The 56,626-nt window shown below is 37.5% G+C and overlaps 1 protein-coding gene across 1 annotated transcript; it reads right to left on the reverse strand.

Annotated features, from left to right (window-relative positions):
- Positions 1–28,571: 28,571 nt before the first annotated feature.
- On the reverse strand, positions 28,572–52,773 carry LOC149779698 (mediator of RNA polymerase II transcription subunit 21-like). The gene is made up of 4 exons (XM_089940550.1): positions 52,663–52,773; positions 43,627–43,741; positions 40,593–40,693; positions 28,572–32,028 (listed from the first exon to the last, which is right to left on the reverse strand). The coding sequence occupies exons 1-4, from the start codon at positions 52,732–52,734 to the stop codon at positions 31,852–31,854; spliced, it is 465 nt and encodes a 154-aa protein (XP_089796676.1). The 5' UTR covers positions 52,735–52,773; the 3' UTR covers positions 28,572–31,851.
- Positions 52,774–56,626: the final 3,853 nt, after the last annotated feature.

Genomic DNA, 56,626 nt, shown 5'->3' on the forward strand with positions numbered 1-56,626 from the left:
TGTGTTTAATGGCGTAGACACACATACGTTGCGAAATATTCATCAAACCTGGTGCAGCGGTGACATGGATATAATTAAATTCAGAAATTTCTTTTCACAGGCGCAAGCTACTCCGCATGGGTTTATAACAATAAATTTACACGATCCTAGAACAAGATATCGTATTGGACTTGATAAAATATTTGGATAAATTAATAGCAGCAGAGGGGGTGATGACCTCAGTGAAGGCGTAATTGCGTAAACAGCATGCATAATAAACTAGAAAAAATCACCAACGACAATGGAGTAATATTAATTAGAAAAATTCCAGAGATTTTTCTCAGTAAAGTGTCGACGCTTTTTTAAAATCTGTCGACGCTTTTTATTTTTCAATCTTTCGTAGGAGGGTTTATTTTCGACGTTTCGACGCCTTTCAGGCAAAGGTCTGTTCACCCCCTCTGCTGCTACGCGATAGGCTATACATGGCGGCCAGTATTAATGGTGAAGGAAGAACCCGGGAAAAACCACGAGAAGCTACTGGCAAGCTTTCTCACATACCCACATTAGCCGAATCCGAGACTCGAACCCACGCAGACAAAGGTGAGATGACAGTGATCCGTAATGAGAGCGCTTTAGACCACTCGGCCACTCGGGGCCCCAGAAAAGAACGTAGTGCCTCCGATAATTACATTTGAGTTTGCCATACCGTTTGTCTAACATAATTGGCCCTTTGTTTTGCCACCACTCTTTCCGGGGCAGGTTGTTTGTTAGGTATAGTCGGCTGTTGACTAGATGTTATTTGTGTTCTCGAGGTGGGTGGAGTGCTAACTGGCTAGGTCTGCATTTCTTGCTCCCGCTACTGTTGCGTATATTTCTTCCCTCCACACCGAGTTCTGGGCCTAATTCTTTTAATTTCGTTGTACCCGAATTTACATTATCCATATTATCACCAACAAAAAAAAAAAAACGCACAAACCTAAAAGAAACACTCACTCACTTTTTTACAGAACATTACTATTTTTAAAATTTTGATAAGCGACGGAAACGAAGGACGTAGAGTCGCACTTTCTAACCAAGATAAAGAAATCATGTGCTGATAGACTCACTTCTGTATTTTTTCTTCTAACTGACTAACATATCATAGGCAATGGAATGTTATTTCTTTTCGAGAGTATGGGGTAGCCCTGAAATTTTTTTTTGGAACTTGAAGCTATGGCGATCGCTTAGGTTTTAAGATGGCGGCCTCCTCTGACGACAGGCTTTCTCACAGGATAAGGTCTGCTTCTTCGGAAAAGAGAAGAAGAACTCTTTGGTGTCGATACAACTGTTGACAAAGCCTCTGTCAGGTTCATGCTGCTGCTGTTGCTGCTGTCTCTGCTATTTATGAAGTCTGTACTTCTCCATCCATTCTTCTTTCTCCTTCTTGAATTCCTCCTTGAAGAGCTCTTCTTTCAGGTCTTCAGTGACTTTTAGCATTCTCACATTTTCTATCTCTTCTGGATTCGGTATCAGACTGTATCTGACCCTATGCAAATTCACCTAGGCTTCGTTTAGCTTAGCTAGTTTGGAGCACATCTTCGTAGGAGGATGAGTTAACAATGGACGGGCAGACTGGAAACTTCCCCGGTTCTTAAAGTCAAAGCGCGGACGTGAAGGAAAACATTACTACACGGTTTTCTAGCCGGAACGTTCAAATAGTGTTATGGGAGGGATAGAGAGAAGTCAAAGAGCATGAATCAACATTCCTATAGCCAAATAAACCACAAAGGCATTTTTTTCTTCAAATCACAACATTTTTTATTCATACTAACAAATAACTCTAACATTTTTTTTAACAATAATCCAACACTATAACATCAAACATTTTTTAAAAAAAATGACAAACATTTTTTTCTCAATTTACAGTCTACTTTAAACAGGGCTGACAACGTTGTGAATGAAATTGTGATTTCCACTGTTGGAAGTCATTAGGCCATCGATGGACACTACGTTTCCTAGTTAGAGACAAAAGATATGCATAATGGTCACAGAACCATCGATCTACTTTCACATCGTTTCTAGAAGAAGAACGAGGATCAAAATGAGTCACTAAATGTTCTAAGGAATAGCCCAGGCTGCGATGATGCAGAAAATACACACAGTACTGTCCACACACCAAGGAATCTGTGCCTTGTAATTTCACATTATTGAATCGAGTGGTTTGAGCATTTCTTCTCATAAAGTCGATGATATCGTCTTCCAAAGGGGGCAATCCGTACGAATCGAAATATTCCACACATCCTTCTTGAGGAAAGTAAACGGCTACCCAGTGGGTTCCTGGGAGATGACTGTCGTCCGTGTTGATCACATAAGCTTGATGGTTTTGAGGTGTGCAATGAGGGAGTTCATCTTTAGCACAGACGACAGGATTCCAAGAAGCAGTGTACAAACTGTGGTTCTAAAGGTAATGAAGTTCTCAGGTATCCATTTTTTGGTTTTTTTTTCTTCTTCACAGGTAATGATAAGTGGTCAATTCGATCCTGACTTTTTGCTTGAAAATGTCTGACAAGTAACCCTTTCTTCGCCTTGTCTCCCAACTCTGATCCAACAGAGCTTCGATGCGATGGATCTCTTGAGTTGTTAATGGAGGACAATAATGTTCAAGCAAGCCTTTATACCACTGTTGTTACACGTCTTCTTCCGAGATGAGACTCCAAGCTTCGTCCAGATATTCGTCCAATTTTTCTTCTTGACTCAGCATCAGGCATTTATCGTGTTGAATTTGACTGGGATGATCGTTATGACATCCATAGCAATCTTTCTTGATCAATTCCTTAATTTTTTTTCTGTCAAGACTATAGCATAACAGGAAACTAAATGTGATTTTTGTTCTGGCCATCTAGACTTCATCATGATGACTTCTTCGTCTTTGTCTTGGGATTCTCCTTCCTCAGGGATCTTCACATTCCATGTCCAAAGAATCCCTACTATACAAACATTGATAAAAATCTTCCATGACTTCTAATAGTCTAGAATGACTTCTCTCAAACTGTTGGTTTATATCGTATTGTCCAATTCAGCATACAGGATGACGTTCACCGTATTATCTGCGCGTAGATTTTCTGCAAACTGAAATTCCACACGCATCTGGCCGGATTTTATAGGGTGAAAATGTCCCTCCTCGCTGTCTTGACTTACAATTCGTTAGAGAACCGTTTTCGAAAATGGAGTTTCACTGTAACTTTCCCTTTGGAGAATGGAATATTTTGTCCCAGATCTCCTTTTATAGCAATGTTGACAGTGTCTAAATACGACTTACTGACGGGTAAATAGTGAGGATGTACAAATTCACGGTGTACGTGATAGGTGTTTGCACCTTCCTGGTCATTGTTTGTGGTACTATCCACTTTGAAAGGAATGACACGCAGTAACGGAACAGAGGTGTGTCCCACCACATTGTACTCCACCACATCGGAATACACAAAGATCAAATTAAGTCCTTGGTTCAGTTCTACCGGGTTTCCAAAAGCTCTGTAAAAATCCATATTACTTTTGATCTTGGGGCTCTTATTGTTTGCGACCATTTCTGCATGTCCACCCAAAATTTCAAACAAACTACCATTGAACCTGAGGGACAATGTGTCCGTATCTTGAAATTTGATCACGAGACGATGAGCCACTTTATTGTACTCAATCTTCACACTTTTTTTGGCTCTGTTCAGTGCTTTGCCAAAGGCTAAGTTGAACCTGTCCGCAATAGTGTCCACCAAATGTTCACCACTAAAATAATAATCTGAAGGAATTTTCAAGGTGTAGATAATGAAGGCTGGATTGCTGGCTGGTCTTGTGTCCCCTAAAAACCCTATTTTGTTGATTTCTTCCTCCAATTGGGCATTCAGGATTTCCACCTCGAAAGTGTTTTGCTTTTCGGTGATGTTTTTGATTTGTGTTGGGTGAATGATTTCCACTAAAGCCACTTCCCAATGGGCTTCGTGATCTAACTGGATGGTCTGAGGTAATTTGACCGTGTAACAGCATAACGTGTTTTTGGGAAACACCTCCATGGAACTGTCACTGGGTAAGGTTAAGTAAAATTGGTTGTTATTGCTCATAATTCCAGAGTTTTGTGGCTCTCCGAGGCGATACTGGAAGTTAGAGGAGTGTCTCCGCCCAAAATGGGGTTGTTGTTGGAGTGGTGACTGGCACTGACACTGGACACAAGGTTCCCGTTGTTCCCGTCCGAGAATTTCAGGGAGGGATTAGGAAGCAGGTAACCGATGTAACTGCTCAATACAATGGTCCACAAGTGTTTGTCTCCTTGTTGCAAACTCAAATTGGCAATGGCTGCACCGATGACACAATACACAACGAAGGTTTGGCAGAAAAAGACGATTTGCGTTTTAGGCACACGTTTTCCATACCACACCCACAAGGGTTGTGTTTGTAAATCTTGCAGAGAAGAATTGGGTGAACGAGTGATCGCAGTAGCTGAATCTGTGTGAAAGGGCATGATGGTCACTTCTTTTTATAGTGCGAAGCGTCGATGCAAGAATGAAAACTGGGTGGATATCCTTTCCAACGTACTTTGACTTCTTTGACACGTCGTTTGCCCACTTTACGGTTTCTGCGTTTCACAATGCCTTTGATGTCGTACACGTCGTCTTTTTTGGTGACACGACTTGATTTGAAATAAGTACGGGCTAGCGTTTTGTTGAGTACTTAACACCCATGGCTGTCTTTTTGAGCACCTTTTTCCTCCTTTACCACGCTCGGACAGAAAAATGAGTGTGTGGTGAGACTATTCCCACTCATGTTTAAAGCCTTTCAGTCAGGTTGTTAAGGACTAGTTAGTCCTACACCTGAGTGGCTAAATTTAAAAGTAGTCTGTGAGTACATAAAAGCCTGGGAGATGAGGCTCTCTTTCCTTCCCTAGGAGTAATTAAAAATCACGCGGTGCGTTATTAAACCAGTGATATATGCTCCATTAGAGCGAAAATCACTTTAATTCAAGTAAGCAAGCAAGCAAGTTCGGGTACCGTCTCTAGCACTCTTGATGACACCAACTGTCTGGGTTATTTTCTTTCTTGCAAGCCCCTATGTTCCACTTCTGTTTGTGATAATAACTTGTGATACTTCACATTTTCTAAAGTGGAAATCTTTACAAGCCGTACAAAATACAAAACTTATATGACTTTGGCTTTTGACACTTGCACAGACTCTTCACTTTATAAGTATCACGAGAAAATTGTATATCCCATTTTTACCATTTTCAAAAACACGCACACACTTGCAGCTTGACCAGATATATGTACATCTTGTTTTGTGGATAAGTCACAGACAAGTCCAAGTCCATAGGTGGTTATGAACGTTAGGAATATCCCCTCGTTTTTTCAGAAATATCAAAGCTTGTATGTGCATTTTCCCTTTTCCACTCTATATTAGTGCTTAGATTTGTTCCAAAAAAAGAAAAAAGAAACGAAACAATTTTGAAGAAAAAACAACTGAATTTTGAATTCAGGTTTCTCTCTGTTTATAAATTTTTTTTCAAGTTGATGGTGCATGACAGAGTACATTCGCCTACCTTTCCAAAGTGAGAGACGTTTCTTCACATGTCACTGCCTTTGTTAATTTCGGTTTCATTGGTTAGTTATCGTTAATCTTTAATTTTTTGATGCATTTCTTTTTGATAGAAGATTTAAGGCTTTCTAGTGTTGTAACGGCATTTATGTTGTTTAGTCTGTTGATGAAATTATCTATAGCAAAGTGCTTAAGATTTTTCAGGTTTTTATTATTTCAAGCCCTACAAAAGGAGACCAAGTTTGTTTTCAAAGAGGATTGAAACTCTAAATTACACGGGCGTGAAGGAAAATATCGTTATGTTCATTCTAATCATGCTTGCCGTATCTCTTTGTGTTTTAGACGTCATATTTCTTCTTAAGTAAATACACGCATCAATAGACAGACAGATTGGGTCATCATCCTTGAGTTTCACTGTACTTTCGGTTCTTTACTTCATACAAACCCCAAATTTATTAGTTTGAAGAAAAAAAAAAGATAACATGCCCCTCAGTACTGATACACGTCTGTTCTGATTCTACCGATGTGAGTGTGAGTGTTTATGTTAAAATGTTTAAGTGAGATATAAAAAAATGGTCAGCTTGAAAACGCGAACCAATACTGTGACGCTCAGTATTTTGATGTGGTAAGAAGAAATGGTACAACACACACAAAGAGGGCTTGTAAGTTCACATTTCAGTCTGTCTGCACTGTAATGGTAACAACGCAAGAACATAGGGATTATTATGCCACACAGTCCTAGAACAAAACAATGCATCACCCGTTGTAAGCCATTTCATTGGCTATACTTATTTTCTTACCGCGTTCACTTCGAATTGACTTGAGTAGCTATTCACACAGTGACGAGAATGGCCATGCTTTACTGGGTCTATCCTATAGGCGATTTATATAAAAAAATATTTTAAAAGATTAAACTAATGCACGAACAATGGTTCCATGGGCGATCCCATGGAAATTGTGTCCGTCTTATTGCAAAATACATCAACATTTAATTTAACCGTGCAGATCGCTAGAACAAACCTCTGATCATATACATTTTGAAAAGTGTTGTGTGACACGGATCGCCATTGTCGCTTGGTGTCTGCTTTCTTCTTCGAAAAGAGATCGTTTCGTCTTGACTATAAAAATTTAATTTGACTAAGTTTTACGCACTACTTGAACTCATACATTTCACGTTGTAGGTGTAAGCTGTCGTTCTCAGTTTTCTGGAAGTTCGTTTTTGCGTTTCTCAGATGTGATACTATTTTTTATGGACCGAACGAAATTTCTTTTGGCGTGAATCAGGACTCGTGGTTTTGTGGTATAAATGGAGAGCATTGATGAAAGCTCAGTTATGTCGTCTTCGAAATCGCTGACACGGATCTGAGCTAACACTTCAGGTTTTGTGTCAGGCGACACGGTACATCATTGCCTTTTACTTCCTCAATGAAATCGTTTCATATTGATGCAAAATTACATTTGATTAGGTTTCATACGCAGCAGGTCCCTGTATATAAGGAAAGTGTCTTAGCGTCAGAGTATTCATTCCACTCTCAAACGATCAAGAAGATGGAAGAGTCAGCACAGATCGACCTGCTGGTCAAATATTTGCTAAAAGTCATACGAAAGCATAATTCACAGGCGAAAGTGGCAACAAAACTTACTCTTTTGGTCGTTGATTTGATGAAAGTTATACGAAAGTGTGTGCTAATGAAGTTTGCTATATCTGCAAAGGTAAATGGTATTTGTCTCCAGAATACCTGCTTCGTCTAAGAAAGAGAGACAAAAGTCAAGATACCTAATATCGTTGTCAGGAGAAAGGACACTGGAATTCAGAGTGCCCTACGAGAAAAGAGAAGAAACAGAAACAAGACGAAACAGAGAAGAGGGATTCAGAAGAAGAAGAAATTGAAGATGATGAAGAACTTGTGCCAGTAAAGACATGGAAATGGAAAAATTGACAATGTGAGCCGATGCGTTGGCCCTGATGTGAAATTTCATACTACCTTCTAAAAGAGAATAGACCAGAAAGAAAACGTAAGTGTCTCTTGGTCTTGACATTGTATAATAAGGATGGCGTGTTTTGTTTTTACTCACACTTTATGAAATTGTGCTCTTTCACCTATCTCTATCCCTCTGGATCATGTTTTAGTTAGAATTGAAATGGAAGGATGTTTTCCTTCACGCACGCTCTTTAGGCATGCAAGTCCGTAAACAATAGTCAGTCTATTCATCCATCATTTTGTGTCTTGATGTTTCCTAAATCACATACTGATGCCATAAAATAACGGGTTAAATGGGTTTTGTAGTGTTGGGAGTGGGGGGTGGGGTGTAGGTGTTTGGCAGAGTTGGACATTGCAGGTGAGGGCTTAGGTGCTTTCAAAAAACTTTTTCTTCTTCACTTTGTGTTGATAGTATATTTGGGGTTTGTATGCGTTCGCGTACGTTTGTGTGGATAGTTTATTTGGGGTTTGTATTATCTCCCTTCTGTGTTGATAGTATATTTGGGGTTTGTTTTGTCCTCTTCCCTCTGTGTGTGTATGTGTGTATGTGTGTGTATGTGTGTGCGTATGTCTGCGCGCGTACTTTGTGTGTGTGTGTGTGTGTGTGTGTGTGTGTGTGTGTGTGTGTCTATTGGTCTCTGTTTGTCCGTATAAAACTCCCTTTATCCCTATCAAATACATTCTACCTACCTACCTACAGTAGCGCGTATTCAGGTCAGCCACTTGCAACACTGTTGACACTTATCCCCTAGTGTTCAGTACATACAGTAAATATGGACTTGGGGATTTCCACAGGTTGTAGCTATACATATGTACTAGAGTTCATAAACAGGAACGTCACTCAAGCTGAGGCTATAAAAAGATAATGGGATTTTCCAAAGGAATAACCCACAAGTTGGAGCTATAAATAGATAGTGGAATTTCATAGGAATTTTAGCTGATTATAGCTATAAATAGATACATGGGTGTTTATCGACGATCGTCACACAAGTTGATTTTGTAAGTAGTTACTAATTTTATCCATTTTATTCTAAACCGTTGTAACTTAATTTTCGGGGATATGTTTATTTTCCTTTAAATTCTGGGACAATTTCGTCATTTTAGCGTTACTTTTAGTCACATCCATTTTGTCGTTGAGCATTTCCTTGATTATAGCTATTTATAGCATCATTACAATTATGCAAATTTTTGAACACCCCATCAAAATTTCAGGTCTTGGTAATGCTTTATATATAAATCTCACGCTTGTACTACTGTATGTATGTCTCTGTCTCTGTTGTGTTTGACCCTCTATCATCATTGTCCCTAGACAATCCCACCATGTTCAATTCCCCTTGACGCTATACAGACCCACCATGTTTAATTTCCATATGTTCAATTCCCCTTGTCCCTAGATAGACCCACACTTTATTCCCCCATGTTCAATTCCCCTTGAGCTAGAGTGGCCCAGGGTTTTTTCTCCATGTTCAATTCCCCTTGAGGCTAGAGTAGCCCAAGACTATTTCCCATGTTAAATTCCCCTTGAGGCTAGAGTGGCCCACGATTTTTCTCCATGTTAATTTTCCATTGAGGCTAGAGTGGCCCAGGGGTCTCTGTAATGATAATTCCCATTGAGGCTAGGGTGGCCCACCTTACTACTGAGCTTCATTGTTCTTTAGGTATCAGTGCTACATAAATAGATGATCATAATATTCACAAAACTATTTTTATATTTTGTCATCTGTTCTAAACAATGATAGGACAGTCTGTGCTAAAAGGAATTGTATGTATTTAATGGACTAATTAAACAATTGTATACATGTGACAGAAAGTACGTTTAGAAAAAGCATTCGCTCTCACTCTTGTCTTATTTTGCTTTTTTGTAAACGTGTTGATCCTATTTTGGAGCGAAATATGATTGGCAGGCAAATTGTGGCCTAGAACAACAAGAAAGATTGTTTTTAAAACAATGAGCTACAAACGAATCCATGAATCTACCCAATGATATTCCTTAAAATGATTCAATTATCTTGCCATAAATTCCAGACATCATTGAAAATATGTACTGGGTAGTCTTTTATTGTCAGGGTTTCCAGTGCAAACAAACTAATGAACATTGGAATCAAGCCGAAGATTTTTTTTTGCAATGGAAAACACTCCGCTTGTTCGTTCCTTTTTGAAAACATTAACATTAGATAACCTTCCAGTCTATGACGATGAGAATCTATACAACTACAGAGTTAAAAAGTTCACAATGTTTATGTCCATGTTCCAAACTCAAATTTCCAGTGATTGCTCCAATGATACAATAAGACCAAAACGATCTGGCAGAAAAAGACAATTCCTTTTTAGGGACATGTCCTCCACGCCATAGCCTCTAAAAAACAATTATATTTTTCAAAGCCATGTTCTCCACTAAATAACCACAATTGTTGTCTCAGTAGTTGTGGAGGAAGGTGAACTATAGGAATGAGATGTAGCCGTCTATAACTGCACGTTGGTAATTTCTACTTCCTTTTATAGTCGATGACTCGTGAAGCAGCAATCCAAGAGTCCATATTGACTGGATAGTCTTTCCGAAGACCTCTCGTCTCTTGATGTTTACCCACTTTGTATTTTTCGATCGATAATGATTTCGATATCGTTCGATTGATTCGATGTAACTAGTTGTAATTTAAGCTAATGTGACACTTCTCCGTTCATATCCTTCAATGTATAGACGGAAAAGCTCGTTTTCGAACTTGTCCTATGACGCAAAATAATTCTGTGATTCAGTTGGGTAAATATCATTTGTCATTTGTCATAAGTGTCTATTGTTTTTCAAATGCAAATTCAACAGTCCTAGTTTAACAATTGCGTCTTATCTTCTCGTATTTGACGTTCCGAACAATCGATGAAACCCCTCACTTTGTTTTCATGTGCCATTTTTGCGATGTAATGATGGTATGATTGAATGAATGTTTTTCCTAGAAGCATAAACGTGTTGATGTGTTTGAGAGTATGCTGGTGTTTAATATATTTTAAAATACGTTCTTTACACCTTATTTCTGCAAACGTTCAATGACACTAGCTTCTATTTCTGGATTTTCACTGGTGAAGAAAAGAAAGAATGTTTTTCCTTCTCTGTTTAATGTTTAATTCTTTTTGAAAAGTTGAGCTTGGTTCAGATACTCGATGCCTTTTTGCTAACATCGTTGAGGCTGTCGAATTTATAGGTTACTGCATTTGTATGGGAAAATATGAACGAGTTTTGGGATGGAATACTGCACAACCTTGGGAGTGCAGTATATCCTTCCGACAAAACGAGTTCATATTTTCCCATACAAATGCAGTAACCTTTTTATTACATGCTCATTTTTTTAAATTCTACCTAAGGTTTAATTATCTAAACAAAATACACTACAAGAAACAAAGTAAATGAATGAATGCCGTATTCCAAACTAAATACACAAGCGCAGATTTGTCATCACACAATAACATCATTATTAATGCGCACATAACTCCGCCCAGATAAATTTGAACTTAGGCGCGCGCTCGACATAACTTTCGAAAGAAAATGGCGTGTCTAGTTAAAATTGAAATTTGCAGTCATATTGTGAATAAATGCGCATTGCAACAACTTTTCCATTTGATCTGGAATGAATATATTTTGGTATTTTGTTTCGATTCGACGAAAGTTTGTGATTTTGGACTGGATTCATCTGTGCAAATTATACATGAAATACATCGGATTGAAGCGGCGCGGGAGAAGCGTGTTTACATCTGCAAATGTGTTTCTGTTTCTGTCACTGAATGTTTGAAATCATAATGTGGAAAAAATATGAAGTCTTTCAATTTCAATTATCAAAAAGACGCTATCGAATTTAATGCTTATTTCATTTTGAGTGCAGTAAGGAGGATGCAATTGCTCTTATCATCGAAATTACAGCACAATTTCGAAATGTGTAATCCAGATTGAAAACCTATGACATGGCTCATGTAATTCGGATTTGCAGAATTAAGAAAATACATTTTGAGGAAATTCAGGATGTAAAACTAAGCATATTTTATTTTGCCATTCTTATCACCAGCTAAAGAGAGTATATGACTTGTCACTTGTATGTTATTTTTAAGGACCTTATCTTGCATATCTTATATGATGTAGCTAGCCTAAATCCGTAACATTGTATCAACGCGGATTGTGCCAAATCACCTGGTATGTGGCAGTCCACGAAACATCTGTTTTAGTTCATTCAGAAACAAATTTAAACAAACACAACGTAAAGAGCCTCTTACGCGAGTGTACATGATTTGTGTACAAATCAAAAGTGCTGGCGTCTGTGTCCATCGTTTGTTTACAATAGACAGTAGTTCCTTTATGCACGAGAATGCTATATGTGTATTGTTGCGCGAGTTCAGTATCGGGTAATACTGAACGATTCTGACAATGTAAAGTTAACGGGGGAAAAATGAACATATAATAAACTTTGTTTCAAGACAAGTGTTAAAACTGGCACTATCTCGGAATTTGTTTTAGAATAGGGGTGCACAACCCCCAGCCCGCGAATGTGTTCTGTCCGGCCCTCAGGGCAAATTAAAACCACACAGAACTCTGGTCCGTGAACAGCAATTATATCACAGAAATTAGTGTTTGCGGCCCTCGAGTGGTCTTAGAAAATGCAATCTGGCCCTTCGCCGAAAAATGTTGTTCACCACTGTTTTAGAAGCTGAAGGAACTACCAAAGATGATTTCTAAAATACGTCAATTACACAAAACAAATATTTGTCACTTCCATTGTACGATGCTAAATGAGATAATGTAGTAATGCTGGCCTAAACTGTTTCGACATGGTTACTATTATTGCTTCTCCTAAACCACTTCTCGATGCTGCGTTTAAGTTGATTGTGTGATATTTTCGATATTGATGTTTGACAATGTTTGACGAACAATATGAACAGGAGTTTTTGTGTTCCTTTGTATGATTATTCCTTTAATTTCTGTCTTCTCTTCGTTTTCTTTTTTTCTTCTGCTGAAGAGGGTGGCGATGTATTTTTTTTTTAACCCAAGCTTTAATTTCTTCTCAACCGGGAGGAAGGAAAGTGTCAACAAAGTTGTCAGACTTGGAGAAAGAGGACGGAATTCGAAACACCTCTTGTTGTCTTTCTTATTTCTTTCATCCCTATGGTTGTTTCTGCTATCTCCTTTGTTGCTTGTTGTTTTTCTTCGCTTTGCATGACGTTCTTGAAATCTCGCAAAGTAGGTTTAACGGCCTAGTATACAGGTTTCTGGTGAAATAGTTCAAAACATTGCAATAGTTATCCATACCTCTGAGACTTTTTGTTTCAGGCAAAATATTTTGTAAATTTGTTGTATGACACTGTAACAATATAACCGGGTGGGTTTTCGGATTTACAACAGAACACTTCTGATGGTGATACAAATACAATGTTTAATGACGAATGATTTGAATGAAAAAGAATCTATCGGTGTCATTGCTTGTATTAGTTTCTACGAGGTATTCAGTGCTTTTATTAGTATGTTATTTTATCAATATTCAGTATTTATGTTTATGGAGAATATCAAAATTACAGTTGCATAAACGATGCATAGAAGCTTGTTTAGGTTAAACCTCTCGCATCGTGTCTGCTTTTGTTTGTATATCATATAAAATGAATTTATTGTTTTCTTTTATTTGGAATAAGTATATGTAAAAGTATATAATAGTTATAGTTTTTTATATATGATCTGTATATAAGAATATTACAAAAACTATGCAGAGGAGCACCTTTAGGCTAAATTCTATAGGAGAGTTCATACATATCGCGTCTTGTCTGTCTCTGTTTATATATCTTATTTTTTAAAAAAAATTAAATTAATTTTAAGGTCTACGTATCAATTCTATTTTTTTATAAATAATTTCGTTCATAAAGTGTGTTAGTTCAGAGTATATTTTCTTATCGATGATGTCATTTGTATATAGTAGATGTTTCGATTCCACTAACCCGTATTTATACCTAATCTTATTCGTAATTCTATACCTGTCTGTAGAAGTTTGGATACATCTTAAAATAATACGATTTTTTAAATCTGCAGTCTGCAGGGTGGTATAGTTCTTATTAGGCGCCTGATGAAGGCCACTTCTGAAGTCATTCATTTGTCATGCAGGTACAGGAACATCCTACTTTGTATGGAGTTCGACCCTATAGATGCCAATTATTCCATATATTCCCCCAGTTTAAATTTGGTTGCCGTAGCTCTATCTCGTGTTTCTCTTTGAATATTTAATCGTTTAGTATATATATATATATATATATATATATATATATATATATATATATATATATATATATATATATATATATATCCAATGCAAATTTCACTATTGTCTCTGTACGTATGTATTAAATCTCGTATTCTTTTACCACATCTCTGTGGTTCCAGTAACTTTGTAAGTATATTATTTTTAAAAATAGAATCGTTAAATCGGCACAAATAGCCATTAAAAAAAAATTATATATATAGCTTCCCGTGGAAATATGGGTGAGCTACTTATGTCTTTTATTTTATTTAAAATATTTGCCTTTTGTTTAATACTTATGTGTTGGTACGTTTAATCCCCCTTTCTCTTTTGGTATATATATATATATATATATATATATATATATAGTGCATTTTATTATTCCATATAATGTCTATAATCTTCCCCTCTATGACCTTCATCATTGTTTCAGTTAGGTGCACTGTATTTATAATATAGTTGAGTTGACTATACATGTAGGTTTTAGCAACCTGAATACGCTCCATAATAATGAGTGTTGTGTGTGATCAAATTTCAACCTACTCTTCTATCTTCGTTAGTAGTTCACGTTAGTCGAGATGAGTTGAGTTCCTCCCATATAATATTCCTAATGCTCTTACATGCTTTTTAATTAAGTTAGGAGGGAAACCAGGGTGATTACCTTTCCAGTTACCTCTCAGTAATATCTCTGTCTTATCATGATTAATTGCAGACCCAGAGGCTTTTCCAGATTGTGTGAATTCATATTATCAAGTACCTAATTATACATTCTCACTTGACTTCGATGTGAGATATTCTCATGGAAAATTCCAATCAAATTGTAAACAAATTTACTTCTAGAACATTCATGTACAAATCCTGATTATAAATGATAATTATCTTAAGGTACAATTTACAGTCATGGAGAAAATGTACAATATATATAAAACTTTTCCAAAACTAACCGTCAGATTTGCATTATGGATTCGATTGGTTTCAAAGTGAGCTTCCCAGGTATCGTTGTAGATAATGACATCATGGAGGTACATGTCACAATTATTTAGACCAGATGTTAACATGTTCATTAAATGCTGGCATGTTAACGGGAAAGTTTTCATACTAAATGGCATCAAAGTATATGTAGAGAGTCCATATATAGCTGCAAATGCAGAATATCTTATTGCAAAAAATCATTTTCAACGGTCAAATTTAGCGACATATTTCAAATTTCCAATTGTGTCGATGCAATTCTCTATTCTTGACATTGGAAATGAATTCATTTTGGTGACCCTCTTGACTTTTCTATACACAGTGAACTCCAATTACATTTCTTGTTTCTATGAAATCGTTCTCCAGTAAATATTGGAAATCTGTGTTAAAAAACACATACCTTCTTGAGAGGATTCATCAGTTGTTTCTTTTCCACCACACAGGAGTGTTAATTATATAAGTTAAGTCATTAACTTTATTTTCAATTGTATAAGGACCATACTACCTAAAGTCATTAACTTTATTTCAATTGTATAAGGACCATACCACCTAAAGTCATTAACTTTATTTCAGTTGCATAAGGACCATACTACCTAAAGTCATTCACTTTATTTCAATTGCATAAGGACGATACTACCTAAAGTCATTAACTGTATTTCAATTGCATAAGGACCATACCACATAAAGTCATTAACTGTGTTTCAATTGTATAAGGACCATACTACCTAAAGTCATTACCTGTGTTTCAATTGCATAGGACCATACTGCCTAAAGTCATTAACTTTGTTTCAATTGCATAAGGACCATACTACCTAAAGTCATTAACTTTATTTCAATTGCATAAGGACCATACTGCCTAAAGTCATTAACTTTGTTTCAATTGCATAAGGACCATACTACCTAAAGTCATTCACTTTGTTTCAATTGCATAAGGACCACACTACCTAAAGTCATTAACTTTGTTTCAATTGCATAAGGACAACACTACCTAAAGTCATTAACTTTGTTGCAATTGCATAAGGACCATACCACCTAAAGTCATTAACTGTATTTCAATTGCATATGGACAATACTACCTAAAGTCATTAACTGTGTTTCAATTGCATAAGGACCATACTACCTAAAGTCATTAAATGTGTTTCAATTGCATAAGGACCAGACTGCCTAAGGTCATTAACTTTGTTTCAATTGCATAAGGACCATACTACCTAAAGTCATTAACTTCATTTCAATTGCATAAGGACCATACTGCCTAAAGTCATTAACTTTGTTTCAATTGCATAAGGACCATACTACCTAAAGTCATTCACTTTGTTTCAATTGCATAAGGACCACACTACCTAAAGTCATTAACTTTGTTTCAATTGCATAAGGACAACACTACCTAAAGTCATTAACTTTGTTGCAATTGCATAAGGACCATACTACCTAAAGTCATTAACTGTGTTTCAATTGCATAAGGACAATACTACCTAAAGTCATTAGCTGTGTTTCAATTGCATAAGGTCCATACTACCTAAAGTCATTAACTGTGTTTCAATTGCATAAGGACCATACTGCCTAACGTCATTAACTTTGTTTCAATTGCATAAGGACCATACTACCTAAAGTCATTAACTTTGTTTCAATTGCATAAGGACCATACTACCTAAAGTCATTCACTTTGTTTCAATTGCATAAGGACCACACTACCTAAAGTCATTAACTTTGTTTCAATTGCATAAGGACAACACTACCTAAAGTCATTAACTTTGTTGCAATTGCATAAGGACCATACTACCTAAAGTCATTCACTTTGTTTCAATTGCATAAGGACCACACTACCTAAAGTCATTAACTTTGTTTCAAATGCATAAGGACCATACTACCTAAAGTCATTAACTGTGTTTCAATTGCATAAGGACAATACTACCTAAAGTCATTAACTGTGTTTCAATTGCATAAGGACCATACTACCTAAAGTCATTAACTGTGTTTCAATTGCATAAGGACCATACTGCCTAACGTCATTAACTTTGTTTCAATTGCATAAGGACCATACTACCTAAAGTCATTAACTTTATTTCAATTGCATAAGGACCATACTGCCTAAAGTCATTCACTTTGTTTCAATTGCATAAGGACCATACTACCTAAAGTCATTCACTTTGTTTCAATTGCATAAGGACCACACTACCTAAAGTCATTAACTTTGTTTCAATTGCATAAGGACAACACTACCTAAAGTCATTAACTTTGTTGCAATTGCATAAGGACCATACTACCTAAAGTCATTCACTTTGTTTCAATTGCATAAGGACCACACTACCTAAAGTCATTAACTTTGTTTCAATTGCATAAGGACAACACTACCTAAAGTCATTAACTGTGTTTCAATTGCATAAGGACAATACTACCTAAAGTCATTAACTGTGTTTCAATTGCATAAGGACCATACTACCTAAAGTCATTAACTGTGTTTCAATTGCATAAGGACCATACTGCCTAAAGTCATTAACTTTGTTTCAATTGTGTAAGGACCATACTACCTAAGTCATTAACTGTATTTCAACTGCATAAGGACCATACTACCTAAGGTCATTAACTTATTTCAATTGCATAAGGACCAGACTGCCTAAAGTCATTAACTTTATTTCAATTGCATAAGGACCATACTGCCTAAAGTCATTAGCTTTGTTTCAATTGCATAAGGACCATACTACCTAAAGTCATTCACTTTGTTTCAATTGCATAAGGACCACACTACCTAAAGTCATTAACTTTGTTTCAATTGCATAAGGAGAACACTACCTAAAGTCATTAACTTTGTTGCAATTGCATAAGGACCATACTACCTAAAGTCATTAACTGTGTTTCAATTGCATAAGGACAATACTACCTAAAGTCATTAACTGTGTTTCAATTGCGTAAGGACCATACTACCTAAAGTCATTAACTGTGTTTCAATTGCATAAGGACCATACTGCCTAAAGTCATTAACTTTGTTTCAATTGTGTAAGGACCATACTACCTAAGTCATTAACTGTATTTCAACTGCATAAGGACCATACTACCTAAGGTCATTAACTTATTTCAATTGCATAAGGACCAGACTGCCTAAAGTCATTAACTTTATTTCAATTGCATAAGGACCATACTACCTAAAGTCATTAACTTTATTTCAATTGCATAAGGACCATACTGCCTAAAGTCATTAACTGTGTTTCAATTGCATAAGGACCATACTGCCTAAAGTCATTAACTGTGTTTCAATTGGATAAGGACCATACTACCTAAAGTCATTAACTGTGTTTCAATTGCATAAGGACCATACTACCTAAAGTCATTAACTTTGTTTCAATTGCATAAGGACCATACTACCTAAAGTCATTCACTTTGTTTCAATTGCATAAGGACCACACTACCTAAAGTCATTAACTTTGTTTTAATTGCATAAGGACAACACTACCTAAAGTCATTAACTTTGTTGCAATTGCATAAGGACCATACTACCTAAAGTCATTAACTGTGTTTCAATTGCATAAGGACCATACTACCTAAAGTCATTAACTGTGTTTCAATTGCATAAGGACCATACTGCCTAAAGTCATTAACTTTGTTGCAATTGTATAAGGACCATACTACCTAAGTCATTAACTGTATTTCAACTGCATAAGGACCATACTACCTAAGGTCATTAACTTATTTCAATTGCATAAGGACCATACTACCTAAAGTCATTAACTTTGTTTCAATTGCATAAGGACCATACTACCTAAAGTCATTAACTTTATTTCAATTGCATAAGGACCAGACTGCCTAAAGTCATTAACTTTATTTCATTTGCATAAGGACCATACTGCCTAAAGTCATTAACTGTGTTTCAATTGCATAAGGACCATACTGCCTAAAGTCATTAACTTTATTTCAATTGTATAAGATCCGTACTACATAAATTCATTAACTTTATTTCAATTGTAAAAAAAACATACTACCTAAGTCATTAACTGTATTTCAATTGTATAAGGACCATACTACCTAAAGTCACTAACTTTATTTCAATTGTATAAGGACCATACTACCTACGTCATTAACTGTATTTCAATTGCATAAGGACCATACTAAGTCATTAACTTTATTTAAATTGCATAAGGACCATACTACCTAAAGTCATTAACTTTATTTCAATTGCATAAGGACCATACTGCCTAAAGTCATTAACTTTGTTTCAATTGCATAAGGACCATACTACCTAAAGTCATTCACATTGTTTCAATTGCATAAGGACCACACTACCTAATGTCATTAACTTTGTTGCAATTGCATAAGGACCATACTACCTAAAGTCATTAACTGTGTTTCAATTGCATAAGGACCATACTACCTAAAGTCATTAACTGTGTTTCAATTGCATAAGGACCATACTGCCTAAAGTCATTAACTTTGTTTCAATTGTGTAAGGACCATACTACCTAAGTCATTTACTGTATTTCAACTGCATAAGGACCAGACTGCCTAAAGTCATTAACTTTATTTCAATTGTATAAGGACCATACTGCCTAAAGTCATTAACTTTATTTCAATTGTATAAGGACCATTCTGCCTAAAGTCATTAACTTTATTTCAAAAGCATAAGGACCATACTACATAAAGTCATTAACTTTATTTTAATTGTATAAGGACCATACTACCTAAAGTCATTAACTTTATTTCAATTGCATAAGGACCATACTACCTAAAGTCATTTGGGTATGTGAGAAAGCTTGCCAGTAGCTTCTCGTGGGTCGGTGGTTCTTTCCGGGTTTTTTCCGGGTTCTTCCTCCACCATTAATACTGGCTGCCATGTATAGCCTATCGTGTGCTGAAAAATGGCATTAAACCCTACAACAACAACAACAACCTAAAGTCATTAGCTTTATTTAAATTGTATAAGGACCATACTACCTAAAGCCATTAACTTTATTTCAATTGCATAAGGACCATACCACCTAAAGTCATTAACTTTACTTAAATTGTATAAAGACCATACCACCTAAAACGAGGTCGTGTCGGAGGTATGGGTAAGAGAGCCAGAACCCTATCACGAGGAGAAACATCCTGTCATGTGCATTCCTGTCATGCCTTAATTTAATTTTGACTGAGTAGAGAGAATATTAGTGCTTGCTAATTCACAAACCTTTGGCAACTTGTATTTAAATCTGAGACATAGTCAAGAAAATTAATCTTGTAATTTTCATTTCAAAGAAGTTTCCCTGGAATGGTCTCTGGACAGTATGCCCAAACATTAGTTCAAAAGGACAAAAAAAAACAATGATTCTTGAACCAATTCCCCAACAGCAAATGAACGCCCTCATCCAACTCCTTTCCTGTATCAAAGCACTGACTGAATTGTAGCCTTCACATTTGATGAAATCTACTCAAACCCCTTGACTTTTCAGGTGATAGGCAGACAATTTTAACTGCTGGATGCCCAATGCATGCAGACCTTGTTGGGAAAAGTCCAGATGTAAATCTGACCATTGATCAGACTGGACAGATATGAGAAAGCCAACAATTGTTACAAAATTATCAAACCTACAATGGGTTTAGTTTTAATATTTCTCAAAGGAATTGCCTCAGGTAAACTTGTAAACGCACACATTATGGTCAACAAGTATTGGTTTCCTGGCTTGGTCTTAAGTAAGGGACCAACACAGTCAACCATTATTCTGCTAAATTGATTGTCCGATGAAGGAATGGATTAAATAAGAGCCTGAACCAGTCTCAAAGCCTGAAAGTAAACTAACTCTGCTATGTATTAAAGTAAAGAAAACAAATTTTGCCCGTGTGTGCAATGCCACCTTCTGAAAGTGAAATGAATTAATTACAAGCTATATAATAATTAAAATATCTTATCGGTTCGGTTTCTTCAACAATTTACCTTTGATATAAAGGAAGAGAAAATGACCAAGCCACGCTAGCACGCTTTTCTTCAGGTGCACATCTTAAGTATCTCCAAATTGTGTACTTTATGGTCAATAATACACCTTTCAATTAAACAAAAATCCAAAGGGAAATTAAAAAATAAAAAATAGCTGTGTCTATTTAGTGTGGTAACAACACCATGAAACTGTGTCAATTTTGTGTGGTACCAATATCATGAATCTGTTTTTTTAGTGTGGTGCCAATGTCATTATGGCTGTGTCTATTTAGTGTGGCACCAATGTCATGAAGCTGTGTTTATTTGGTGTGGTACCAATATCATGAAGATGTGTCTGTTTAATGTGGTACCAATATCATGAATCTGTGTTTTTCAGTGTGGTGCCAATGTCATTATGGCTGTGTCTATTTAGTGTGGTACCAATATAATGAAGCTGTGTCTATTTAGTGTGGTACCAATATCATGAAGCTGTGTCTATTTGTTGTGGTACCAATATCATGAAGCTGTGTCTATTTGTTGTGGTACCAATATCATGAAGCTGTGTCTATTTGTTGTGGTACCAATGTCATGAAGCTGTGTCTATTTAGTGTGGTACCTATATCATGAATCTATGTCTATTTGGTGTGGTACCAACATCATCAAAATATTTAGTGTGGCATGCATATCCTGAATATGTGTCTATTTAGTGTGGTAACAACATCATGAAACTGTCTATTTTGTGTGGTACCAATATCATGAAGCTGTGTCTATTTAGTGTGGTACCAATGTCATGAAGATGTGTCTATTTAGTGTGGTACCAATATCATGAAGCTGTGTCTATTTAGTGTGGTACCAATATCATGAAGCTGTGTCTATTTGTTGTGGTACAAATATCATGAAGCTGTGTCAATTTGTTGTGGTACCAATATCATGAAGCTGTGTCTATTTGTTGTGGTACCAATATCATGAAGCTGTGTCTATTTGTTGTGGTACCAATGTCATGAATCTGTGTCTATTTGGTGTGGTACCAACATCATCAAACTATTTAGTTTGGCATGAATATCATGAATATGTGTCTATTTAGTGTTGTAACAACATCACGAAACTGTCTATTTTGTGTGGTACCAATATCATGAAGCTGTGTCTATTTAGTGTGGTACCAATGTCATGAAGCTGTGTCTATTTAGTGTGGTACCAATATCATGAAGCTGTGTTTATTTAGGTTGGTGCCAATGTCATGAAGCTGTGTCTATTTGTTGTGGTACCAATATCATGAAGCTGTGTCTATTTGTTGTGGTACCAATATCATGAAGCTGTGTCTATTTGTTGTGGTACCAATGTCATGAAGCTGTGTCTATTTAGTGTGGTACCTATATTATGAATCTGTGTCTGTTTGGTGTGGTACTAATATCATGAAGCTGTGTCTATTTAGTGTGATACCAATGCCATTATGGCTGTGTCTAGGTACCAATGTCATTATGGGGTCACTGGGTTGCAGAGTGGTCTCTTGCCTAACATTTCACTTGTTTCTGTGGGTTTGAGTCCTGGCTCAGCCAAAGTGAGTATTAGAAAGCTTGCCATAGGCTTCCCATGGGTAGGTGGTTTTTCCTGGGATTTTCTAGGGTTCTTCCTCCACCATATATAATGGAGTCCATGTATAGTCTCTCATTTGTTGAATAATGGTATTAAACTAATAAGAGAAAAAAAATCAATATTCCAACATTTATTGTCAGTCCAATATTATTATGCTGAGAATGTTTAGTGTGGGACCAACATCATTATACTGAGAATGTTTAGTGTGGGACCAACATCATTATGCTGAGTGTACTTAGTGTGGGACCAACATCATTATGCTGTGAGTGTTTAGTGTGGGACCAACATCACTACACTGAGAATGTTTAGTGTGGGACCCACATCATTACCCTGAGAATGTTTAGTGTGTGACCAATATATCATCATGAGAATGTTTACTATGAGATCAATATATCATCCTCAGCATGTTTACTATGAGATCAATATATCATCCTCAGCATGTTTTCTATGAGATCAATATATCATCCTGAGCATGTTTACTATGAGATCAATATATCATCATGAGAATGTTTTCTATGAAACCAATATATCATCCTCAGCATGTTTACTATGAAACCAATATATCATCCTGAGCATGTTTACTACGAGACCAATATATCATCCTGAGCATGTTTACTATGAGATCAATATATCATCCTGAGCATGTTTACTATGAGATCAATATATCATCCTCAGCATGTTTACTATGAGATCAATATATCATCCTGAGCATGTTTACTATGAAACCAATATATCATCCTGAGCATGTTTACTATGAGACCAATATATCATCCTGAGCATGTTTACTATGAGACCAATATATCATCCTGAGCATGTTTATTATGAGATCAATATATCATCCTGAGCATGTTTACTATGAGATCAATATATCATCCTGAGCATGTTTGCTATGAGATCAATATATCATGCATGAGAATGTTTATTGTGTGACCAATATCATTACATCACGAGTGTTTAGTGTGGGGCCAATATCATTATGCTGAACATATTCATTGTGGGGTCAGTATCATTATTCTGAGCATCTCTACTATGGGACCAATATCATTATGCTGAATATGTTTAGTGTGGGACCAATATCATTATGCTGAGCATCTCTATTATAGGACCAATATCATTATGCTGACTATGTTTAGTGTGGGACCAATATCATTATGCTGAGCACCTCTATTATGGGACCAATATTATTATGCTGTGAATGTTTAGCGTGGGTCCAACGTCTCCATGCTGGATATGTTTTGTGTGGGGTCAATAAACTAATGAATTGAATCCTGTCCAACATCTCCATGCTGGATATGTTTTGTGTGGGGTCAATAAACTAATGAATTGAATCCTGTCCAACATGTCCATGCTGGATATGTTTTGTGTGTGGTCAGTAAACTAATGAATTGAATCCTGTCCAACATCTTCATGCTGGATATGTTTTGTGTGGGGTCAATAAACTAATGAGCTGAATCCTGTCCAACATCTCCATGCTGGATATGGTTTGTGTGGGGTCAATAAACTAATGAATTGAATCCTGTCCAACAGTACATATAGTGTGTTTACTATCCACAGACAAGAGGAAAGAATCAATCTTGTCTAAAGTAAATTCACCATGCATTGACAAATGATTCATACCTTATTCTGGATGACCAAGTTGTGACTAATATATCAGATTCTGGATGACCAGGTTGTGACTAGTACACCAAATTGTGTATGACCAGGCTATAACTGGTATACCAAATTGTGTATTATCAGTTTGTGACTAGTATACCAGATTCTGGATGACCAGTTTGTGACTAGTATACCAGATTCTGCATGACCAGGCTGTGACTATAGTCTGAATATACCTTCCTGTTTGTTTGTAACCTGTTACCAATTTATAAAAATGAAAAGCACAAATTATATAAAAGATGCACAGAACTTTGTTCATTTATTGATTTATAATTTCAAACCTGATTATGCCCAGGTATGGCCCTAACATCGTTATCGTCTACATGTTTCATTCCAAATATAAGTTTTCAGTATAAATGATAACCCTGTTGGCCAGTCAATTCCAGTTCCTGGACAAGTCCATTTTCAGTGAAGGGGTGTAAGCACAACTACACATCTATGTAGATAGAAGGAAAATATTATGCTGTCTGCTTCCAATATTTACAATGTTGAATCAAGCAAAGGAAAGAATGACAACTACACATTTCTCCTTTCATGTGGATTTAACAAGCAGTGTAATTTCTATGAAAATGTGTACAAAGGGATATAACATTATGTCAATTTACGGAATTATCCAGCAGTTACCAAACAGGATGAACTACGTCACAATGTTGTCTGAAGAAATCAACTCACCCAAAGCGTATGCAATATGGCACTATGTTAGTATGGAAAGTCTGTTAAACAGGAAAGGCACAGAGAGTACGTGTTAGGGACACGCTGATCACATTCAGGTTAGAAATGATAAATCAACAAATGAATTAACTAGGTTCTGTGCACTTTTTATCACATTAAAGATTTCCATCATTGAAATCGGTAGGGGTTACAAACAAACGGGGAGGTATATTCAGACTATAGAATTCAAAATTCTGGACGACTGGGCTGTATCTGGTCCATCAGATTCTGGATGACTGGGCTGTATATGGTACACCAGATTCTGGATGACTGGGCTGTATCTAGTACATCAGATTCTGGATGACTGGGCTGTAACTGGTACACCAGATTCTGGATGACTGGGCTGTAACTGGTACACCAGATTCTGGATGACTGGGCTGTAACTGGTACACCAGATTCTGGATGACAAGGTTGTAGCAGCACACAAGGATCTAGATGACTGGGCTGTATCTGGTACACCAGATTCTGGATGGCAAGGTTGTATCTGGCACACCAGATTCTGGATGGCTGGGCTGTATCTGGTACACCAGATTCTGGATGACTGGGCTGTATCTGGTACACCAGAATCTGGATGACTGGGCTGTAACTGGTACACCAGATTCTGGATGGCAAGGTTGTATCTGGTACATCAGATTCTGGATGGCAAGGTTGTATCTGGCACACCAGATTCTGGATAGCTGGGCTGTATCTGGTACACCAGATTCTGGATGACTGGGCTGTATCTGGCACACCAGATTCTGGATGGCTGGGCTGTATCTGGCACACCAGATTCTGGATGGCTGGGCTGTATCTGGTATACCAGATTCTGGATGACTGGGCTGTAACTGGTACACCAGATTCTGGATGGCAAGGTTGTAGCAGCACACAAGGATCTAGATGACTGGGCTGTATCTGGTACACCAGATTCTGGATGGCAAGGTTGTATCTGGCACACCAGATTCTGGATGGCTGGGCTGTATCTGGTACACCAGATTCTGGATGACTGGGCTGTATCTGGTACACCAGAATCTGGATGACTGGGCTGTAACTGGTACACCAGATTCTGGATGGCAAGGTTGTATCTGGTACATCAGATTCTGGATGGCAAGGTTGTATCTGGCACACCAGATTCTGGATAGCTGGGCTGTATCTGGTACACCAGATTCTGGATGACTGGGCTGTATCTGGCACACCAGATTCTGGATGGCTGGGCTGTATCTGGCACACCAGATTCTGGATGGCTGGGCTGTATCTGGTATACCAGATTCTGGATGACTGGGCTGTAACTGGTACACCAGATTCTGGATGGCAAGGTTGTATCTGGTACATCAGATTCTGGATGGCAAGGTTGTATCTGGCACACCAGATTCTGGATGGCTGGGCTGTATCTGGTACACCAGATTCTGGATGACTGGGCTGTATCTGGCACACCAGATTCTGGATGGCTGGGCTGTATCTGGTACACCAGATTCTGGATGGCTGGGCTGTATCTGGTACACCTGATTCTGGATGACTGGGCTGTATCTGGCACACCAGATTCTGGATGGCTGGGCTTTATCTGGTACACCAGATTCTGGATGACGGCTGTAACTGGTATACCAGATTCTGGATGGCAAGGTTGTATCTGGTACATCAGATTCTGGATGGCAAGGTTGTATCTGGCACACCAGATTCTGGATGGCTGGGCTGCATCTGGTACACCAGATTCTGGATGACTGGGCTGTATCTGGCACATCAGATTCTGGATGGCTGGGCTGTATCTGGTACACCAGATTCTGGATGACTGGGCTGTAACTGGTACACCAGATTCTGGATGGCAAGGTTGTATCTGGTACACCAGATTCTGGATGGCTGGGCTGTATCTGGTACACCAGATTCTGGATGACTGGGCTGTATCTGGTACACCAGATTCTGGATGGCAAGGTTGTAGCAGCACACAAGGATCTAGATGACCAGGTTGTGACTTGATTCTAAATTTGTGATTTCTTCAACATACTGGCAACTTAATGGTCTGGGAAATTAAACAAATACAAACAGCAACACAAGTTCGCATGCTACACAATGTCCACACAGACAAAATGAAGTGTCATCAATTTATTCCAACATGAGGTATTTACCAAAGCACACACAGCATGCATCGCAGATGACAATGAGGAAAGTTAAAACTGACAAAATATGAATCAGTACATAAACTGTTCTTTAAAATAACTTTTACAAGTCATTCTGTTCACTCATTCTTACATCAGTTATCATGTTATGTTGCTAGGAGTCAGAATGACCAGGTTGGGACTAATTCCAAATCTTGCTAAGAGTCTGAATGATCAGGTTGGGACTAATTCTAAATCTTGCTTGGAGTCTGAATGACCAGGTTGGGACTAATTCTAAATCTTGCTAGGAGTCTGAATGACCTGGTTGGGACTAATTCCAAATCTTGCTAAGAGTCTGAATGACCAGGTTGGGACTAATTCTAAATCTTACTAGGAGTCTGAATGACCAGGTTGGGACTAATTCTAAATCTTGCTTGGAGTCCAAATGACCAGGCTGGGACTAATTCTAAATCTTGTTTGGAGTCTGAATGATCAGGTTGGGACTAACTCTAAATCTTGCTAAGAGTCTGAATGACCAGGTTGGGACTAATTCTAAATCTTGCTAGGAGTCTGAATGACCAGGTTGGAACTAATTCTAAATCTTGCTAGGAATCTGAATGACCAGGTTGGGACTAATTCTAAATCTTACTAGGAATCTGAATGACCAGGCTGGGACTAATTCTAAATCTTACTAGGAATCTGAATGACCAGGTTGGGACTAATTCTAAATCTCGCTAGGAGTCTGAATGACCAGGTTGGAACTAATTCTAAATCTTGCTAGGAATTTGAATGACCAGGTTGTGACTAATTCTAAATCTTACTAGGAGTCTGAATGACCAGGTTGGAACTAATTCTAAATCTTGCTAGGAATTTGAATGACCAGGTTGGGACTAATTCTAAATCTTGCTAGGAGTCTGAATGACCAGGTTGGAACTAATTCTAAATCTCGCTAGGAGTCTGAATGACCAGGATGGAACTAATTCTAAATCTCGCTAGGAGTCTGAATGACCAGGTTGGGACTAATTCTAAATCTTACTAGGAATTTGAATGACCAGGTTGGGACTAATTCTAAATCTTACTAGGAATTTGAATGACCAGGTTGGGACTAATTCTAAATCTTACTAGGAATTTGAATGACCAGGTTGGGACTAATTCTAAATCTTGCTAGGAGTCTGAATGACCAGGTTGTGACTAATTCTAAATCTTGGTAGGAGTCTGAATGACCAGGTTGGAACTAATTCTAAATCTTACTAGGAATTTGAATGACCAGGTTGGGACTAATTCTAAATCTTACTAGGAATTTGAATGACCAGGTTGGGACTAATTCTAAATCTTACTAGGAATTTGAATGACCAGGTTGGGACTAATTCTAAATCTTACTAGGAATTTGAATGACCAGGTTGGGACTAATTCTAAATCTTACTAGGAATTTGAATGACCAGGTTGGGACTAATTCTAAATCTTGCTTGGAGTCTGAATGACCAGGTTGTGACTAATTCTAAATCTTGGTAGGAGTCTGAATGACCAGGTTGTGACTAATTCTAAATCTTGGTAGGAGTCTGAATGACCAGGTTGGAACTAATTCTAAATCTTGGTAGGAGTCTGAATGACCAGGTTGGGACAAATCTTGGTAGGAGTCTGAATGACCAGGTTGGGACTAATTCTAAATCTTGGTAGGAGTCTGAATGACCAGGTTGGGACAAATCTAGGTAGGAGTCTGAATGATCAGGTTGGGACAAATCTTGGTAGGAGTCTGAATGACCAGGTTGGGACAAATCTTGGTAGAAGTCTGAATGACCAGGTTGGGACAAATCTTGGTAGGAGTCTGAATGACCAGGTTGGGACAAATCTTGGTGGTGTCTACTATAATACTTTCTCACACCCATCATCAAATAAATTTTCCAGAACTGTTTGTAACAAGAATATATTACTTTCTCACATTTATTCTCAAAATAATTTTTCAGAATTGACTGTGTGAACAGACCATACTACTTTCGAACACATATCATGAAAATAATTTTAGGGAGCAGACAATTTCATTAAATATTGGTTTGTTTACTAATTTGCTAAAAATTAATGCTAAAATGTTGTCTTTAATATATTTTTATTGTGTGGTCAGTAGTACATATTTGCTGTGGCCAGAAGTTTACCAAAGTCTTGTCTACAATGTTTTCCACATGTCTGTAGCTTGTTACCCTAAAGTCCTGTCTCCAGTGGTTACCACCTGTCCATGGCTTGTCACTCAAATACTGACAGCTCTTCTATTATTAAGTTCTGATCTGCCTCACAAAGTGTTTGGTTATTCAGGTATCACTGATCCTTTATTGTGTTCAACTGACACTGCAGCTCAACATTTCTCTACCAATCATGATTTGTATGCAGTCTGATTCATGGTCACGTTCCATAGTGTATATTGACATTTTCATTGAATAGTCATCATAGAACCCATTGCTTATTTTCTATTTTCCGTCAACAGCGCATCCAAAACAGTGGACTTTGACATGTGATGGCCATATGCACAACAACACAGATAACAGAACACAGTGCATTCAATCAAATGCTTGAATGATCATTCATCAAGCAAGTCAACATGCACAGCTCTTGAATTGAATCCCATGAAATCATATCTTAAACTGAAACCCATGAAATTGCATCTTGAATTGAAGCCCATGAAATCACATCTTGAACTGTAGCCCATACTACAGGTATCTTGGACTATAGCCCATGAAATTGATACCATGTACTGTAGCCCATAAAACTGATATCTTGAATTGTAGCCCATGAAACTGATATCTTGAACTGAAGCCCATGAAACATAACTTGAACTGAAGCCCAAGAAACTGATATCTTGAACTGAAGCCCATGAAAGTGATATCTTGAACTATAACCCAAGAAATCTTACCAGTACACAGTTCTATTTGTATAACAGACAGTGATAGCAAAAGATTTTTACAGAACAAACCTGTTTACTGCAACAAAAGACATTTTCCTATTCCCAAATATTTTAAAACCTTACACTTTAAAATCTAATACAGATTGGGCTAATGCACAATATGTTAACATTTCAGACACTTAAAGTTGCATTCTTTTCTACAAAGCGTTTTAACTGGTGTTTTCTGAAGCACTGCCACCACTTAAGTTATATATGGGTCTACCATGCTTAGCACTGCTACCCCTCAATTTAAATGGCAAAATTTTAAATCTTTTAACTATAACATAGATTTGGTTATTGCTCAATATGTTATGATTTAATAGGTACTTAAAGCTGCATTATTTTCTACAAAGGGTTTTAACTGGTGTTTCTTGCAGCACTGTCACTACTCAATTTAATTACGGTTCTACCATATTTAGCGCTGCCATTTGTCAATTTATTCATGGGTCTACCATGCTTAGCACTGCCATTTGTCAATTTATTCATGGGTCTACCATGCTTAGCGCTGCCATTTGTCAATTTATTCATGGGTCTACCATGCTTAGCGCTGCCATTTGTCAATTTATTCATGGGTCTACCATGCTTAGCGCTGCCATTTGTCAATTTATTCATGGGTCTACCATGCTTAGTGCTGCCAGCCCTTACATTAATCATGGGTCTATCATATTTAGCACTGCCATCTGTCAAGTCAATTATGGGTCCACCATACTTAGTGCTGCCACCCCTCAATTTAATTGTGGGTCTAACTAGAGTACTATATACATGTACAAATCACTTCATCATTGCAAACATGCTGTTATACAGGGGTCTCAAACTGAAACCACTTGAGGGCCGCATGAGGTCGTTTTCAATGGCCTAAGGGCCAAGGGCCAAACCACCTTTGTTATCTCTTATGACACCTTGTGACACCAATCATTCTGCAGGCCACAGGCTATGGCTTGGCAGGCCACATGCGATCTGTGGACCATGTGTTTGAGACCCATGCTGTTATACATTACTGGATGTAACATGTTTTCATATAACCAACCAGATGGCTATATACATGTACAAATCACTTTATCATTGAACATACTGTGATACATTACTGGACATAAATGTTTTCATATGACCCAACTAGAGTACCATATACATGTACAAATCACTTTATCATTGAACATACTATGATACATTACTGGACATAAATGTTTTCATATGATCCAACTAGAGTACTATATACATGTACAAATCACTTTATCATTGAACATACTGTGATACATTACTGGACATAAATGTTTTCATATGACCCAACTAGAGTACTATATACATGTACAACTCACTTTATCACTGAACATACTGTGATACATTACTGGATGTAACATGTTTTCATATGACCCAACTAGAGTACTATATACATGTACAAATCACTTTATCATTGAACATACTGTGATACATTACTGGACATAAATGTTTTCATATGACCCAACTAGAGTACTATATACATGTACAACTCACTTTATCATTGAACATACTATGATACATTACTGGACATAAATGTTTTCATATGACCCAACTAGAGTACTATATAAATGTACAAATCAATTTATCACTGAACATACTGTGATACATTACTGGACATAAATGTTTTCATATGACCCAACTAGAGTACTATATACATGTACAAATCACTTAATGATTATGAACATGCTGTGTGATAGATTACAGGTTGTAATAAATGTCTTCATATAACCCATAAAGAGTGATAATAAATGTCTTCATACAACCCATTTAGAGTGCTATATACATGTACAAATGACATCATCATTATAAACATGCTGTGTGATACATTACAGGTTGTAACAAATGTCTTTCTATGACCCATAACGAGTGATAACAAATGTCTTCATATAACTCAACTAGAGCACTGTATGCATGTATAGATTCAATCTTCTTAGTGAACAGGTTGTGATCATGAAGAAATGTTACATGGATAAACCTGTTTGCTAAGTCAAACCACTGTTCTGTTTCACATTCCCAAATTCTGCTTAATTTCAGTTTTGACCCATAATAGAGGTAAGGCTATTAGAAAACAGCTTTTGAGAAAAATTCCTAAGAATTTTAATCTGGGGCAAACATGAAAAAAATATCCTTTAAACTCTGACCTACTGAACAAATATTAGTCTTTCAGGTGTCAACAAGGGTGAGCTACACAGCAGTAGTTGATGATGAGTGACTTTCATCTTTCAGCAGAAGGTGTATTGCTTTCTAATGTCTGACATTAGCTGATAATGTGTGACTTTCATGGGTCAGCTTGAGGTGAGCTGCTCTCCAATGCCTGACACTGTAGTTGGCAATGAGCAATGTCATTAAGAGCCTCCTGAATCTGGTGTAGCAAGTTCTCTCCCTTGGCAACAACCTCCTCCAGCTTCTTTGCTGCCTCCTGGTTCTCTATTTCTAATTTCTTCAGACTTGCAAGCTGAAAAATTAATTCATTTTTTATTAATTAAGAATTTAAAATAGCACAGATCATATTTTCTAGTTATAAAGGAGAATAAACTACACTTAATGTCAAGGATCCATTATTTGTAATGCATTCATATTTTGTTATGAAGTAAACAAATTTTGCTTTTTCTACACATTCCTTTAGGCTATGGCAAACACTCATGCAGAAATTATTATGTCCTGACAACTTGAAGTAAAACTGGGTGATCTTTTGGAATGACTTTTGCAGCATTAGCTGGTCCACAAACAGATTATTCCAATTCATACGTATTCAAAAAGAATTTTTAATGGATGGTTATAGCCATTCATGTGTTGATGTGCAATAATGAACCATCACCATAATTCTTTATTCAACAAGGGTAGCTCATTTAGAATACAGTTATATCCAGACTCCCTTGAGACCCTCAGCTGCTTTCTAACACCATGCATGTAACTTAAAAACAAAAATGTTTAGGAAAAGTAAAGTCATACCATTTAAAAAAGGCATAATCAAATGATATGACTTTAGATTATTCTAAACATATCAATCATATTTTTATAAACAGCATGCATGAAGACAAAAGAGTTTAAACAGAAACTGGAATTTCACAAAAATACAACAGGTTGAAAAGTCAAGCCAAAATATTTGAGAAACTTTTCTTTATAACTTTCAACTAAAGTGGCTGATCTAACTGATATCTTTCTTTATGAATACTGAAAACTAAACTGAAATTGTTCTGTATTCAATTTTGCACCTTTCAAACACAAGGTCAACTTAAACTCACATGACCCATGATTTTCATCAAATAGTTCTTCCATATATTTAGGCATTTTACAGTTTACAGACAAGTACTGCCTTTTGAAAGTTTACTGTGTCCCTTTCTTGAAGTCATTTTCAGTCTATGAAAGATAACACTTGATGACATGTCAGCACTTCAGAATTTCACTAATAAGCAGGGATCGTCCTGGGCTTCGCCAATGTCGCAAATTGAGATTTTTTTTCCTTATTGGCGACAAAAATATCCCATCTGGCGATTTTTTTGGCGACATACTTTTTGGTTATTTAATTTGTACATACAATCATGGATTTGGACTGGATAAATTAAAAGGCAGAACGAAAGGAAGCCACAAACTTGACAAAGCAATGCATTGGAATCAATCTGTTACACAAACGATCCTTTGTTCTTATTGACAACCCCATCTTTACAATGCATTGTTACATCATAATCTGCTTATGCTGACATCTGGGCTGAGGACTGTATGCTGCGATACAATCATGCTACCGCACTATACCTACAACTGACCGACTTCTGAAGACGCGAATAGAACAGATACAATTAATTGTATGGCTAATCCTTCTGGTTTTTTTAAAATACATATACCAATACAATAGCTTTGCTGAACCTTCATAGAAAACTGATAACCTTTGAAGTACCGACTACTGTGTATAAATACAAAACAAATGGAAAAAATCTCAATCACAATTACATCTGTCGCCAGTACAGCATTTTACTCATTGATCTTTTCCTTTTGCCATCAGTCTCATGTTACGGCTGCAGAGACTTAAACTCCACAACAAGAAATAGCAAAAAAAAAAAAAAAAACAGTTTTGCATAATTAATAATAATTATTTATTTCTCAAAATACAGGAGTGAAAGAATCCCTAAATTGGGTGTGAATTTATGCTTATATATACGGTCCAGTATTGCCAGGTGTTGACTCGTGTAAGTTTCATTCGTGGGAACGGAGATCCTATTTTCTATTTTTCTTGTCGAGAAAATTTATACAGCATTCAGTGATCATTCTTGGGAGTTAGGAAGCAATTCGCTACAAGCTTTGGGAAGCTAGCCATGGGGGGGGGGCTGCTGAGAGACTACTGGTGTCACCTGTCAGCACTGTAGACTGTGAACGTGGATTCCGTATGATGAACCTCATAAAAACTGACATCAGAAATAAGCTCTGCATCTCATCTCTCGAGAATTTAATGAGAATCAGCATGTACAGATGTGAAAAATTAGACTCTGAAACTGCATTCAACAAGTGGGCAGCCCTAAAATCGCGACAGATCTTCATGTAACACTTTGTAACATTTTGTTAATGCTTGTTGTAATTAAAGTATTAACTAACCCATCTTTTGTAATTTTCATTGCCTGTTACATTAATAGACTAAATTAACACTTGGAAAAATGTACACTACTTGTTTTGGCGACACTTTTTGAAAATTGGCGACAAAATATTGAGGTTGGCGATTTTTTTGCGACAGCTTTTTAAAAGCCAGGACCATCCCTGAATAAGGCCTCCGTAATGGACAGAGTAAGTGAATAAAGTCAATGGTATGCTAGCTTGTAATGACCTTGTTATAAGGTCAATGATACCGTGGTGGGATGTTAGTTTTACAACACAAAGACCTGACAAGTGACAAATCACTCAAAATTTGGCAGAAATTGTAAAATAGCATATACAACCGGCAATAGCTCGATAAGTCCCCACAATAAAATAAACGTTAGATGAGCCCATAGGAACACAAAAATAGTTGGATTTTGGAGGATAAATTGTATGTGTAGTCTGTACAGTAGTGAAGTTAAAACTGGTGACATATGGTGGTATCAAGTGGAGGTAATGGACAAGAGTTATTGCCCTTTGTTGACCTAAACAGAAAGATGAACTTCATCTTTTAGTAGGGCTGGATTCGCAAGGTAGCAAGCTTATATTACTAATTTAATGTGACTGGCAAACATATTCGAAAGAGAAACACGAGCCTCCATTCAAAGACAGATTATAGTTTGTTTTAAAAATGTAAGAGATGAGCCTTTTTTGTATTGTGCTTTGTGGTTATAGAGTATTTAAACAATTAGGAAAACCTACTGACCCCAAAAAATTAGTCAACAACATCGCTACTAATTGTCTGACAAAGAAACTGTACAAATTAGACCTAGCCACCTTTGAATTATGCCTACAGGGCTTCAATTAATACACATTTCTCAATAAAATTTAAAAAGGACCCATTAAAATCCCATCCTAAGGGTCCTTTGGGATGCATTGAAAACTTGCAGTTTTGTTTAAAACTGCTAAATCCCAATCTGGTGTAAATGAACCAGCTGTTTCGACATCAACCAGACCCGGTGTAAATGAACCAGCTGTTTCGACATCAACCAGACCCGGTGTAAATGAACCAGCTGTTTCGACATCAACCAAACCCGGTGTAAATGAACCAGCTGTTTCGACATCAACCAGACCCGGTGTAAATGAACCAGCTGTTTCGACATCAACCAGACCCGGTGTAAATGAACCAGCTGTTTCGACATCAACCAGATCCGGTGTAAATGAACCAGCTGTTTCGACATCAACCAGAGTAATTTCTCCTTAATTTGATCACATTCCTCTGCAAATTCAATGATCAAAGAAATACTTGATAAGTACTAAGTAGGGCATGTATACTGGTACGTCATGACCATGAGGAAACAATTTCTATACTTGTACATACACATGCACCTTGGGTAATTTCCAAGGAATCTCAGCTCTAAATAAAAACCATGCTGAAAGATTAAAGATTATGCAATGGTGAATGTGGTAAATTTCAGTGCAAAAGATAAAACTATGTGAAATTACTATGTTTTAGATATAATTATCAAGCACTGATATTGAAAACAGACTGTAATTTTATTTGTTTGCACAATGCCTCTCCCTCTTTGAATTTTTATTCTTGCAAGAATTGTTTGCAGAATGTGGGAGTCACATGATTACACATCCTGGTGAATGGTCCAACAAGTTGTTCTCCACATTTTCTTTCTGACACAACTGATGACATAAAAGTTGTGTCAAAGAAAGAAGGTGGAAAACAAATTGTTGGTTTACCTGGTGGATGCAACATTGCATCTGGGTTCCCAAAAAGAGAAGCTGCTGAGAAAAAATTAAATCAACTAGAACAAAGAAGCTCAAAGGAATACTGCAGTGTTAATAACATCACATTTCAAGGAAACACTGCCTGGGATATTTTTGAATACTTCTTCAAAGTAGCCTTCAATAAAGTTGAAATTGCTTTATGGAAACTTTTGCTCAAGATTATACTTAAAACAAGCACACACAGACCTCCACACCATTTTATTTATGATCATGAGAAATAAATAAAGCAAAGTCCACTATAACACAGAAATATCACATTCTCCCTCTCTCTCTCTCTGTCTCTTTGGCAATTTAATGGATAAACAAATCAATGGCATGTCAATATAACAACATTTGAGGATTTCTATGATTCCCAGTTTCTCAGTGTGTCAGTCGAAACCTTTCATCTTCCTGACATGGCTGGCAAAATAGGTTTTAGGATCTTGCATATCTCTGATAACTCACTAAACATTGATTGGAGATTTAGGCCTTAATAACTCACAAAGCACTGCTTGGAGATGTAGGCCTTGATAACTCACAAAGCACTGCTTGGAGATTAAAGCCATAATAACTCACAAAGCACTGCTTGGAGATTTAGGCCTAATAACTCACAAAGCACTGCTTGGAGATTTAGGCCTAATAACTCAGCAGTGTTTGGACATTTAGGCCATAATAGCTCACAAAAGCACTGCGAGGAGATTTAGGCCTTAATAACTCACAAAGCATTGCTTGGAGATTTAGGTCATAATAACTCACAAAAGCATTGCTTGGAGACTTAGACCATAATAACTCACAAAGCATTGCTTGGAGATTTAGGCCTTAATAACTCACAAAGCACTGCTTGGAAATTTAGGCCTCAATAACTCACAAAGCATTGCCTGGAAATTTAGGCCTAATAACTCACAAAACATTGCTTGGAGATTTAGGCCTTAATAACTCACAAATCATTGCTTGGAGATCTAGGCCTAACAACTCACAAAGAAATGCTTGGAGATTTAGGCTTCAATAACTCACAAAGCACTGCTTGGAGATTTAGGCTTCAATAACTCACAAAGCACTGCTAAGAGATTGAGGCATCAATAACCCACAAAACATTGCCTGGAGATTTAGGCTTCAATAACTCACAAAAAAATCATTGCTTGGAAATTTAGGCCTAATAACTCACGAAGCATTGCTTGGAGATTGAGGCTTCAATAACCCACATAGCACTGCTTGGAGATTCAGGCTTCAATAACTCACAAAGCCATGCTTGGAGATTTAGGTTTCAATAACTCACAAAGCACTGCTTGGAGATTTAGGTTTCAATAACTCATAAAGCACAGCTTGGAGATTTAGGCTTCAATAACTCACAAAGCCATGCTTGGAGATTTAGGCTTCAATAACTCACAAAGTACTGTTTGGAGATTTAGGCTTCAATAACTCACAAAGCACTGCTTGGAGATTTAGGCTTAAATAACTCACAAAAGCACTGTTTGGAGATTTAGGCTTCAATAACTCACAAAGCACTGCTTGGAGATTTAGGCTTCAATAACTCACAAAGCACTGCTTGGAGATTTAGGCTTCAATAACTCACAAAGCATTACCTGGACATTAAGGCCACACTAGCTCACAAAAGCACTGCTAGGAGATTTAGGCATTAATAACTCACAAAGCATTGCTTGGAGATTTAGGCCTTAATAACTCACAAATCACTGCTTGGAGATTTAGGCTTCAATAACTCACAAAGCACTGCTTGGAGATTTAGGCTTCAATAACTCACAAAGCATTACCTGGACATTAAGGCCATACTAGCTCACAAAAGCGCTGCTAGAGAGATTTAGGCCATAAAAACTCACAAAGCACTGCTTGGAGATTTAGGCCATAATAACTCACAAAAGCATTGCTTGGAGATTTAGACCATTATAACTCACAAAGCATTGCTTGGCAATTTAGGCCTTAATAACTCACAAAGCACTGCTTGGAAATTTATGCCTCAATAACCCACAAAGCATTACTTGGAGATTTAGGATTCAATAACTCACAAGCATTGTTTGGAGATTTAGGCTTCAATAATTCACAAAGCACTGCTTGGAGATTTAGGCTACAATAACTTACACAGCACTGCTTGGAGATTTAGGCTTCAATAACTCACAAAGCACTGCTTGGAGATTTAGGCTTCAATAACTCACAAAGCACTGCTTGGAGATTTAGGCTTCAATAACTCACAAAGCACTGCTTGGAGATTTAGGCTGCAATAACTCACAAAGCACTGCTTGGAGATTTAGGCTTCAATAACTCACAAAGCATTACCTGAACATTAAGGCACATACTAGCTCACAAAAGCACTGCTAGGAGATTTAGGCCTTAATAACTCACAAAGCATTGCTTGGAGATTTAGGCCATAAAAACTCACAAAGCATTGCTTGGAGATTTAGGCCATAATAACTCACAAAAGCATTGCTTGGAGATTTAGACCATTATAACTCACAAAGCATTGCTTGGAGATTTAGGCCTCAATAACTTACAAAGCACTGCTTGGACATTTAGGCTTCAATAACTCACAAAGCATTGCTTGGAAATTTAGGCCTAATAACTCACAAAACATTGCTTGGAGATTTAGGCTTCAATAACTCACAAAGCACTGTTTGGAGATTTAGGCTTCAATAACTCACAAAGCACTGCTTGGATATTTAGGCTTCAATAACTCATAAATCATCGCTTGGAGATTTAGGCTTCAATAACTCATAAATCATTGCTTGGAGATTTAGGCCTTATTAACTAACAAATCATTGCTTGGAGATTTAGGCCTAATAACTCACAAAGCACTGCTAGGAGATTGAAGCTTCAATAACCCACAAATCATTGCTTGGAGATTTAGGCCTAGTAACTCATAAAGCATTGCTTGGAAATTTAGGCTTCAATAACTCACAAAGTACTGCTAGGCAATTGAGGCTTCAATAACCCCAAAGCATTGCTTGTAGATTTAGGTTTCAATAACTCATAAAGCACTGTTTGGAGATTTAGGCTTCAATAACTCACAAAGCCATGCTTGGAGATTTAGGCTTCAATAACTCACAAAGCACTGCTTGGAGATTTAGGCTTCAATAACTGAAAAAGCACTGCCTGGATGAATACAATATAAAAACTCAGAAAACACTGCTTGGAGGATTAAACTCAAATTAGTATTAAAAAGACTAAGTCTGTAAAATTGTAAAATGTGCATGCAAGTAATAATGATTTTATTATATAAATGAGGGCTTAGTAGAATTATTGTAATAAATATCAACAGTGGTCTTCTTACTGTACAATCTTATTACCTGCAGTTCCAGGGAGGATTCTTCACTGGATAAAGAGTCAATCAGCGTATCAATATATTATTACCTGCAGTTCCAGAAAGGATTCTTCACTGAGTAAACAGTCAATCTGTGTATCAATATATATTATTACCTGCAGTTCCAGGCAGGATTGTTTACTGGGTAAAGAGCCAATCAGTGTATCAATATATTATTACCTGCAGTTCCAGGGAGGATTCTTTACTGGGTAAAGAGTCAATCAGTGTATCAATGTATTATTACCTGCAGTTCCAGGGAGGATTCTTCACTGGGTAAAGAGTCAATCAGTGTATCAATGTATTATTACCGGCAGTTCCAGGGAGGATTCTTCACTGGGTAAAGAGTCAATCAGTGTAACAATATATTATTATCGGCAGTTCCAGGGAGGATTCTTTGCTGGGTAAAGAGCCAATCAGTGTATCAATATATTATTACCTGCAGTTCCAGGGAGGATTCTTCCCTGGGTAAAGAGCCAATCAGTGTATCAATGTATTATTACCTGCAGTTCCAGGTTGGATTCTTCACTGGGTAAAGAGCTAATCAGTGTATCAATATATTATTACCTGCAGTTCCAGGGAGGATTCTTCACTGAGTAAAGAGTCAATCAGTGTATCAATGTATTATTACCTGCAGTTCCAGAGAGGATTCTTCACTGGGTAAAGAGTAAAGAGTCAATCAGTGTATCAATGTATTATTACCTGCAGTTCCAGGGAGGATTCTTCACTGGGTAAAGAGTAAAGAGTCAATCAGTGTATCAATGTATTATTACCTGCAGTTCCAGGGAGGATTCTTCACTGGGTAAAGAGCCAATCAGTGTATCAATGTATTATTACCTGCAGTTCCAGGGAGGATTCTTCACTGGGTAAAGAGCCAATCAGTGTATCAATGTATTATTACCTGCAGTTCCAGGGAGGATTCTTCACTGAGTAAAGAGTCAATCAGTGTATCAATGTATTATTACCTGCAGTTCCAGAGAGGATTCTTCACTGGGTAAAGAGTAAAGAGTCAATCAGTGTATCAATGTATTATTACCTGCAGTTCCAGGGAGGATTCTTCACTGGGTAAAGAGTAAAGAGTCAATCAGTGTATCAATGTATTATTACCTGCAGTTCCAGGGAGGATTCTTCACTGGGTAAAGAGCCAATCAGTGTATCAATGTATTATTACCTGCAGTTCCAGGGAGGATTCTTCACTGGGTAAAGAGTCGATCAGTGTATCAATGTATTATTACCTGCAGTTCCAGGGAGGATTCTTCACTGGGTAAAGAGTAAAGAGTCAATCAGTGTATCAATGTATTATTACCTGCAGTTCCAGGGAGGATTCTTCACTGGGTAAAGAGCCAATCAGTGTATCAATGTATTATTACCTGCAGTTCCAGGGAGGATTCTTCACTGGGTAAAGAGTCAATCAGTGTATCAATATCCTTTGCAGTTCTGGCAATAAGTTTAGCAAAAATGGGGGCATAGTCTGTAAAGAAGAAAATTAAAATTTTAGACTGAAAATGTATGACTACACATGATATCAGGTACAACATGTAATCTAAATAGGAACACAATTCAAGAGCATATAATCCTTGCAACCCCCATCTTTTTGTTATAACATTTTACTCTAAAATGCCTTTCTCCAGGACACAAAAAGGCAGCTATACTGGGATTGCCTACGAGGGCATGAAACTTGCGACTCCTGGATAAAGAGTCCAATGGTCCACCAAATGAAATACTGTGACTTCATACTAACTGAGGACTAAAGCTATTACACTGCAAAGGTTTGATACTTTGTCACATTTCATACACAGATTTCAGCCATTCATCTTTTGTGAATGCAAGCAGAACTGAATCAGAAACTTCTCAAGTTAAAGGTCTTTTCAATGTTACAGCTGTGCCCATAGAACTGGGAAACTCCCCTGAATAGGTCAGCATCGATCTGCACAAGAATATAATGGATATAATTAAAATGACTTAATTTTTAAGAGGCCTTATAGATGACCAACTGAAATATAGCAATATTACGTCAGGAGATATTTGTATGACACAATTTTCTTGGTGGCTCTTTAAATTATGAAATGGTCGATATATTTTCTTGATTTTGCAGTTTATATTGGAAAGTATAGAGGCCCACTGGTATGCTGAGCTAGGAATACCACTGTAGTATAAACAGTAGCTATATCACTGGCTTACTTCAATTTGCTAAGACAGTTTCTGAGAGAAAAAACCCAGATGAAAATTGAATAGACTTTCTGAACGCCGATAAATAAGATAGAGGTTGTTTGGTTACAATGTTACAGGCATCAAGCATAATGAGATGTTCCAATGTAGGTAGTGCTTGGAGTTATATAAATGAGACTGTTGGAAGTGTACATGCATCCACCCCTTGAGTTGAAATGTTTTTATGAAACCTTGATTGAGAAGCTTTTGAATGAATTGACAAAGACTGTGGTTTATAAAAGATGTGGCAAAAACTGGTTTAAAGAAGATGTGACAAAAGCTGTGGTTTATAAAAGATGTGACAAAGACTTGTTTATAAAAGATGTGACAAAGACTTGTTTATAGAAGATGTGACAAAGACTGGTTTATAAAAGCTGACAAAAACTGGTTTCTAGAAGATGTGACAAAGAATGTGTCTAATATAAAATGTAACACAGAATATGCTTAAATAAAGATGTGACAAGACTCTGGTTTCTAGAAGATGTGAAAAGAAAGTGATTTTCATAAGACGTGACAGAGGACTCCTGATGAGACCCCGAACATATTCAATTTCTCTGTCATCAACCTGAGATATAGCTCCTAACTGCCTATCTGCATACCTTAGCATTCCCAAAGATTGCTCAACAAATACTTCCATAGAGCTTGATGACGACGAGACCTTACATGAGTTTGATATTCAGCATCCCATGAACTGAAGTACTGATATTCAGCATCCCATGACATGAAGTACTGATATTCAGCATTCAATGACATGAATTACTGATATTCAGCATTCCATGACATGAAGTACTGATTGATACCCTCCGAAAATTCAGTATGTTATTATACATGAACAAAAATGCAGATGCATTTTGTTGCCATGTACAGTGTTACCCAGGGTGTATGGTTTTTAGCTTTGCCAATTCTGAAATACATGTACTGAATTCTGTTCACTAGCTGCAACACATACAGAGTACTGCTAATGTGAGGCCAGTTTATTACTTGTGACCAAGAAAACTCTAGTGTCCTTAAACACTGTCCAAAGACATACAGAAAATACAGTATATAAATAGAGGATATCTGCTTGAAAGGAGTGAATAACGGATATATTTCATTGAGTGGATGAAATACTAGAGTTTTTCACCCACGAGATGAAATGTATCCGTTATTCACTCGTTTCAAGCAAATATTCTTTTTATTTTATGCTCACATACGTTGGCTACCTAAAGTCTGTCACACAGCGAATTGGCAGATTTCTTACAGTAATGTCAGCTGTTTACCATACATGTTCCACTCTGCTATGTCTACCTGTGCACAAAATTAGTTCCACATCAGATTGATAAAAATTAACTGATATAGTTCTACTGCAATTTCATTAGTACTCAGTTTTTCCATTTTAATTTTGGTTGCAGATGCCACAGAGATTACAACAACATGTACATAAGGAAAAAGTAGTTCACTGACAGAAAATCAAAGGGAGGTAAGTATGTTCTGACCCCAAAAAGTATTTCCTGTAGTGAAAAAATATTGTTATTTTTTAAAATAGTTATTTTTTCACTACAGTGAAATATCAATATTATTTTAATTAGAAAATCAAGTAATTCACTGCTTAGCATAAAATAATTACTTTTATTCAATGTTCAAAGACATACAGAAAATACAGTACATAATTACTTTTAATTAGTGTCCAAAGACAGAAAATACAGTATGTAATTACTTTTATTCAATCTTCAAAGACATGCCACAAATACAGTAGATAATTACTTTGAAAGAGCGGTTGAAGACATACAGAAAATACAGTATATAATTACTTTTATTCAATGTTCAAAGGCATGTTGCAAATACAGTAGACAATTACTTTTAGTCAAGTGTCCAAAAACATACAGAAAATACTGGACATAATTACCTTCTTTCAGAAGACTTATCTTCCAAAAGATTTAAATAATTAATTTTCTTTTAAACTTTATCTTTTTACTGTCTAATTTTCATTGGACACTAATGAACAGGTATTGTGAAGATTAAACCCAATATAAATATTCTGAAATGATTTCAAGGTATGGAATAACGGAATAATTTTCAAGCTACATGCATCTACCCCAAAAGGGTCCAAGCTTATTCTCAGTTCACAAGTCCTACCATCCAGCTGCAAGCAAGTAACTTAACCACTCCATGATGGTGCTATTTATAGCTGCATCATCATCACTTATTTTCACTTACCTTCTGTTGGTGGGGCTGCAGGTGATTTACCCCCTTGTTTGTCAAATCCTGGGAATGGTGAACTTGGAGCACACTGTTGTAGAACTCCAATACTGTTACAAAAGTGATCTGCTAACTGCAAAAGAAGAAAAAATAATGGCTTTGATGGTTTCATTGGAAGAAATATTGCTGCCCAGAACAAAATGAAAACCTTGCCTGGCAAATGAAAAATCTTGTCACTTGCCCAGAACAAAATGAAAACCTTGCAAGGCAATGGGAATTTTGTCACTTGCCCAGAACAAAATGAAAACCTTGCAAGGCAAATTACCATATATACTTACGAATATGCCTGTTCAAGTATAAGCCAACCCCTCAAATTGAATAGGTAAAACTTTAAAAGTTTGGGCACTGGCTGACAGAAATGTTTGATTTTGCTTAGTTTGGGCACTGGATGACAGAAATGTCTGATGTCACTTAGTCTGGGCACTGGCTAACAGAAATGTCTGATGTTGCTTAGTTTGTGCACTGGCTGACAGAAATGTCTGATGTTGCTTAGTTTGGGCACTGGCTGACAGAAATGTCAGATGCCACTTAGTTTGGTCACTGGCTGATAGAAATTTTTGATGTCACTTAGTTTGTGCACTGGCTGACAGAAATGTCTGAATATTGCTTAATTTGGGCACTGGCCAACAGAAATGTCTGATTTTGCTTAGTGTGGGCACTGGCTGACAGAAATGTCTGATGCTGCTTAGTTTGGGCACTGGCTGACAGAAATGTCTGAATGTTGATTAGTTTGAACACTGGCTGACAGAAATGTCTGATTTTGCTTAATTTGGGCACTGGCTGACATAAATGTTTGATAATACTTAGTTTTGGCACTGGCTGACAGAAATGTCTGATGGCACTTAGTTTGGGCACTGGCTGACAGAAATGTCTGACGTTGCTTCGTTTGGGCACTGGCTGACAAATGTCTGATTTCACTTAGCTTTGGCATTGGCTGATTGAAATGTCTGATGTCACTTAGTTTGGACACTGGCTGACAGAAATGTCTGATGCTGCTTAGTTTTGGCACTGGCTGACAGAAATGTCAGATGCCACTTAGTTTGTGCACTGGCTGACAGAAATGTCTGATGTCACTTAGTTTGGACACTGGCTGACAGAAATGTCTGATTTTGCTTAGTTTGGGCACTGGCTGACAGAAATGTCTGATGTTGCTTAGTTTGGGCACTGGCTGATAGAAATGTCTGATGTCAGTTAGTTTGGGCACTGGCTGACAGAAATGTCTGAATATTGCTTAATTTGGGCACTGGCCAACAGAAATGTCTGATTTTGCTTAGTGTGGGCACTGGCTGACAGAAATGTCTGATGCTGCTTAGTTTGGGCACTGGCTGACAGAAATGTCTGAATGTTGATTAGTTTGAACACTGGCTGACAGAAATGTCTGATTTTGCTTAATTTGGGCACTGGCTGACATAAATGTTTGATAATACTTAGTTTTGGCACTGGCTGACAGAAATGTCTGATGGCACTTAGTTTGGGCACTGGCTGACAGAAATGTCTGACGTTGCTTCGTTTGGGCACTGGCTGACAAATGTCTGATTTCACTTAGCTTTGGCATTGGCTGATTGAAATGTCTGATGTCACTTAGTTTGGACACTGGCTGACAGAAATGTCTGATGCTGCTTAGTTTTGGCACTGGCTGACAGAAATGTCAGATGCCACTTAGTTTGTGCACTGGCTGACAGAAATGTCTGATGTCACTTAGTTTGGACACTGGCTGACAGAAATGTCTGATTTTGCTTAGTTTGGGCACTGGCTGACAGAAATGTCTGATGTTGCTTAGTTTGGGCACTGGCTGATAGAAATGTCTGATGTCAGTTAGTTTGGGCACTGGCTGACAGAAATGTCTGATGTTGCTTAATTTGGGCACTGGCTGACAGAAATGTCTGATGTTGCTTAATTTGGGCACTGGCTGACATAAATGTCTGATGGCACTTAGTTTGGGCACTGGCTGACAGAAATGTCTGATGTTGCTTAGTTAGGGCACTGGCTGACAGAAATGTCTGATTTCACTTAGCTTTGGCATTGGCTGATTGAAATGTCTGATGTCACTTAGTTTGGGCACTGGCTGACAGAAATGTCTGATTTTGCTTAGTTTGGGCACTGGCCGACAGAAACGTCTGATGTCACTTAGTTTGTGTACTGGCTGACAGAAATGTCTGATGTTGCTTAGTTTGGGCACTGGCTGACATAAATGTTTGAAAATACTTAGTTTGGGCATTGGCTGATTGAAATGTCTGATGTCACTTAGTTTGGGCACTGGCTGACAGAAATGTCTGATTTTGCTTAGTTTTGGCACTGGCTGACAGAAATGTCAGATGCCACTTAATTTGGGTACTGGCTGACAGAAATGTCTGATGTCACTCAGTTTGGGCACTGGCTGACAGAAATGTCTGATTTTGCTTAGTTTGGGCACTGGCTGACAGAAATGACTGATGTTGCTTAGTTTGGGCACTGGCTGACAGAAATGTCTGATGTCACTTAGTTTGTGCACTGGCTGACAGAAATGACTGATGTTACTTAGTCTGGGCACTGGCTAACAGAAATGTCTGATGTTGCTTAGTTTGTGCACTGGCTGACAGAAATGTCTGATGTTGCTTAGTTTGGGCACTGGCTGACAGAAATGTCAGATGCCACTTAGTTTGGTCACTGGCTGATAGAAATATTTGATGTCACTTAGTTTGTGCACTGGCTGACAGAAATGTCTGAATATTGCTTAATTTGGGCACTGGCCAACAGAAATGTCTGATTTTGCTTAGTGTGGGCACTGGCTGACAGAAATGTCTGATGCTGCTTAGTTTGGGCACTGGCTGACAGAAATGTCTGAATGTTGATTAGTTTGAACACTGGCTGACAGAAATGTCTGATTTTGCTTAATTTGGGCACTGGCTGACATAAATGTTTGATAATACTTAGTTTTGGCACTGGCTGACAGAAATGTCTGATGGCACTTAGTTTGGGCACTGGCTGACAGAAATGTCTGATGTTGCTTCGTTTGGGCACTGGCTGACAAATGTCTGATTTCACTTAGCTTTGGCATTGGCTGATTGAAATGTCTGATGTCACTTAGTTTGGACACTGGCTGACAGAAATGTCTGATGCTGCTTAGTTTTGGCACTGGCTGACAGAAATGTCAGATGCCACTTAGTTTGTGCACTGGCTGACAGAAATGTCTGATGTCACTTAGTTTGGACACTGGCTGACAGAAATGTCTGATTTTGCTTAGTGTGGGCACTGGCTGACAGAAATGTTTGATAATACTTAGTTTTGGCACTGGCTGACAGAAATGTCTGATGGCACTTAGTTTGGGCACTGGCTGACAGAAATGTCTGATGTTGCTTCGTTTGGGCACTGGCTGACAAATGTCTGATTTCACTTAGCTTTGGCATTGGCTGATTGAAATGTCTGATGTCACTTAGTTTGGACACTGGCTGACAGAAATGTCTGATGCTGCTTAGTTTTGGCACTGGCTGACAGAAATGTCAGATGCCACTTAGTTTGTGCACTGGCTGACAGAAATGTCTGATGTCACTTAGTTTGGACACTGGCTGACAGAAATGTCTGATTTTGCTTAGTGTGGGCACTGGCTGACAGAAATGTCTGATGTTGCTTAGTTTGGGCACTGGCTGATAGAAATGTCTGATGTCAGTTAGTTTGGGCACTGGCTGACAGAAATGTCTGATGTTGCTTAATTTGGGCACTGGCTGACAGAAATGTCTGATGTTGCTTAATTTGGGCACTGGCTGACATAAATGTCTGATGGCACTTAGTTTGGGCACTGGCTGACAGAAATGTCTGATGTTGCTTAGTTAGGGCACTGGCTGACAGAAATGTCTGATTTCACTTAGCTTTGGCATTGGCTGATTGAAATGTCTGATGTCACTTAGTTTGGGCACTGGCTGACAGAAATGTCTGATTTTGCTTAGTTTGGGCACTGGCCGACAGAAACGTCTGATGTCACTTAGTTTGTGTACTGGCTGACAGAAATGTCTGATGTTGCTTAGTTTGGGCACTGGCTGACATAAATGTTTGAAAATACTTAGTTTGGGCATTGGCTGATTGAAATGTCTGATGTCACTTAGATTGGGCACTGGCTGACAGAAATGTCTGATTTTGCTTAGTTTTGGCACTGGCTGACAGAAATGTCAGATGCCACTTAGTTTGGGTACTGGCTGACAGAAATGTCTGATGTCACTCAGTTTGGGCACTGGCTGACAGAAATGTCTGATTTTGCTTAGTTTGGGCACTGGCTGACAGAAATGACTGATGTTGCTTAGTTTGGGCACTGGCTGACAGAAATGTCTGATGTCACTTAGTTTGTGCACTGGCTGACAGAAATGACTGATGTTACTTAGTTTGGGCACTGGCTGACAGAAATGTCTGATGTTGCTTAGTTTAGGCACTGGCTGACAGAAATGTCAGATGCCACTTAGTTTTGGCACTGGCCAACAGAAATGTCTGATGTCACTTAGTTTGGGCACTGGCTGACAGAAATGTCTCATGTTGCTTAGTTTGGGCACTGGCTGACAGAAATGTTGATTTCACTTAGCTTTGGCATTGGCTGATTGAAATGTCTGATGTCATTTAGTTTGGGCACTGGCTGACAGAAATGTCTGATACTGCTTAGTTTTGGCACTGGCTGACAGAAATGTCTTATGTCACTTAGTTTGGGCACTGGCTGATGTCACTTAGTTTGGACAATGGCTGACAGAAATGTCTGATTTTGTTTAGTTTGGACCTTGCCTGAGAACACAGTCAATAATAATGGATAGAAATGAGAGGAAGATGATAAATTTTTATTTTTCAAAAGTCGCATACTTGGAGAAAAATATATTGATGCAAATATCTAATAAAAATTCTAGAGGGGAGGTCATTACTCATGCACGACAAAATTCAAATGTTGGTATAGAACAGAAGAAGCAGGGAAGACTGATATTGAAATATGTATGTCAGCTGAAATCAATTTTATCACTGCATGCTGCATTATAAAAATTGTGTTTCTTACTTGCAGTGATCAATAATCATGTTATGTTTATTTATTTTCACAATGAATTAAAGTTTCATTCTATTTTAAAGGATAGGAATCTTTTGCAACATATTTACCAAGCTGACAAAAGTCAAACAAACTGGAATACTGAACACTAAAGTATTATTATGATTTTATTTCAATGAAAAAACATGAAATATAATGTCATCAAAAATATGATTCAGTTCATTGCAAGCAAAGTTGCTGAAACATTCCTTTAATGTCACATGTTAGACCATAACTTGGAGTATACCTTTGGTAGTCATTTAGTGTGTCATGCAAGACCACAGTATACCTGGCAGTCATTTAGTGTCATGCAAGACCACAGTATACCTGGCAGTCATTGAGTGTGTCATGCAAGACCACAGTATACCTTGGCAGTCATTTAGTGTGTCATGCAAGACCACAGTATATCTTGGCAGTCAGTGTGTCATGCAATACCACAGTATACCTTGGCAGTCGTTTAGTGTGTTATGCAAGACCACAGTATATCTTGGCAGTCAGTGTGTCATGCAATACCACAGTATACCTTGGCAGTCGTTTAGTGTGTCATGCAAGACCACAGTATACCTTGGCAGTCATTTAGTGTGTCATGCAATACCACAGTATACCTTGGCAGTCGTTTAGTGTGTCATGCAAGACCACAGTATACCTTGGCAGTCATTTAGTGTATCATGCAAGACCACAATATATCTTGGCAGTCATTTAGTGTGTTATGCAAGACCATGGATGCATGCCTGTTCCAAGTTATTAATATGGTAAGATGATATCACTTTGTTTGCCTGTTCCAAGTGATCATTATGAGATTGTTTGTTTAATGCTACTCGAGTTGGTCCTGTTCATTACTAAGAAAAACCCATCACCTATTAATAATTCCTGCACAAAATGATGGTAATATATTACTTACTGTACTACCATTTACAACTCCAAATGTTTCTCGAGGTATTCTGAAACATATTTTGTTCGAATCAGCAATCTATACCTTTTTGGACTTATTAAAGCTCACATTATTACAAATTTATAACATTTTTACAACATACCCAAATGGCACTACACATGGAACAGCCTAAATGTTAATATCTACAAAAAACATAGATTCGCTGTTTGCAAATGTTTAGCTATCAGCAGTTTATCATCCAAAAGAGAATTAAAAAAGTACTAAAAACATTTTTGACACATTTTCTTATGTACTTTAAATCATTCCAAACGTTATACTAGAGTTCATATCATTCTGATTTATCCTAAAGGTGTGCAAAATACAGACTAATAAAAGAACAAATATTTTTTCTTACTATTCATTTCATTAATTTAAAGGGGGAGGGAGGTAATGAGTGGCCAAGTGGTCCAAAGTGCTTTCTGTTAGTGATCACTGCCATCTCACCTCTGTCTGCGTGGGTTCGAGTCTCGGATTCAGCCAATGTGGGTATGAGAGAAAGGTTGCCAGTAGCTTCTCATGGGTCAGTGGTTCTTTCCGGGGTTTTCCCGGGCTCTTCCTCCACCATTAATACTGACCGCCATGTATAGCCTATCGTGTGCTGAAAAATGGTGTTAAACCCTACAACAACAACAACAACATTAATTTAAGGTGTCATCATCCCTGAAAACACTGTATTAAATACTTCAGAATACCTTCTATAAATGGCACACAGGTAAAACTATTTTTTAAAAATACTTTTTTGATGGCATTAGCAATAGTCTATAAAGCTGGCAATTCTTTCTACTGAATCAACACATTGTGAAAAACTAAAAAGAACTGTTGCGACTTTTCCAACAATTCTGGTCTTAAACTTCACCAATTAATCTGCTTGCGACCAATGACATGACTTTGTATAGATAACCAGTATGCTGGCAATGTGTCTGACTTTGGGTTTAGATGAAAAGAATGAGCCACTTTGACTTTATCTTCTGTTTTTCTGTCTTCTGTTCTTCTGACAGTACGACAACTGGCCAATGGCTTCCTGGCTGTCAAAATCAAACTTCTGCTGCTCTTTTACCCACAATTCCTTCATGTAATTGATTGGAAAGATTCATTCCGAACTCCAATGATGTTCTAGCTCTTTCTTTGTTGTTTTTTTTTTTTATGATTTTAGGGCAGTGCTCAAAGAAATTTTTTTTAGACACAGGCCAAGGGCTGGTGACTTAATAAAGATCACAAGTTTCAGCTTAAATTCCAAAAGCCTGGAATCCAATTTCTATGTGCCCAAAATTTAACCTTTTTTAATATTATTTGTCACACAACGTTGCAATTCCTACAATTCAAATATAAATTCAACAGGGTTCAATAGGGGGTTTTGAGTTTGAAGGTAATGTAAATGTCATTGGTGTTCATTACTATACTCAATAGAGACTGGATGGTCCTTGTGTTCAAACTTGTCTGCTGGAGTCTCTGAGCAAATCCTGGTCAGAATCAAGTTGATATAAATGCAAAGAATGAATTGCCTCCCCCTTTATTTTATCTTTTACTGGTAAAACTCCTTCAACCAGGAGTTCTGAACCTACTTTTGTTGAGCTTTGCTGGTAGATAATTGCTATCCTAGTCCTATATGTAAGACCTCAACGCTGATATTTATGTTGTTGGCTTTAAGGTCTTACAGCCTAACTAACAGTGCTGTGTAGCATGTTTTGATGTCACCTAACATCGTTACAAAAGTAAAATTTTCTGGAATATTTCACACAACTGACAACTAAAATAATGATGCTTTTCTACAAAGTAAAGTCATAACGTTTTAGTCAGATCTTACTTACTCTGATGTCACTTCTCTAATAAATTCAATATCTCACAAAAGAAATGGACCTGTTTTCAAGTTTTGTTGGCCTACATTTCAGTTGGCTGGAAAGCAATGAAAGCTGGGAATGCCGAAATCGGATTAAGTTGAAATATTATTCTATAACGAAATGAATAAAAAATATATTAAACCTATTGGAACTGTAAGAAATGGTTCATTTCGCTCAAGAAACATATCCCCAACATGAACCTACTTGAACTTACTTCGGCATACCTCGACTACCATCGCATTGCAACAAATTCAAATGTATGTCAATGGAATGTGAAAATGCGCCCATTTGCTAGTATCATATTTTCATTCCACCAGGATAAAGACAGCACAATAAGTATATATATGTGTGTGTGTGTGATTTGGATTTTTAACGTAGGTTTAAAAAAATTAATTGTCCTATCACTATGATGTCTGCAGTGTTGTGGCAGCTTACAGTGATGCCTAGCACTGGGGCATCATGCCGCAGACATGTAGCATGATGTCCCACCCTGTCACATTATTCTGACACCAGGACGACCAGTCCTGACACTAACCTTTTAATGCTGAGCGCCAAGCAAGGCAGCTGTTAGTACCATTTTTGAAAGTCTTTGGTTTGACTCGGCCGGGGATCGAACCCACGACCTCCCGCATCCGACTCACAGTAAGTATAATAATTACACATAAATTAGTGAAAGAGTGTCGATATAGGCTGCCAAGTGTGTGATATGTTCCTGAAAATTTGATTACTCATTCTGATGTCAATGACATCGAAACATGCTATACAAGGCCGTTATTTGGATAGTAAGACATATCACTAAAACAAAAAATAACACGTGCTATGTCTTACATTGTATGACCAAGTTCTTACATGTGGGAATAGTCAGTCAGGTTATAAATATAAAACAATGAATGAACTGACTTAAGTTATGTGCACTTTTTATCACATTAAAGTTTCCCGTTATTGAAATCGGTGGGGGGGGGGGATACAAACAAACGGGGAGGTATAGTCAGACTACAGTCGTGTCGATGACATTAACTTTATTAAGCCTCCAAAATACGTTTCAGATTGTCCGGGTGGCTTACAAATAATCAAGTGCAGCTAAAGCTACTTTATTTGTACAATTACATTGTGGCGTATCAATCTTTAACCCAGCCCCACCAAAAAAAATAAATAATTGTTTTTGTAATTTTTACACAAAGCACAACTTATTGTACCTGATTAACAGCATCTTGCAATTGAGTTAATCTATCCGCCATGTCTAATCGGTGTTCACCTAGTTTTTTCATGCCAAACTTTGTCCTGTACCTGCACCGATCTTACGAAACACCCAAATCCATACTAAATCCACCGAAATCGACAAGATATTGACATAAATTTTTCTCTTGTTCGGCATTAATAAGATCTCTTGATCTGCGTTAATATCGTCTCTAAGTAAGCTGTCTGCGATATTAGCAGATGCTTCAGGTTCAACTTGGCGACGATGAGTGAATAAAACTTTTAAAATATGTGTGCTCATTCCTGAAATTAAATGTAATATTAATGTTTTGTTGTTTACCAAGTACATTTACTTATATGAGTTGGACGAGATAGTGAAATAAGACTTTGAATGAGAATCGTTACGGACATGCGCAACGTATTGCATACCTATAGGATGCTATGTCTTGCTGTTTATAGTGAATAAGCAAGTTCAACATCAGCCGTCTACGGCCCACATTTGCGAATTCGAAATTTGGTATAAAAAGAATTTCGAAATACTCTTTTAAAATAGATATTCGTGTTCAATTACACGCTAATGTTTTCGTAAGTCTGCCGATTTAAATGAAATAGGTATTGATAACGTAATGCATGCGAATTATGAAATAACAATTTAAACAAGAACGATTTACGAGAGAAAAATATATATTTCATGAATAAACGTACAAATATGTTAGCACATTCATTTCTACAATTTGTCTTTGATAACACTGTTTAGTCATTTCTGATGCTGGCCGTTTCCGCTGGCCTGACTTTTTTCCAACATTTTCAAAAACCGTTGGACACTTAAACATCTTAATTCTGTTGTTAGCGGTGGTTTTACCTGCATACATTTATGTACATGTCTATCTTTGTCCATTTGTGGCATACCATGCCATGCTAGTTGTGGAATGGCATGCTAGAAGCCAATCACCTGTGCTATAAATGGCACATCGGATATGCAGCATTTGATTTTTCATTAAATACCCATCTTTTCAGTAAGATCTGTGAACTTGTTTTTGTCCCAGTTAACGGACGCCTTTAACATGTGATTCATTATTGTTTGGCCACGGTGCACCAATTACCCCGTCGCGTAATGGTCGGTTGTTGAATATTTTTTGTTGTAGTTGTTGTACGGTTTAACGCCATTTTTCAGCACACGATAGGCTATACATGGCGGCCAGTATTAATGGTGGAGGAAGAACCCAGGAAAACCCCGGAAAGAACCACCGACCCACGAGAAGCTACTGGCAAGCTTCCTCACATATCCACATTAGCCGAATCCGAGACTCGAACCCACGCAGACAGAGGTGAGATGGCAGTGATCCGTAACGAAGAGCGCTTTAGACCACTCGGCCACTCGGGGCCCCCTGGTTGTTGAATAAAAATATTGTAGCATATTTTGAAACTACTAGCCTATAATGGAATGTGTAGTATGGGGCCATCTATTTAGTACGTAGGCAAAATTCTGGCAAAGCTTGACTCCTCTCCCCTTCATGTACACATACGCACTTTTTTACCCACCCACACCCGCGTACGTACACTTGACCCCCCTACCGCCCCCCCCCCCCCCCGAATTCTATAGAACGGCCTATATTTAATCCATGCAGAAACGATCAAGGATTAATAATATTAACATGTTTAATAAAACGGATAGTCCACCGACGTTGAATGTCTGGCTGCATCAAAGAAATATGTGTTACTTTAAAAAGTTTGTGTAGTGTCCGCTAAAATTCAAACGCCGACTGTGTGGAACAGGTTACATATTAGACAAATTATTATCGAGGTTTCACACACACACACACACACACACATTACCTATGCGCACGTACATTATCAGTAGACCCCCCCCCCCCAATACGCAAGCGTATGCATTTCGGTTAACCCCCCTCCCCCTCCATGCGTACGTATTAAATGGATGGCCCCTATGTACATGGTGACCTAATAAAAGTTGTATTGTTCTGAGAATAACGTCTGTTTTTTTTTTTTCCTCTGCCTGTTAAGCAGCTGGCTAGTATGTACCCTACTAGTGGACAATATATCAACAACAGTAAACTTAGGCCTAATTGCTGATTTTTTCCAACGCGAACCTCTGCCACTACGTTTTGAATGCTTTAAATTGTTGGAAATAAGGTTACAAATTCTGACATCTGGAACCAAATTCCGTGTAATCTATAGAATATAATATTTCATCATTTTTTCCAAAAATGATTTGGAATATTTTATTACAGGCCTGTACACATGCCTCATTTTCTTAAAGATGTCGTCGTACATTGTCATGAATGTGTTTTGTACAAAACAAAATTTTTGCATGAATTTGGCTTTCAGGACGTTCGTCATGCTCTTTTCTTCATCACTTCCAATAGTCAATCGAGCATTGTGTCCGAATCGATCACTAACGTGAGAAAAAATTTCCCATACGTTTCCTCTTCAGCATCAAAATGTATCCTGCACAGCCCAAACATTACCAGAAAATCATTGGTTATATTCCTTAGTAAACATAGGTTTTGTTGGAAAAGACTGACACAGAAAAGTCCTAAGATGACAGTTCTATCGACACCTAGAACACTCCTGCCATCTACTTCAGTTTCTGATCATATCATCCATCTTTTGGTTGCTATGACAACTGGTCTCCACAATGGCCAGCAATGTTTATCTTCAGGAAAGGAATCGAGCAATCCAGCAATTGTAATTACGCATTTTACGTCTGCCATCAGTTGAGTTTTATATCTATGAAGTGTTAAAACACTCGATGGATGAGGCAATATTGGTTCATATGTGATATCACCACTGACCATTTTCTTGACACAGCACTGTTCGTTTTTCATATGCACGCTACGTAATTTGTCAACAGAATCGGTGACAACAAAAGTCTGATTAACATTTGTTGCACTTTTCCAATCCCAAACACTACAGTCAGCTGGGAAGTGTTTGGCACCATTAACGTCATCAGATGATTGAATGACAATGTATACGTTGCTTTTTATTCCGTGTGGGATGCTTTTTTCTCCTCTTTCAGTGAACAAGATAATTTGTCCCCCACCCCCACCCCAGGCTCTTTTCCGAAACATTCAAAGACTTTTATGTTGGTTTTTGTTTTACCCACTCCTGATATTATGTGCTGTTTTTCTAGTAAAACATTCAAACAGTTTGAAAGAAAATATATTTATTATTTTCTTTTGCAGTCGTTGTTCTAAGATTCGTACTCCAAGGGTCCTGCATTCACAGACCATCTGTTTCCTTCTCCATGCCTAAATTTATACACTTTTGTTTTTATATTTTTACATGTTACTTACTCCCACCAAAAGACACATTCGTCAATAGTTTCAATAACGTGTTCCGTATTGCCAGTGATCATGGCTATTGATCTTCATACTGTCTGTGTGTGTTATGTGTATGCTATAATGTCATGACTGCATATATTTTTTTGTTATGACAGCCTTTGTTTTTTCTTCCTTTTTCCAGTTATTTGATTGTTTTTAGAAAGAAAAATATAAAAAATGTATTATTTTGTGTAGCTGAATTGTAATAATTTTCTCAGATACATGTGCATGCATCGTTGCCTTTGGCTTTATTCTCCGATGGATGCATATGTATATCCGGTCATACCCTGACCCTGTAACTAGTAAAATAAAACAAACAAAACAAATAATAATAAGTGACGGCCAAAAAGTTGCAACGATTTTTTTAAGGTTTCTTAGATGCTTGTGATTACTTGTTTGATTATGGGAAGTCGGTCCTGGGGAGATATTCCTCAGACCGAAATAATTAGCCAGTTACTAGGAGTAAACGTCACGGAGTGAAGTGTTAGTGGGTTTCCGTGATGCCATGGTTTACTTTTGGTGAATTCAGGTCAGAGCTCAGGAGTGTCCCTGAAGCTCAGTAGTCCCTATTAAAATCTAGTTGTGTACATTGACTGCGTGACTCCAGGTGCAGTATTTATGG

The sequence above is a fragment of the Sinohyriopsis cumingii genome, chromosome 17 (genome assembly GCF_028554795.1).
Source record: "Sinohyriopsis cumingii isolate HCF-2022 chromosome 17, ASM2855479v2, whole genome shotgun sequence".
NCBI classification, from domain to species: Eukaryota; Metazoa; Mollusca; class Bivalvia; order Unionida; family Unionidae; genus Sinohyriopsis; species Sinohyriopsis cumingii.

What these genes read in the sequence shown, in the direction of transcription:
- LOC149779698 (XM_089940550.1), bottom strand. Translation starts at nt 52,734, where the DNA reads ATGAAAAAACTAGGTGAACACCGATTAGACATGGCGGATAGATTAACT. An exon ending in TGCAAGATGCTGTTAATCAG is followed by an intron (nt 43,742 to 52,662) that starts GTACAATAAGTT and finishes CTTCTTTTGCAG; the next exon opens with TTAGCAGATCACTTTTGTAA. An exon ending in AATCCTCCCTGGAACTGCAG is followed by an intron (nt 32,029 to 40,592) that starts GTAATAATACAT and finishes TTAATTTTTCAG; the next exon opens with CTTGCAAGTCTGAAGAAATT.